At 56.3% G+C, this 56174-nt stretch overlaps 1 protein-coding gene and 2 long non-coding RNA genes across 6 annotated transcripts; 2 read left to right on the forward strand and 1 right to left on the reverse strand.

The window, feature by feature from the left end:
* Nucleotides 1–688: 688 nt before the first annotated feature.
* Nucleotides 689–55590, reverse strand: TEAD4 (TEA domain transcription factor 4). 4 transcript variants are annotated; one of them, XM_072954229.1, is made up of 13 exons: nt 55503–55590; nt 54886–54999; nt 33617–33871; nt 23007–23071; nt 22573–22635; nt 19020–19148; nt 17934–17977; nt 17533–17588; nt 15239–15378; nt 14116–14289; nt 2263–2403; nt 1380–1532; nt 689–949 (listed from the first exon to the last, which is right to left on the reverse strand). In XM_072954229.1, exons 3-13 carry the CDS (start codon nt 33621–33623, stop codon nt 836–838), a joined length of 1086 nt encoding a protein of 361 aa, XP_072810330.1. In that variant the 5' UTR covers nt 33624–33871; nt 54886–54999; nt 55503–55590; the 3' UTR covers nt 689–835. The 4 variants fall into 4 exon arrangements, with proteins under 4 accessions (XP_072810330.1, XP_072810331.1, XP_072810332.1 ...); XM_072954230.1 differs by lacking the exon at nt 55503–55590 and adding an exon at nt 44022–44117 and having other exon boundaries at nt 54886–55201; XM_072954231.1 differs by lacking the exons at nt 33617–33871; nt 54886–54999; nt 55503–55590 and adding an exon at nt 26299–26336.
* On the forward strand, nt 26678–33190 carry LOC140691229 (uncharacterized). The gene is made up of 4 exons (XR_012066795.1): nt 26678–26786; nt 26896–27031; nt 32332–32691; nt 33036–33190. It is a non-coding gene; the product is annotated as an uncharacterized lncRNA (long non-coding RNA).
* Nucleotides 33207–34777, forward strand: LOC140691230 (uncharacterized). Its single transcript, XR_012066796.1, has 2 exons — nt 33207–33816; nt 34360–34777. It is a non-coding gene; the product is annotated as an uncharacterized lncRNA (long non-coding RNA).
* Nucleotides 55591–56174: the final 584 nt, after the last annotated feature.

Below are 56174 nucleotides of genomic sequence, written 5' to 3' on the forward strand. Positions count from 1 at the left end.
CCGTTCAGACTCGCAGGACATCCCAGGAATATGGTCTCAGAGACCCTGTCCACCACAGACCTCTGACCAGCGTTCTCGACCTTCACCACCAAAGAGGACGCCGTGTGACCCCGCCCAACACCTGAACTCACAAGCTGGCTGCAGCACCGCACCCCAGCCCTCGCCGTCTGGGGCCCCTCTGACTGCGGCCCACCCCCCAGGCAGCCAGCGTGGCCGCAGAGTCCACGTCCACCGGAGACGGAGGAAAACTACCAAACGAGGGAATTCCTGCCCCCTTCCAACCTCCCAAGAACTCAGTCACCTCCACTCCTGAAACCCTCCCCGGCTGGGCTGGGCCTCCCAGTCTGTTGTCCTGGGGCAGCAGCAGGGGTGGCCCCCCAGGTAGGGAGGCAGACGCATCACACACAGGTGTCCGCGGTGCCCACCCAGGACGCACGGGCCAAGAACTCACCACACCGATCAATCGGCTCCCAGTGTGGGGGTAGTGGAGGGTGGGGCTCCGCGCAGCGCAGGGTCCCGCCCACCTCGTGCTTCAGCATCTGGTGCCCTTTCTGGCCGAGTCCACGGGGGCCTTGGCTTCAGAACCCAGACGGGCCCCCTGCGGCTGTTTTCAGACCGCTTCCCAGACAGCCCCCCTTTCCCTCAATCCCTCCCGAGGCTCACACAGCCAGATCGGGCCCTCTGAAAATACACAGATCTTGGGTTTATTTGGGGTAGGCACTGCAGATTCAGACAGTCCGTTCCTGGGTGGAAGAGTCATGACCTCAACGCTCTTGGCACTTCGGGGCGGGGGGCCGCCCGTGCAGGTCCCCTCCCCACTCCCTGCTCCCCGGCCTTATTCCTTCACCAGGCGGTAGATGTGGTGCTGAGCCCCGTGCTCACTGGCCGACACCTCAAAGACGTATGCCACGCACAGCAGGGTCTCTTGTGTGTCCCTGTTGGTGACCACCTGCGGGTGCAAAAGGAGGAGGGGTCAGGGCCTCAGAAGAGGGCATGCATTTGCTCTGTCCACCGCCCCACTCCCACCACTCACATACACCTCTGCACACACACAACTGCACGCACATACGCCTCTGCACGCACACACCCCCACGCACACACCTGCACGCACATACACCTCTGCACACATACACCTGCACACACATACACCTCTGCACACACACACACCCCACACGCACACACCTGCATGCACATACACCTCTGCACACTCACAACTGCACGCACATACACCTCTGCATGCACACACCCCACACGCACACACCTGCACGCACATACACCTCTGCACACACACACCTGCATGCACATACACCTCTGCACACACACAACTGCACGCACATACGCCTCTGCACGCACACACACACCCCCATGCACGCACACACCTGCAGGATGGTGAAGTTCTCGAGCACGCTGTTCATCATGTACTTCTCAGGAAGGTGCTTCAGCTTGTGGATGAAGTTGATCATGTACTCACAGAGCGGGGACCGGTGGATGCGGTATGAGTAGTGGCCATTCTCATAGCGAGCGTACTCGGTCTGCAGGACCCAGGGGACAGCGGGGCTTAGGAAATCCTTGACCACCTCCAGCCCAGGCCTGGAGGAAGCTCCACGACCCGTGTACTCTTCAGTGCGGTAGAAGGAAAGGCAGAAGCCGGGGGCCCTTGAGAACAGAGCGCCCGTCCCTGAGTGGCCGGCAGAAGCCAGGTATCAGAGGAATCGGAGGAAGGAGCTTCAAGATGTGGAGGTGGAGTGACAGGCGAGACGGGACAGTGATGACAGTCCCAGCTGCACACGGGGGATCTTGCGGCCACAGAATTGCCATGTATGTGTATCTACACATCTGTGCACACGCGTGCACACAAGTGAGTTCGTGTGAATGGATGAAATCTAAGTTGGGTTGGTGGGCTGCCTCGGTGTCAACTTCTAGGCTGCTAATATTACACTTTAAGTGTGCAAGACACTGCCATTAGGGGAACCAGGGAAGGCATTACAATTGCATGTGGATCCACTGTGATCTCAAAGTAAAAATTTAATTCCCTGGCATGTTTGGAAGGCTCTCCAGTGATCCAGGGAGCAGCAGGGTGAGGACGACGGGGAGGTGGCTGCCTGGCCTCTGCTTGGGCACGAGGTAGGTTATCAATAAAGAGAGACAATGAGGGTAAGGCATCATTAATTCTGACAAACTTGGGGAAAGAGGAGAGGAGGGGTGAGGCCCAGCCTGCAAGTGTGCGGGGTCTGGCTGAGCAGCGGTCGGCGCGGCCCCTACCTCCACCTTCTCCACCACCTGCTTGCCGAAGGAGCAGACCTTGGTGGAGCAGGTGATGATCATGTTCTCAGGACTCTCGTACTGGCTGGAGACGCCGTAGAAGGAGCTGCCCTCGTCCTCGATGTTGGTGTTGAGGTCTGCCTGGAGGGAGACACAGGGAGGCAGGAAGGGATGGTAATTCAGAGGGGCCCTGTTGGGGGCGGCGTCTGGGGCCACAGCCTGGCTTCCAAGGCCAGGACGCAACCAGGTGGGCTGAGGAGGGACGGGGATGGAGAATCTCGGGAAGCTTCCACGGCGGCCCCACGCAGGCCTGCTGCAAAGTCGGGATGTGTGGCCCGAACAGCGGCCGGGGCACACCGGGGCCTGTGTCAGCCCCAGCCCTGCTGCACGCAGGTGCCAGCAACCCTGCAAGCACGGCCCCAGATCGGTCTTTAGGATGCCAAGACCCACCAGTGCCCTTTCAGAAACGGCTCTGGGGGCTGGCTCCCCGCCATCTCCACGGGACCGTGAGTCAGGCCACCTTGACCTTCTGTGTCCCTGTTCCGCCTCCAGACTAGTCTCCCCAACACCAGCCTCCTTGTGTTTAACTTGTCCTCCGACTGCTCTGAGAGTTCCTGGTAAAACGTGAGTCTGGTTAACACCCTCCCACTGAGCCCACGAGGGCACCCACTCCCCACCTGGGCCTGGGTGGCCGGGTCCTCTGATCAGTGTCTCACCCCCCGCCTTCTTGAAGGAGGGCCCAGGGCGGCCCCTGCTGCATGTTGTGGTGCCCTGATCCCTCCCCCCAACCTCCTTGGGAAAGGTGGGTAAGACAAGGTGTCACACCCATTCCCTGCGAGGCGGACAAGGCAGGATGGAGGCCTCAGTTTGACCCCCGAGGCTCTCTGACCGTAGGCCTTCCCCAGGGCCACTCAGTGGATAAGTCTCCAGCTGGGTCTTCAGGCTCCAACTCCACGCTTCTCCCACCCAGCCACCCAGCCACCCAGCTGGGCGCAGAGGGGAGGGAAGGATGGAGACGCGGTGGTGAGGGGTGCAGTTGGGGCCTTGGCGACACTGAGACAGGAATTGTTTTTCTGAAGCCCTAAACTACGGAGGGTCCCCATCCCCAGGACCCCATGTCCAATCACCCCATTTGAGTCCTGGGTGCTCGCAGAGCCAGTTCAGACTCAGAAGAAATGCACAGACAGGTTACAAACAGCTTGTTCTCAAGGCAAAGCCTCTCCTCCCACACACGCAACTCGTCCAAAATCACTGCCCCGCGGGGCCCAGGGTGCATTCCCGCAGAGGAGGGGCGCTCCAGACCTTGATAAAGATTCTGACACCAAGGACACTTCTGCACAAAGCTAAGGGGAGCCCCAGAAGCCCAGGAAGGTGCCAGCACGACCCAGAGCTGGGCCCCGGGCTGCCCCGTCACCGGCCATTAGGGGGTGTCAGAGACATTATTTTTCTCTCCTTTGGGGAAGGTTTTCCGGGTACAAGACCGGCCGGCGGGCGTCAGACGTCCCAGGCACAGCAGGGACACCGCAGCCACACACAGCATTGAGAAGGCCCTGTACCGACTCCTGTGGACTGACGACGGCACAAGGTTGAGTGGAAAAAAGGAAAAACAGGCTACAAAACAGGGTGAGCACGTGCCCCTTTCGTGATGAAGGCAAAGACATAGGTTTCAGTGTGTTCGGCGCCGGCTTCCATGCAGGACAAAAAAATGACGGCCACATCCACGGCAGGGGGAGGCTCTGAAACAAACCACGGCCCCCAGTCCGTGGTGGGGGTGGAGCAGGGGGAGGGCACCCGGGAGTCCCGCAGAGGCGGACCAGGCCTTTGGCGGAGTCAAAGCTGACGGACGTCGTGGGCCCGAGGCCGCGGGGCTGGGGCCAGCACCCTGCTGTCTGTCTCCCAGCTTCTCCACCAAGTCGCACGCTCCTCCTAGGAGATCGGGGGTCAAACTTCCTCAAAAAAGGGCCTGGGGGACAGTTCATGTGCCGGAGCAATGCTGTAGCTTGAAGAGCGGGGCCGAAACATGGACCCTGCCTGGAAACGAGCCGGCAGGAAGCCCCGCTCCGGGAAGGGCAGGCCCCCGGACGTGGGGCTGACGCCAGCCAAGGGGCGAGGCCAGGACATACAGTGACGCCTCCCAGACTTCAGCCACCGCTGGCCTCCCCCGGTGAATGCTGTTCACACACCACCCACCACGAGCCCCGCTGCGGCCCTAATGGTCTCTTTCAAGCCAGCTCATGCTTATTCTAAGCGATTATGTCCGTGAAATCGGGGGTTCTACCTTTCCTCATAGACATGAAAATCATCCCCTAACTGGTAAAGAAGAAATACTGAGTGCTCAGACCGTGGGCCCCTCCCAGGCTCTCCCCAGCACACAGGGTGCCAGCTGCCCAGCGCCCCGTCCTGGCAGGGTCATCCTGGCAGGGTCGGGTCAGAGAGCCCTGGCCTTCCAGGTGGTAAGCGCCCTGGAGGCAGGAACCCAGCTCTCCCAGGGCCCGGGCTGGGCCGGGTGCGCCAATACCCCCCACCTCTCGGTGGTTCCGAGTGAGGAGGGGTCCCAAGATCACAAGGAGGGGCTCCACCTCCGCAGCCCCATGAGCCCTCCCAGCCCAGCCCCGCCCCATGTCAAGTACCCTCCGGTCTCCTGCCATCGCCTCCCCCTTGCCTGGCCCTTCCAAGCACTCAATCACTCCCTTATCCTGCCCTGGCCCAGCTTGGCCAGGGCAGGGGGCCCAACGAGACTGGGACCTTGTCCCTGCTCCCAGGGAACGTGTGACTTGTGGGAAAGCAAGTAGGATAGGTGAGCTGGCGGTTGAGAGAGGGGAGGAGATGGGGGCAGAGATAAACGTCCCACGAGCGACGGGCCCGAGTCTGCCCAGCACCTGCCCGCTGGCCCCACTGCTTGGACCCAGGGGACCCCCAGCCAGAGACAGCAGCCCAGCCCGGGGTGCCCCGGGGCCTCAGTGCCATCCTGCTAGTGAAGACCCCGCCCTTTCCCGCAGCTCTAGGGCCACACTTCCTGCCACCTTGTACCCCCACCCCAAGCACCTCCCCAACCAGCTTCGCTTCTCTGCCTTCTCAGCCCGAGAGCAAAGCTGCCCCCCATGTCACCCTGAGAGATGCCCCACCCTCCCCACCCTCCGAGTGCCCCTTGCGCCCCTCCCTCCACCCTATTCATAGCTGCGGTGCAGTGGGCAGCTCGCAAGCTGTGCCCGGAACAGGTGCGGAGGGTCGGGTGACTGACAGATGAGCAGGGACAGCTGGGCGCGGGGCGGGGGAGTGGGGCTCAGATTCATTGTCATGTGCTGGTATGTGCCTAGGGGGGAAAATCAGGGCCTGGCCTGGGAGGACAGCCTGGGAGGACAGCCTGGGAGGATGGTCTAAGGCACTGCCTCCCTGCACGGCCCTGCGCGGTTCTGCCCGGCACTTTCAATCCGCAGACCAGACTTAATGAATGGCCATCGGTGTCTAAGGATCCCGTCGCCCCACTCCAAGGACAGGTGGCCTCTGCTGGTGCCCCATGTCCTGCGGGAGGAGGGGGGCTTCAGCCTCTTGGCCCCTGCATTTCACATTGCAGCCCAGCCTCACCACCCAACCCCCTCCGCACCGATGCCACTTCCAGCTGGAACTGATCCGTGCCTACGACTTCCCACTGCGGTCCCACCAATAAGAGCAGCAACTCGCGGGAGGAGGTGGGCCGGGGGGCCGCGCAGGGGCCATCGCGGTCCTCCTCTCACTCCAAGTGGGCTCCGATCGACTGCCCCCGGCCTGCACACCCAGGGCCCGGGGGCCGGACGAGACAGCGGCCGGGCAGGAAACGGGAGGCGTTGGAGCCTGTCCTCACCTGTGCAGCCCCCCTTCCTAACCGTGTGGCCAGGCTCACACGGGCTGGGGGCCAGGGAGGGCATGGCCAGGCCAGGACACAGGAGAGAGTTCAGGATGGCTGCGGAGCCGCCTGTGAGGACCGCATGGTCGACCAGAAGTCTCACGGTTGACAAGCAGGGGACAGTCGTCCCCCACATCACAGATCTGACCTTCCCCCTACTCAGGAGGAGAGAGACCAGATGACGGCCAAGGTGCCCTGGCCACCGACATGCCCCCATCTCCAATTTTACCTGCCCTCACTATGCCCAAGCCTCCAGCCTTCAGAGAGGCCCAGCCATGGGGGCTCAGGCGAGGACCAGGGACAAGCGAATGCATGGCCCCCTTCCCTGCGCACTGAGCCCACACACCAGAGACACAGCCCCTTGCAGCCTGATTTTTCAGATGGGGAAACAGGGCCCAAAAAATACAAGACTCCCTCAGGACACAGCTCTCCTGTGAGCAGCAGAGCCTGGACGCCCCAGCTGGGCCCTGTGCCACCTGCCTTGTTCCCATCCCTTGGACGTGGGGAGGGCTCGCAGGTGGCCCACCCCACTCCCTACGTGATGGTTACTGCTGCAGGGTGCTGAGACCTGCTCTGAGTCTCCCACTGGGAACGTGACCTCCCGTTGGGTCCACACAGCACGGGCCGAGTGCACAGCACTTCCCGGCACCTCTGTCCCCTGCCTTCTCTTCTGCCACCACCACCACCTCCAGCCTCCCCAGAGTCAGAAGGAAGGGGAGGACCAGGGCCGGGAGCCAGACTGGAGGAGGGCTTGCGGGCTCCTCCCCCCTCCAGCCGGGGCACCTCTGCCCGTTTCTGCAAGGGATGCTTGGGCTCTGGAAAACCCAAGAACCCCCAGTGCCTGGCTCGACTCCAAAGGCACAGCTAAGTCTGCTGTCCCCGTGCCGCCGCTGGCCGCTGTTTCTCAGAGGCTGGGGGGGCGTTATTTTCAGGAAATTGGGAGCCTTCTCCACCAAGTGCTGGGGCGGGGGATGGGAACACCAGGGCCCTGCAGGGGGCACCAGGCCCTTGGCAAGACAGCACAGTTGAGTGTGATGGTTCCAGGCACAGTGAGTGCCCGATGGCCTGCATCTGAATCCTGGTTCTGCCGCTATGAACTGGGCAGCCTGAGCATGTCACTTCCCAGAATGAGGCTGTCAGCTGGACCCCCATGCTAAGATAAGTGAGGTGATGAACAGCGCCTGGTGTGGCCTTCCTCCATGTGTACATCACAGGAAGGACTGCAGGAGAGAGGCTTACCCGGGCTGGGTGTCTCAGAGCCAGGCCCCAGCTTACTCCATGCCTCAAGTTTCCCCATCTGTGAAATGGGAGCCTAGGCTGGTTCTTGCCAGGATAGTGGCCAGAAGAATACAGAATATTCTCACCAACAGAAAAAAGGCAGGAGCAACCAGAAAGGGCCCCTGATATGCCATCTGTCCCCACCGGGCAGTGTCATCAGTGCCTTCTGCCAACCAGGCCTCCTTGGTGAGGGCTCACCCTAAATCGAACCCTTGGGGCAACAAAGCCAAGTGCCTTCTTCCAAGTCAAAGCTGAGTGTGGACAGGCCTAGGGGGCGGGGAAGGAGCAGGGGAGAGAGGGCGGAGGCTCCCTGAAGGAAAGGCCAGCGGCCTCCCTGGACGCACAGCAGGAAATGGGAGTCACCCCTGCCGGCCAGACAGTAACAGCGCGAGCTGGCCGCCCACAGCAAAGCCTCCTGGTGACCACTGCCACGTTCAGGGCGGGAAGGGAGCGGAGGCAGAGGACAAAGGGAAGTGGGATGGTCTAAGCCCTTCCTGGAAACAGGGAGCCCGGCGTCCTGCCCCACACGCCACTCTATAAAGCCAGCCTCTCCTGGACGGTGGGGTATAATCAGCGGTAGAGTGCGTGCCCAGCATGCACGAGGTCCTGGGTTCCATCCTCGGTGCCTCCATCACAATAAATAAAATAAAATAGCCAGCATCTCTGGCTGAGGCCCTAAAGAGGCTGGAATCTCTCACTTGGTCTCCTACTTGCTCCTGATGTATCCAGCCAAGCACAGCTCTGGCCATGTCATGCCCTGCTGACAAACCTTCAGTGACTCCTCATTACCTAACAGAAGAGAAATGGGTAGGAAAGGCGCCCCCATCACCCCCTGCGGTACCCCCAGCAGACATTACCAGTCAATCCAGGAGCGGTTCCCTCAAGATCCTTCTCAACCCAGCTGCAGACAACGACCACCAATGCATTAGAGGCGACAGTCCTGGACCTCTGGGTAAAGTGGGAGGCTGACCACATGACTGCCTGTCCCTCCCTCCAGAGAGCTGAGTTGCATGAGAGCAGAAAGCTGTTTTAACGTGATCTACCACACAGACGAAGGAAACAGGGACGAGACCAAGCTGACAAAAGAGCTCAACAAGTTCAAGAGGACTGACGGCCGATCTGAGCCAGAACGGCTTCTGCAGAGAAAGGAAGCAACAGGAATTACAGCCTCAAAGTGCCTTCCGGGTGAGGGGTCAGCGGACGTCCTTGGGGCGAGAGAGGCCAGGACGGGGGCGCCAGGGAGCCACCGGATGTGACACGGGGAACAGGCTGGAAGGCTGGACACTGGGCGGTCAGGCCTCCAGGCCTCCAGGCCTCCCTCTCCATCCATCAGTCTCCTCTGGAGAAACTGAACCAACTCAGGAAAGAGAGAAGTCCAGTAAATATGCTGACGCTGACTGCTTTCCTCAACAAAACAGCTGGCTCACCAACCCCGATCAACTAAGTGAAGCCCACCAGGCAACAAGTCCTGCCTCGGACACAGAGCCCCCAGTCTCTGAAATGAGGACAAACAGCCTGAACAACAGAAGAACGGATCCACGGGACTTCATCACAGTGAAAACTCTGTGCTTCAAAGGACACCCTCAAGAATGTGAAGACTCACAGACATGGAAAACAAACTGTGGTTACCAAAGGGGAAAGGGCGGTGGGGTAAATGACGAGTTTGGGGTCAACAGATACACACGACTGTGTATAAAGCAGATAAACAACAAGGACCTGCTGTACAGCACAGGGAGCTACATTCAATACCTTGTTAATAAAACATAATGGAAAAGAATACATATTTATATACATGGAACTGAATCACTTTGCTGTACACCTGAAACACTGTAAATCAATTACACTTCAATAAAAAAGCAAAAATTAAAAAAAATTAAGATACACACACACATACACACAAGAACGTGAAAAGACAGAATGGGGACCATAGCTGCAAGTCATATACCAGATAAGGGACTTCTCTCTACAATATATGAAGAACTCCTACCTCAATAATAAAAAGACAAATGATCCAACTTGAAAATGAGCAAAGAAGATGTACAAATGGCCATTAAGCACAAGGAAATCAAAACCACAATGAATAGCACTTTGTACCCACGGGGGTGGCTATAGTCACAGAAAACATCAACTGTTGGCGAGGATGTGGGGAAACTGGGACCCGTGTACACTGCTGGTGGGAATGCAAAATGGTGCAGCCACTTTGAAAGAGCGTCTGGCAGTTCTGCAAAAAGGTAGCAGTATTATCTGCAATAGCCCAAACATGGAAGCAATCCAAATGACCGTCACTGATGGATGAATGGATAAACAAAATGTTGTCTATCCCTATAATGGAATATTACTCAGTAATAAAAAGGACTGAAGTCTTGATACATGTTACAGTATGGCTGAACCTTGAAAACAGTACATTACATCAAAGAAGCCCATCACAGAAGACCACATATTGTATGATTCCATTTATGTGAAATGTCCAGAAAAGGCAAAGCTATAAAGATAGAAAGCAGATTAGTGATTGCCTAAGGCTGGGGGGCAGGGGTGACAGTTAAAGGGTGTGGGGTTTATTTTGGGGGTGATGAAAATGTTCTAGAGTTAACTGGCTGCACATCTCTGTGAATACACTAAAAACACTGAATTAGGTAGGTTATATGGTAAATGAATTACATGGAAATAAGACTGTTAAAAAAAAAAAAGTAAGGACCAAAAAACATGGCCGAGAATTACAGACATTTGAGAAAATCTTCCAACTTGAAAGACAGAGACCAAAACAGAAAAACAACAAAAAAAAGAAGATTAAAAGGAAACAAAGACAAGAAAGAAAAATACCATGATGTCACTTACATGTGTAATCTAAAAAAAAAGATGAATTTATTTACAAACCAGAAACAAACTCACAGTGTGGGTATCAAACTTACGGTTACAGGGTAGGAGGAAAGGGGTGGGAAGGGATAAAATGGGAATCCGAGATCTGCAGACACTAACTAAGATATATGAAATAGATAAGCAACAAGTTCATACTGTACAGCACAGGGAACTATATTCAATATCTGGCAGCAACTTCCGGTGAAAAAGAATATGGAAATGAATACATGTATATCCATGTATGACCGAAGCACTGTGCTGTGCGCCAGAAATTGACACAGCACTGTGAACCGACTGGACGTCAGTGAAATGTACATACACAGAAAAAGAGGAAGCAAAGACAGACGCTCTCTCTTGCCTTCTGAGACGGCCCACGCTCTGACTATGCAGTGTGTGTCTGCTTGTTCTTTAAACACCCGACCCCACACCTCTTGGCCTTTCTCTTGCCTTCTTTCTAAATAAATCTCCTTCGAAGGGAAAAAAATAAAAGGAGGCAAGGAAGCAGGAGAAAACTTAAAAAAATAATCCCCACTTCACATCCCCAGAAAGACGAGAGAAAAACTAGCCGTGGAGCAAGATCAGGGTGCAAGCCAAGAACAAGAAGGCGCTCCTAAAAATTAAAACTTTCATGGTCACAATTAAATTTCCTATAGAAGGCAGGGCAGAGAATGCCAAGGAGTGAACATTCCATTCATCTATATCACCACTAGCTACACGGCGCACCAAGACTTTACGAACCACTAAGGAAAAACTGCCATCCATTAAACTGTGCCACATCCGTGACTGAAAGTCCTTCATCTTCTGTAGAAACAGAACCCTGATTTTATTCAGAATAGCAATTTACTCAACTAAAAGACTACATTTCCCTGCGTCCTTTGCAGCTACCTGCAACCAGACAACTAGTTAAGAGCTGTGTGGGATTTCTGGGAAGTCTCCTTGAAGGCAGCTAAGTTCGCATCCCCTTCCTGATGCCTGGAAAATGGATATGAAGGCTGGAACCCCAGCAGCCATGACCTTGAGGGCAGAAGCCACGCACTGAAGATGGAGCTGCTGGGCCAGCCCTGGACAGTTCACCTCCAGACTTATTGTACAGAAAAGGAAGACAGGGTATTTATTTACGCCAATGTTACTTGGGGTTTTATGCAATATTTACTCAGGCTCATTCTTGTTTGTTTTCTGAGGGGGAGGTAATTAGGTTTCTTTACTGATTTCTGCCTGGAGGAGGTACTGGGGATTGAACCTGGGACCTCTTGAGTGCTGAGCATGCACTCTACCACTTGAGCTATACCCTTCCCCCCAGATTCATTCTTAACTAGAAGGCAACGTTAAGAAAATCTCCAAGAAAATGAATTGGAAAATAAAAAGAAGTGGTAAAAAATCAGAGAGGGTAAGTCTGGGACATCCAACATCAGACTGACAGGGGTTCCTGGAAAAGAACACAAAGGAAACAGAGGAAAAGAAATAATATAAGTAAATTTACCAAACTGAGAGACTCTCATCTCATGATTAAAAATAACTACCAAGTGCCTGGCTCAAAAATAGGAAGACAAACAGCACAGATCCCAAAGCGCATCAACGTGAAATTTAAGACTATAAGGAAGAGAGAGGGAATGCGAAGCTCCCGGAGGTGCGTAACCAAGACCAGAGCATGAGGTTTTGCCAGACAAGGCACTGGAGGAACAGAGGAATGATTCCTGAAGACCCCTTCCAGGGAAAATCATTTATGATCTAGATTCTGTACCCAAACTGTTCAATCACATCCTGAAAATAAATGACATTGCAAACAGACAAAGATTCAGAACATTTACGTACCATCCACATCTTCTCAGGAAAGTACTACAGGGTGTGTTCCAACAAAATGAGGGGGGGGACACCAAATATGAGATCCAGAAAACTGTGGATTCAATATAGGGGAGCAGTGAAAGGAGGTCTCAGGACAACAGTCGAGCAGGCCTGGAGGATAACCAGCTCAAACTGGAGCCGAACAGAGGCATCCTGGGGGAGGGAGGGAGACGGGATAAATTATCTGACGGGTTTGAGCATGTGGGGAAAAACAATTCAAAAAAATTTACATAGTGGTGATGATGGGACAGTTTGTAAAATTTTCATAGCCGGTTTATTTAGAAATGAGCCATTTAGTTTTAGGGGGGAAAAAAGTAGTGCAAGAAATAAGCCGTAATCATTAAACACTTTTTGGCTCTCTGGTGGTCAGTCCACGTGGTCAAAAAACGTACACCCTTTCTTGCTTTGACTGAATTACATAACGTATTGGATAAATTGGGATGATGAGGGGAGAAGTGATGTAACAGCCAACATTTTTCGACCGTAAATACGCAATGTCATGGTCGTGATATCAAAGTCAGGCTGTAAGCATGCTACTTGGAACTGAGGCGATAAAGTCCAGAATAAACAGTGACACTTCCTGGGATCGAGACTGGGGTTGGGAGGAGAGGGACGAGACTCTAACACTTTTCATCATAAGCCTCTTAGTATTAGTAACTCTAAACAAGCATTGATTTAAAATAAGATAAAGTAGAAGAGACTGTCACCTACTTTTCACCCCAGCACAGATTAAAATCCAGACCTTTGTAGGATCAGGACCTTCCAGAATCTGACTCGCCTCTCACCACTCTTCCCTCTCACACACGTTTACCCACGACCAGCCCCTCCGGAGGCGCCTCCTTAAGCCCCCCGTAGGCTGTGACAGCCCTTCCCAGTTTCGCCTAGTAGACTGTGCACATCCCCAAAGGCGCGGGGACAACCTCCACCTGCTCGCGGAGCAAGCTGTCCTGCAGGGTGCGAGCGCTGAACCTCTTCCAGAGGCCAGCCCTGGGTCTCCGCCCCAGCCTCCTCTGCAGACAGCCAGCCCCACGGGCTTGCTTGTGGATGAGAGCCAGACTGAGCGCCCAGCCAGGGCCTGGAGGCCACCTGGAATCCCAGGTGAACTTTGGAGTGAACATGCCTCCTTCCAGGGTAAGCACAGCTCTCAGATTATCCAAGTGGTCTGGGACCAAACAAAGGGCGAGCCTCTCTGAGCTGCCTCCTGGGTGCGGCCAGTGCGGTGACCACACAGGGAGAGGAATGTGGGTGGGGCCACCCAGGCCCAGCTTCAGGGCTCTGGAACCACCCAGAAGGCTCCAGTCCCCGTCCCCACCCCTCACCCGCCAGAAGGGGTTCCCGCACTTCCTCCCGCTGGTGTACCCTGCACTTGTCTCTTCCCTGCATCCCTTCTGTGGGCTCCAGGCGGGCAGGGAAGGTACGCCCCTGGAACAGGTACTAAGCCTCCTGGTCTCAAGGAGGTTTCGAAAGGAGGGGGCTCTACCCACACACCCCCTGCAGGGGTGAGGCGGGGAGGGCGGCGGAGGCCATGCTGTTTGAGAAGTGGGGTGTTTTCCTGGGGCTGACCTAACCTAACCCGACAGCCTACTTCTCCAAGCTCTGTGCAGCCCTCGCGGTGGCTGCCCTGGAAGCCCTTGGTCCAGCCCCCAGTCTCCCTCAAGCGCAGTCTGTGCAGGGCCCCATGGGGCCTGAGCAGTTCCAGGCTGAGCCCAACTCTGGCTGGAAGCCTTGGCATTCAAAGCCTCGGGTGACTGGGGGGGCTACCCCCCACCCTCCGGGGTCTCCTGCAGGTCCTCTCTCCGGACCACAGCCCCCTGGAGGCTGCTCCTCTGGCCGGCTGGGCGTGGCTGTGATCGCCCCCATCAGGAGAGATCTGACCTCAGCCACCCGATGGCCACTCCGTGCTTGTCCTGCCCGCCCCACGCCCACTCCTCCTCTTTTCTCCCTGCGGCCAACAACGCGCTGGGCAGAAAGGACGAGGCCACCCGAGAGCTCACCCAGAATTTGACAAGGAAGAAGGCGTTGGAGGGGCCCCGCTCAAAGAGCTCCTTGAGGCCGCCCTTCTTCTCCGGGAACTTGTCGTAGATCTGGCGGATGTCCACGGCTTCGAGGTAGGGGTCGCTGTAGCTGGGGCTCGACTGGCCGATGTGCACGAACAGATGCTTGTTGTACTGTGGACGGAACAGCTGGTCTGAGCGGCCGCGGGCGCAGCAGCGCAGACAGACCAGACCAGGGCCCAGAGCCCAGCCGAGGGCACAGGGCAGGGGACGCCACTGCGGGGGTCTCAGCTCCCCCCGAGTAAAATGCAGCCAGCAGAAGGGTTGACGGTAAAGCAGAGTCAACAGGCGGAAGGCACCTGGCGTGGTAGCGGCCCCACGGGTGTTCGGGACAACGGGGTCGCCGTTTGTGTTATTCTGAGTCTGGACTCTGCCACTAAACATCCTTTGGGCCCCGTTTTCTTGTCTGTGGTGGAGGACCACTGGCCCACGGGAGGTGCTCCCCCTTGGAGGCTGGGGCTGGGGGCTCTGTGTGCCTTGCGGCACCTCACTGACCCCAGAGAAAATCCATTTCTTGGCGGCTCACACTGGGCTCTGGGGGAAGACTATGATTAACGGGTTCCTCACCTAAAACAAAAGTTTGAATGTGTCAAAGTGAAATGGTCAGTGGAGTCCTCCTGGCTCTGGCATCCTGTCCACCTGGCCAAGTGCTACTCTGACCTCTGCAGAGGTGACGCCAGTCAGCCGGGCAGCGGACACTGAAGGGGACGGGGCGGGGCAGCCTGTGGGTGGGGCTGGACTGGTGCTTCAGACAGGTGATGGGGCTGGGAGGAGGGAAGGTGTGGAGTGAGCAGGGAAGGGACAGGGCCCTACGGTCTGGGCCTGGATGGGGCAGGCACCGTGGAGGGCTCTGGGGAGGGAGCACTAAAGGAGAAAGGGAGAGAGGGAAGGAGGCTGAGGAAAGAGAGAAGCAGGAGGATGCAGGGACAGGGGGAGGATGGAAAGGAACCGAAAACTCAGCCCCAAGAGGAGCGGGGCCAAGGGGCAGGGCGAGGAGGCCTGAGCCTTGGAACAGGAGCTAGAGGCCCAGGGCGGGAGCAGCCAGATAGAAGCCAGGACCTACCGTATCGGGGTCCTGCTGCCGCTCTAGGAAAGCAGAGAACTCCAACATCCAGAGCTTGGAGCTGGCCACGCTGCGGCCCTGCCATGGGGGTGCTGGGGGCGCGGAGGGTGATGGGGCGGGTCCTGTGGGAGACTCGAACCCTGCACGTAGAAGACAGCCCATGGGAACCCGTCCACATGGCCTCCCCGCCGCACCCCCCACCAGGCCCCCAGGACCCATGCCGGCTGGGGGCCTGCTGTCTGCCCTAATGGGGCCTCCCAGTGTGGGGATGGGGGGAAGCACTGGCTAGAGGTGCAGGGCAGCCCCTGTGGGGAGCTCAGGGCCCTGCACAGAACTGCACTTGAGGGAGAGTCGGGGCTGGACCAAGGGCTCCCAGGGCAGCCACCACTAGGTTCTGGCCCTGGAGGAGCTTCTGGTCCAGCCAGGGAGATGACTGAACAGATCAGTACAGTGACACGAGCCCGTCACTGTCTCTCCTGGCCCAGAATAGACACTCGATGCAGGTTTGCGAACATGGGACGTAATGTTCGTGATGAAAATTGACAAGGCAGGCACTCAGCTCGGCGGGCGAGTGCCTAGTCCACCGTGGAGGGGTCAGGAGAGGCCTCCCCAAGGTGACACTTAAATAAGTTGTGACGCAGGAGCAGGAGGCAGCAGGTGCAGTCGGGGAACGGGCCCTCAGGCAGAGGGCACAGTAGAGGCGAAGGGATGGGGCCGTGAGGCGCTCAGTGAGCTCAGAGGCTCAGTCTGGCAGACCTGACGGGAAGGGCAGGTTTGTGCCTGAGCTCAGGAGAGTGACCGGAGTTCAAGGGGAGCAGTGGACCGGTCAGATTTGCATTTCTGAGGAATCCTATTCGGCATGGAGGAAGGACTGGGCAGGGGTGAGGCAGACTGGAAGCGAAGTCTTTGTGTGTTTTTTCCCAGAGTGGAAAAATGAAGAAGGCAGGGGAGCGAAGAGGAGGGGACGCAGGAGGGAGCAGAACCCCAGCACTGGGTGACGACGGGACGGGTCGAGAGGGCGGTGAGGAGAACCCCAGGTGACACCAGCTTTTCCAGGCTGGGAGTCTGGGGAAGGGGAGCCCCGTGCGCGAGGCAGGTAAGTCAGGATCCCGGGAGGAGACAGAAGAAACGGTCAGAAGGGTGGGTGGAGGACCATGCTGGACACACCAGCTGGTACCTGACATATGAGCTGAATCACTCATTCATTTGTTCAAGCTCAACTTCCTGAGAGACTGCTGTATGCACCCCGGACGTGCTCTAACACACGGAAGACACCCACCAGTCACAGATGCTGCCCCAGGGACACAGAGAGGGAAGATCGAGCTTAGACTGTATCCTGAAGGCACCTGGGAGCCACTGAAGGATTCTAAGCCAGAAGCAGCAAGATGAGATTGATGCCTTAACAAGGTGACGGGGCGAGTTACAGGGGGAAAGAGGAGAGATGAGACGGCAGAGGGGAGCCGGTTAAGAGGCCGCAGCAGATGGGGGAGGGTGTAGCTCAGTGGTAGAGTGTGTGCTTAGCAAGCACAAAGTCCTGGGTTCAATCCCCAGTCCCTCTGTTAAATAAATAAATTGAATTACCTCCTCCTCCAAAAAAAACTTAATTGGAAAAAAAAAAAAACAACAAAGGCCACAGCAGTAACCCAGGCAGGACACTGAGCCGCGAAGGGAGAAGACGGACAGGAGGGCGGGAGGATGTGCTCAGAGCAGGGAAAGCCAGGCCCGATGGCAGGCAGGGCCGCTCCCAAGCCGGGAAAGGGGGTCAGGGGCGAGGATGCTGTCTTGCGCTGCGTATTGGAAGGTGGAGGGCCCCTCCTGAGAACTGGGAAACGGGCAGGGAGCTGGTCACGCTCCTGAGAGGTGGTCACGTGGGCAGCAAGGGCGGAGGCTCCATCTCCTGTCCCAGGAGCGTTTCCTCTGCTAACCAGGGGCTCCAGGCGGGACAGCTGTGCTCTTCCGGGCCCCCTCTTGGAGGAGAGGGCTATGATGTCACAGAGGGAGGCCATTCCAGGAGCCAAGCTGGATGGGGCACCCATGCAGGTGGAGTGGCCAACTTAGGGCACAGGCCCTGGCCCTCGGACTGTGCCCGCCCTGCAAGCCCTGAGCCCCGCTGGGGAGGACAAGGTGCTTGGCTCTGGGAAGAGGATTGGGGTGGAGCCAGGGGGCGGGGTGCACAGTCTGAGCAGGCGCTGGGGCAGCATCTTAAAGGGCCGGAGGTGTCCAGCTGTCGGGGCCTGGGACCAGGTCAGGAGCTTCAGGGTACGGCGTGAGAGGGGGCCAGACACTGCACCCACCTGGCAGAGGCAGCGACGGCTGGACAGTGTAGGTTTGTTGAGAGAAAGGTTTCACACTGTGGGAGACGGGAGAGAGGACGTGTGAGCCTGGGAGCAGGTTGCAGGTCTCGAGATATGCCCCCTTCCCTCCCTCCCAGGCCAGCCAGAGGGCTGGTTTCTAGCTTCCTCCCGTTGGGGTCCCAAGCCTGGGCCCTGCCATATATACCCCAGATAGACTGGAGCTTCGGCAAGTCTCACCCCAGGGTGCCCGAGAGCAGGAAGCCCCATCCCCAAGTGCAGACCCATCCTACAAGGCTAGCCCCAGACTGCGGCCCATCCACCCTGCGGCCTAGGTCCGCAGCATGAGTTCACGGGCCCAAGGGCAGTCGCGGGAGCAAGGGCAGCACCACGGCCATACTCACTCGTGGGATGTCCCGGCTTGGCCCGGCAAAGCTCCTTGCCAAAACTGAGGAGGCAAAAGCGCAGAATCAGCAGGGCTCCGCGTGCGCGGCCAGTGGTGCAGGGACAGGCCAGGTGGGGGCCTCGGCGGGAGGGCGAGGCTGGAGCCTGGACCCAGGGGCGGTGGGAGAGAGTTAACGCTACTGCCTCGAACCAGGCAGAGCGGCGTCCCGAAGCGTGCTGCAAGGAACTCTAGCCTCTGAAATGCCTGTCGACAAGGGGCTCCCGGGAGAGGCCCCCAGGCCGGCCAACGCGGCACTCGTCTCCTCCCTCAGAGAGAGGTGCACAGTGACAGTGGCACACGCGGCTCCGAGTGGTCCTAGAGCCAAGAACCCTATTTAGGTCCGACTGCCCTGATCTCCCTTATGAATGGAGTCACTGCATCCTGCAGTCTTATCTGCTTGTCACCCTGCCGAACTAGCCATCTCCACACACACACTGAGAAACCAGAGGCTCGCCGAGCACAGGGCCTAAGGCTGCCCTTCCCCGCGGGCTGGGGGTGGTGCAGAGGGACGTCCCGAAGACCCCTCAGTCCTGATGGCCCAGAAAAGCTTGTGAGGACACAGCCCTGGGAAGGAGGGGCCTTTCTGGACTCTTCTGAGTGCGGAACAACCTGGCCACGACCTAGAGACCGGTTCTCGGGCCAAGAAGTTTAAAATTAGAGAAGTGTTAGTTTGTTCCTGGACATCAGCCTCCAGCCGGAAGGAGAGCAGTGCTGAGCACCTGAGGACGGAGCAGGGGCTACTCAGGACCTGCCGGTGCTGTGCCAAAGCCTGGGGCTCACCTTCCTCTTCCGTGAGCTCGGGGCCAACTCTTTAGAGCCACAGGGTCGCCGGCTAACGGGGCAGCTTCGCCCGAGTCATGGCCGAGGCCCCCAGGAAGGCAGCTCCAACACCTGCGCGGCCCCTCGGTCCTTGGTCCCTCCTTCCCCGGCTCTCCCGGCCCGAGAGGACTCGAGAAAGCGTGGCTGTGGCCAGGGCCGGCCCTCGCAGGGGGAGGAGCGAGAAGGACAAGGGGTCTGGCCGCCGGCTCCAGGCGGCCCCACTTACCCCTGAGACTGCCGGGTCGCCCGGACCCCGGGCGAGGGCCATTTTACTGTGGAAGGCCGTGGCCGAGATGATCTGGGCGGACGACAGGGTAGCCATGCTCTGCAGGGCCTTGTCCTTAGCTGCCTGATCCTGGAGAGACATCGGAGGGAGGGCCTCAGCGGTGGGCTCTAGGGCAGGCTCGGGCAGGCGGGTCCGGGCTGGCGACAGGGACCGGGCTCCAGTCCCGGCAGTGCCGGTAGCCTGTCCTGGGACTCTGGGTAAGTGGTCACCACCCTCATCTGTCAGAAGGGCCTATTCTTGTCCTGCCCATTGCATTAGAGTTGAAAGAGATTTTGGAGACCATCTGCCAGACCACGGCTTTCATTTCTCCAACCGTGGGAACACCTGTGAACAGGGACCACCCAGGCCTTGCTCTCCTGCACCCCACTGGCTCATGGGAGATGATGCATACATATCTGCTCAGCAGGGCTCGTCCTCGGTCACATGGACTGCGACAAGGGATGGTCTCCTGTGGCCCCCACCTCAGTCCTGCCCTGTGGGTCTCTGTACCTTGACCCCCCACGGCCCTTGAACTTTCACGTCAGAATGTAAATACCGAGTGTCTGTCCTCTGTGGTCCAAAGGCCCCCCAAAACGGGTTCATCCTGCACAGACTCTTAACAAATCAGCACCATGACCCTGGTTGTAACATTAATGGTAACAGTGCTTTCTTGTCTGAGCCAGTGGGTCCCCTCCGGAGCTCCCCCATCCCGGTGGTCTTCAGCACCAACCATACACATTCTCTACTTCCAAAAACCTAGCAGGAGTTGTATCTTTGTCCAAAATAAGGCCACACATACAGACTGGACAGAAGTATTATTCGGGGTGAGGAGAATTATTGGGGCTAAAAGGTTGGATTATGTCAACTGGGGAGCTCTGATGAGAAATTCTGTATCTTTATGACGAGTTTTTTTAATGGGAACAGTAAGTGGGCCCTTTATTTAGTAATCAAGCTGGGGGGACCCGAATCTGTCCTGAGTGGTAAGCAAGCTGATTGCTGAGGGAGGTCCCTGCAGCTCACAGCTGGGTTTGCACATGACTTCACTCGCCAGGTGGGTGGGCATCACCATGGAGGGAGGCCCTGTCGGTGCAGGGGGTGCACCTAGCGTCCTGCGCGGTGCGGCTGTGGGGCCAGGCCCTTCCACTCGGCCTCTCAGGGACGCTCATGCTCAGGTGGCACGAGACAGCCCTGGCAGGTAAAGACCGCTGTCTTCTCACTGTGGTTCTGAACATCACAGCACTCCTGTGAGGCTGGCAGGATTATAGGATCCCCATTTTAAGATGAAGAAACTGGGGCTCTGAGAATTTAGGGGATAGGGTGCTGAGAGTGGCCACATGACGGTGGGCTCTGTGAGGTCTGGGGGACCCGGTAGACCAAGGAGGGGACATGCCAGGATCTGATGGCACCCACTGTCAAGACTGAGTGCCCGGGAGGCCACTGAGTGCTAGGGTGTCCTCAACCCACTGTCCTTCTGTAGCCAAACTTGGGCCTTGCTCTGGGGTCATCTCTGATAACCAAAGCCTCAGGCTGCCTCTTCCCAAGGAGGGAGGAGCCACACACGCCCAGACCCCTCCCTCTAAGACACAAAAGGAGTGGCAGGCTGTGCCCTAGGAAACCCGTAGACCTCTGCAAGCAACAGCGCTGTGAGGCTGGAGAGCCCCAACCCTCAGTGCCAGTGACCTGCATCCCTTCCCGGTGGCCGGTGTAAAGGAATGGCCAGGGTCAGCGGGCGGCACAGGGATCAGGTGGTGGGGAGAGAATGGCACAGTGACCAGGCCACTGGATTCTGAGGCTGGAGGGAACCTTAGATACAACCTTACTGACCCCAGTCATTTTACAGAGGGGAAGCTGCACAGAGCTTGAGCGGGTGGGTGAGCCGGCCAAGCGCCCGTGGCCTGGGGCAGGGCGGGGCCAGACCAAGCCTGTGACCCGGGGATTTCCACCTGACCTTGCTGTCCACCGGGAGCTTAAGTGCTTTGGACCCCAGAACCCTTTGAGACTGTGACAAAATCCTGAGATCAATCTTCTCAAAAATCTGAAAACCTGCGTATTATTTAAGGGGTTCACAGCTCCCCTTGAAGCCAGTCCAGTTGTCCACTGAAGGCTGTTCCTGGCCCCAAGTCAGAGCCTGCAGCCAAGGACAGGTACAGCTCCTGGAAGCACACATGGGCCATACAGCCAGGCCCCGCAGGAACTAAAAGCTCCCCTCGACGGCTCCAAACAGAACACCAGACAATGTGCTCTCCGTCTGGTCCCCTGTTGGGTCAGTCACAGGCTGACCAGAGAGAGAATGAGGAGCAAGTGGCCCCCAGGGCCGTGGTGTCTGGATACACGTGCCAGCCCGAGAGGGAGGGACCACAGCTGCGGCCCAGCCGGCTGTCCCAGGAACGAAGGAGTGAGCGAGGGCTGGGCCGCAGCTGTGGGGGGCGGGGGCCGCTGGGCTGATGCAGGGGAATGGAGCCGAGGGGGCAGTGGGGAGGACCCCACACACGCACGCAGAGCCTCCAGTGTCAAGGTCGTGGACTACAGGGCCAGACGGGGCCTCTGAGGTCCTCCAGTCCAGGGGCTTTTAAACTGCGTCCCGGGGCGCTTTCGGTTTTGAGAGTCATGGGGCCTGAGAGGCGACTAGGAGGAGGGATCCCTAACCGGCTTCTCGCGACCTAGCTTTGGCCAGAGGAGCTCCTCTGGTAACGTATCCGGCTGACGTTTAATTCAGGAGAAAAATGAAAGGGGGTTTCCCCTGCTTTAAGAGATGATGGTGGATTTACTGGTCTAGTCAAAGCCTCAAATGCTACCTCCTCCTTCCAAGCTCTGCTGTGAACACCTCTGTGATGGAAAGTGCACCCCCTTCCAGTGTTCACCTGAGGGCCCCGCCCCAGGGGCCAGGAAGTCTGAGTCCCGTGGGGACGGGACTCCTGCCAGCGGCTGGCCCCCCAGGCTGGCCCCCCACGTAGCAGTCACCTGCGGGCAGACAGGCCTGCAAGATGGGGCTGATCCAGGGAGGGGGAGGAGCCACCAGACCCAGAGAGGAGAGGGTGTAAGGAATTCCTGCAGCCCTCCCCCAGCATTGAACCCCACCCTACAACAGTGCCTCCCACTGCCGGCCCCCCAGGGGCTCTGGTCAGTGGCACTACCGGACCACTGGTTCTCAAGGAATGGGGCCTGAATGGCAATCTGGCTTCTCTGAGCCATGCGATTTGGGGTATGCGCTGTCTCTCTGAGCTGCGGAGGGCGGGGAACACAGCAGGAGCCTGGCATGTGCCTCCCAGGATGCTGTGAGCCTGGCCGTGCACACACACACACACCTCCCAGTCAATGCCCTTCCTGCGCAGACAGAAGAGAGGTTACAAGCTGAACCCCACTTTCCTCAGCACCAGCAAGCAAGCTGGCTCCACACGCAAGCAGCCACTCCCTAACCCAAGAGATTTTTCCTACTGGGAAAAGAGCCCCAGCTCCGGGAAGGCTGGGCCACTGCAGCCCTAGGCCCTCCCCGCCCTCCTGCCGTGGGCCTTACCTTTAGCTTGGCCTGGATCTCCCGGGCTTTTCGCCGAGCCAGCACCTGGATGTGACTGGACACCTGTGGCAGGAAGAGGCTCCTGTTCCTACCTCCCCGACAGTCGGCTCCCGTGTGGCCTCCTCAGCCCTCAGCCCTCCACAGCCCCCAGCCACATCATGACTGAATGAATGAACGGAAGGGTCGGTCGCTGATGGCCCTTGGTCCCGCCTCACCCAGCTAAATAGAAGCGCAGTCCTTCTGCTGGCCTGGAGAAGGATGGGGAGGGGTCTTCTCCCAGGTGATGGCAGCAGGGACCCCAAGGAAAGGGACCACCTGTGGCACACTCGGCAGAGCAGCCCTCCCGAGCTGGCCCCCAGAGCCCATGCCCAGTCCTGCGGGGCCGGCCCACCCTGGGCGCCGGCTACTGCTGGGGAACCTGCCCCAGGGCCCACCTGCTTCCTGGTGCGGGTCTTCCCGGTCCGGAGCTTGATGTAGCGGGCGATCAGCTCATTCCGACCTGCAGGGACACCAACAGCCTCTCAGTGGGAAGACAAGGACCAAGGAGGCGAACAGGAGGGCCTGAGGGGCCCCTGCCCTCACCCTCTGCCCACCTGGGTGGTGCCTGCAGTGAGGATTCTGCAGGTCCCCTCCTGCCCCGCTGAGATCCCAGAGGCCTCCCAGCAGCAAGAGGAAGCCGAGGCCTCGCTGAGGGACAGTAACCTGAGAGCAAGGGGACAGGGCCATGGGCCTCCTGCGGGCGGGCAGCTGGACGCACACTCGGGAAGCCCCTCGGAGCCCCCCATCTCTCCCATGCAGCCTCTGTCCCACCCTTACAGCCCGACAGCCGCCTCTGCTTCCGCCTCCTCCTGAGGCCTCTGCTCGTGGGGGAGGCTGCTGGGGAAAGCTGGCCTTGGGCCTCCCACCATCCCTACCACCTCCGTCAATGAGCAGGACCTTACAGGATGTCTTGTCCTGTCTGTGGGCAGAGGGGGCAGGGGGACATAAGTGCTGAGACACAGAGTGTCTCCAGAGAGGAACCCGGGGCCCCTCACCCAGACGCAGGAGACCCGGCCGACCCCGCTCCAGCTCCAGCTCAATAGGTCCTTCGAGCGCTTGCTGTGGGCCCAGCCTCCTAGAGTTTGCTGCTGTGAGGTCCTGCAGAACCACAGAGCCACCAGCTCCTCTCTTATTGTGAATGACACCAGGACAAGAAGTTCCTGCTTTCCAAGAGCTCACCACCCAGTCGAGGAGAGGCAGCTACCCACATGATGGCCCCATGCACACGTCAGATGGGAACCACGCTGCGTGCTCAGAGGATGGGGGCCAGCTCAGGCTGGGCAGTCGGGTGAGCCTTGAGCTCCTCCGACCACTGCTAGGATTACACCACAAAGAAGGGCACTGGTGGGGAGACGGGGGGTGAGAGGGTTTCAGCAGGAATTGTCACCTCCTTTCCCCACCTCTGGCGCCCGAGGACACAGCTGCCAGCCTGCGCTGTCTCGATGGGCCCTGCTGAGCCCAGAGGGCTGCGGCGCACAGTGAGGAAGCTGCTGCTGATGCAGGGGGCAGGCAGGACAAGACAGGTGGGCATCCACCACCTGAGAGAGCACAGCCAAAGCCAAGTGGGCCCCCAGTTGACCTTTCCCCACTGCCAAGGCTGAATCCAGAGGCCACCCTCAGGAGGTCTCGTCTGCCAGAAAGACTTGCTGGCCTGAGAGCAGGGCGCTGGCCTGTCTGTGTCGGGAAAGGACAGGGTGGGGGGGACACCGGACCCTGGGGACAACACCTGTGGGCTGGTCTGCCTCTAAGCCCGCCATTCAGCACGATGTCTGCTCTCAAAACATTCCAGGGAAAGGTAGTCCACAGGCTCCGTTGGCAGTCCGGTGAATGTGCCAGTCCCACCCTATGTCTATCCAGAGGCACTCACACTGCAGCCACGAAAGGCTGTTTTCACTGGCAGAGGGTCTGAGCATCACCAGCAGGGACTGGGAATGGCCAGGGGACTGGGGGTTGGGGAGCCAGGCTCTAGCCCAGCAGAGTTCTGGGAGCTTGGCCAGCCCCTTCCCCCTGACCTCACTCAGCTTTCTCTTCTTCAGTCTGGGCCCTGATAGCCATTTCTCACTCAAATGTGTTCAAACTGGACTGACTTCAGAAACAGACCTGAACTTTGGCTCAATGACAGCTCTCTGTGGCTCAGTTTCTTTTTCTGTAAAACAAAGGTGTCCTGAGCCCACGGGAGTCATCTAGTCCCCACGGTCCAGGGGCGGACCCCACAGGATCTATCCACCCATCCCAGCTCAGCCCCTCTCCAACCTCACGCCACCCACCCTCGGTCTCTGGGCTGTTCCTGGACGTGCAAGGCCCGTCCCACCTCGGCCTTTGTGCAACCTGTTCTCTGCTCCAGAGGCCCCCAGGCCCACTCCCTCCCCTTCACACCCCAATGGCATCTTTGCTCAGCTGCCATTATGGGGGGGCGTCTTCCCAAAACACCCCACTGAGAGCTGAGGTCACTCTCCACCCACCCTGCCTGCCCACGGCCCTCACGTCCTCCAGCGCCTTCTCCCACACCCAGTGGTTCACTTACGAAGCACCGTCTACCCCCGACTCCTGTAAGGACAGCTCCGCTCCAATACATATAGTTTATAGTATGTCGATTATATTTCAATAAAACTACAAAAATTTTAATTACAAATAAAAATTTCAGGCACCTGGAAGCAGGTGATTCTCCCTAACATCACAGGGAACCCATCTCCCCGCAGGGCAGGCAGACGGAGAAACTGAGGTCAGAAAATCTGTCCCGCTGGGCCACCAGCAGACTGAGGACGAACGCCCGGCTTCGAGTCCTGGCTCAGCCACGGGCCAGCGGCACAGTGCCCAGCAGAGACGATGCTCGGCCAATGGGGGCTGCACTCCCAGGACGGGCGGGCCTCCTGGACACGGTGGCACGTCCTCTGCAGTGAGCGTCAGACAGCCGCTGGGAGGCCCTGCCCGCCGCTGGCTGAGTGCCTCACTCACACACCAGAGACGACCCCCAGGCCACGGAGACGGAGCCCCCACCCAGCCCCACAACCATGTCCCCGCCTGCTACAGGGTTCAGGCTCTGTCCCCAGACGAGCCGTCCTGGCCCAGGGCACGGGGCCCACAGGAGCCAGACCCAAGGGTCCCAGGCTGACGCGTCTGTCATACTCTTCGAGTCATGCCTCTCCCGTCCCCTCCAGCGGAGACATGGCCTCCTCTCCCGTACTGGCTCATCTCAGACCACTGATGCCGACCAGGCCCGCTGTGCTGGTCAGAGGCAGTGCCGGCAGTGGAGGACCCCCGCGTGGGAGTGGAGCACTGGGTTTCTCCGGGGCTTGGCGCCAAGGCGAGCAGACAGCTTCCTTCCTGCCTCCTGACTTCCTGCAGGGGCCAGCCTGGCCATCCTACTGCCTGCGGACGGACTCTCACCCGGGCCTGACACAGGCACAGGGAACCAGCGGCCGCGGCTTCCTCCACTCTTGTGATCACAGTAACACTAATGAACGTCTGTGGGGCCCTGACAGGTTCCTGGACAGACACAGAGCAAGTACAGCTTGATTTGCATTCACACTTTCTTGTTTTTAAAATTTCATTTAGTGTTCATTAATTTAATTGTGTGAATATTCGCAGTGATTCTTTTTTAACGGAGAGACTGGGGATTGAACCCAGGACCTCACGCAGGCTAAGCACGTGCTCGACACTGAGCTGCACCCTCCCCGCCGCACTCACGCTCTCAGTCCTCACGCAGCTCACGCAGCTGGTACCATCACCTTCATCCTATCGGCAGGGAAATCAGGGTACAGAGAGGTTCAGACACTTGCTCAGGGCCACAGGCCAGCAAGTGGCCGACATTCAGATCCAGGCAGACTGGTTCCGGAGCCCGCCTCTTAGACACCGCAGGGTCACTTCTCTGAGTCAACATGGCATCGAGGGCCATCTCTCTCAGAAGCAGCGGAGGGACCCGGTGCCCCCAGAGGTCCCGTCTAGCCTAAGCGAGAAGAAACTGAGGCCCAGAGAGGGGAAGTGACTTACTCAAAGTCACACGCTTTCCCGGGGTCATGGGAACATCCGTTTCTAAGGCCACACCCAGGGCTTCACAATGGTTGCTTTTCCCCATGGATGCCTGCCCTGGCTGGGCTGGGGGTCTCCTCTGCCAGAGACCATTCTGCTCTGCCCCTCTGGACCAGTCCCCCCGATTCCCGGGGTCTCTGCATGGAGTAAGTCCTCGGCGATGTCTCACTGGCCTCTCCCCTGACCCTGGCCCAGGTCCGGGAGGAAGAGCCAACTGTGTGGACTTGCCCACCTGTCTTCACTCTCTCCTGACAGCGGTACCCAGGGCCCTGGAGGACAGAGACAGCAGGAGGCCCACAGAGCCTGGGGGAGAAGCAGAGACGCAGGGAGTGCAGCCCCGGCGAAGGCAGCAAGTGAAGCACCAGCAGGAAGAGACCAGGAGGAAACCCGGGTGAGTCAGTGGGGAGGCACGACGCCTGCACCCGGTCCCAGCTCGGCCACTCGCTGCCTCGCCGCAGGCCTCCGCCCCTCCGGTGGCTGAGATCACGGGCTGGGGAAGCAGGGGCCAGTGGGGCAGCTGGGCACTGCAGCGCGGCAGGTGGCCTTGGCGTGGGCGGGGCTGGAGAGGACACCCCAGACTGCGGTCCATCTGTCAGAGGACATGTGTCCAACAGCACCCAGCTCGCAGCCACGGCCCCACCCCACCGTGGGCAAGGACGGCCCATGGCACCAAGGACTGAAGGTGGGACACTCCACACCGAGTGACCCCCACTTTGCACGAACCCCACACCCAGATCACGCATGTCCTGCCAGCCACCCCGGGCTGTCCCCCAGTCACACAGGAGCAGGACAATTGTTGTCCTACCTGCAAAATCCTCTGGGACAGGCCTTCTGTGTCTCATTTCCTCCCTGTACCAGCCTCCCCCGGGCTGTAAACATGTTAAATGTTTCTGCCACTTACTAAGAGTCAGCGAAGACAGTTGTTACATCTACTAGAGTTGATAAGGTTCTGTAAGAACTAAGGCTGTTCATTTTTCAAAGTTGAAAAGGGCGTGAGCTTCCCCACCAAGTGACAGATCTGCCCAGGTAGGATCTTTGCTGTGGGAGAGAGCCCTGTGCAGGAGCGCAGCTCACCCTGCAGGCTGGGGCCCCGCCCTGATGCCCACGGCCTGGCCTGGGGGCCTCTCTGGCCGGGATCAGCTGGGACTATAAACACCTGCAGCTGGAGGAGGAGGCTATTTGTGGAGAAGAAATTTTCAGGCCTGACATCCAAGCTGTTACCACCATTGTCCCTGGAGGGCTCTGAGGCTTCAAGGCCACGGCTTCCAGGGCCCCGCCCAGGTGGGCGTGCCCCCTCGTGCCTCCAAGCCTGGTGCACAGGGTCTGTGCCTTCCTGGGCTCAATTCATTTGAGCTTCTTGAGGGCAGGGAAGATGTCCCCTCCAGCTCTGCAGCATGCACCCCACCCCGACTCTTCCCTGGGCGCCTCTCATCCCAGCAGCTGCGCTGAAGATAGTGTCTTCTTCCAACAAGTACTAAAAAACTACTGGACATCACTAACCTTCGGGAAATGCAAACCCAACCATGAGATACCACCTCACACCCACTAGAATGGTTACTGAAAAGAAAAAAGGAAAGTAGCTAATGTTGGAGAGGATGTGAAGAAACTGAAACACTTGTATGTTGCTGGCAGAATGTAAAACGGTGCAGCCACCTGTGGGAGATAGCCTGGCAGTTCTTTAAAAAGTTAAAAGAGTCATATGATCCAACAATTCCACTTGCACTGACGGCAGGGACGGGCACTTGCACACGTGTTCTAGCAGCATTGTTCACAACAACCAAAAGGTGGAAACGCCCACATGTACATCATAGATAAATGGATCCACAAAACATGGTCTACGTATACAGTGGAATGTTATCCAGCTATAAAAAGGAAGGAAGTCCTGACACCGCTACAACACGGATGAACCTTGAAGACACTGCTAAGAGAAATAATCCAGACACAGAAAGGCGTGTGTTGTAAGATTCCACTGCTGTGATACGTACCTAGAACAGGCAAATTCATAAAGACAGGCAGCAGACTAGAGGTCCCCAGGGCCTGGAGGGGTGGGGGGACGGGAGTTATGTTTAATGGGTACAGAGTTTCTGCCGGGAAGAGTGAGAAAGTTCTGGAGACGGAAGGAGGTGATGGCAGCCCAGCCGTGTGAATGGACTTACTGCCACTGACCTGGTCACAGTGGGAAATTTTATGTTGTGCATATTTCCCCACAGTAAAGTAACTAATAAGTAAGTAAAACAAAAAACTCCCCAAAGGTAAGAGTCGTGTTATTATCCTCATTTTTCACGGGGAAACTGAAGCTGAGAAGAGGTGATCCACCAGCCAAGGTCACACTGGCCACTGGACAGACAGCAGGTTGGACGGAGGCTCACACCATCAGGCCTCCGGAAGCAGGAAGCCAGGTTCCAGGCCACAAGAGGGAGAAGCAGAGCCCAAAAGCAGAGGACCCAAGGGTCGTAGCGGGGAAGCGGGGCAGGAGGAGCCAGGATGCGGCTCCCTGACCTGCCCCATCATCCCAGTGATCGGAGGCCCGACCTGGGTGCAGCCTCCACTCTGCCTCTCGTCAGCTGACTCGCCTCCAACGGTCCCTCATCCCTGCACTCTGCCCAGATCCCCAAGGCAACCCCCAATCCCCCAGGCAAAGCCCCGCCTCTGCGCCAAGCCTCACTCTCCTTGCAGCCCCGCCAAAGCCAGCTCAAGTTCCACCTCTCCAGAAAGCCTCCAAGATGACCCAGCCCTCGGCTGCCTGGCCAGAGACGACCTAAGTGCCATCTGTGACTTTCCAAAGATGTTCCTCCCACCTCTCCCTCAACCACGAGGCCGGAGAGAACAGAGACAAGGCCCCCAGCCGGGCCTGGGTCAGAACGGCAGGTGCTTGATGGGAACTGACGGACAGCTAACAGGCCACGAGGCCCCAGGAGATGAGGTGGCAAGGACAGGAGAGGCACAGAGACTTGGGAGACCCAAGAGCAACTCCAGGAGGGCAAGGGGCCCGGCAGGCGGGCAGAGGGGAAGGAAGGAAGGCCCAGAGCAAGCCAGAGCTGTCCTGGCCACCTGCACCCGGAGGGAGAGCGGGCCAGCCAGGGCCAGCCGGGAGAAGCTGTCCCACGTTCACCTCCCATCACCTGCCCACGGGGCCAGAGCAAGGCTGGACAAGAAGGTCAGAGCAACCAGCGCGGCAGTGCCAGGGAGAGGGTCACACCGTGACGGGGTGAAACCGGAGGCTGCCATGGGCCGGAGAGGGCTGGCATCCCTGGTCCACGAGCGTGGGAGGCTCGGCGCCAGTCTGTCCTGCACCCATGTGGCATCTGCATGTCTGCCTGGCCCTGGTCGGGGCACCCTGCTTGGGGTGTGCGGGGGCAGGCTGGGGGCCGGCCTGACCCTGTCCTCAGTGTCTCCAGGTCTCACATCCTCCTTGGACAGTCTGCTCTTCTTCCTGCCTGAGGCCGGCTGCCCCGTCGGGTGGGCCCACCTGGAAATCAGCTGAGGTCTTCGGATGTGGGGCGTGCGGGAGTAAGGACCAGGGCTCTGAGGGCTGAGGATGGTCTGGGGCTCCGAGGACGGCCTGAACGGGTCCTCAAGGGAGAAGGAGGAGATGGTGGGGGTGGGGGAGCAGCCTGCGGGAGATGAGGTCTGAGTCAGCTTGGTGGCTGGTCCCGTCCTGTGTCTGCCCCCTCAGCCCATCCCACACATGGGGCTGAGCTCAGAGCTATATATACCCCCCAGCTGGGCCACTCCACTCTGCCTGGAGCCCCTGTCACCTCCCTGCGAGGCCCTGCCTTGGCTCAGCCCCCGGGCCTGTAAGACAAGATGGGGACAGGGGTGGGCCTGCATCTGGGCCCCAGAAGGATGTGTACCATGGGGGACAGGTGCCGAGGGGGCTGGGCCAGTCACCAGACTCCGCAGAACAGCCTCCATCCTCCTGCCCAGAGCCTGACCCACCTGAGCCGGGGCCAAGCGGGAGGCAGGGCTGGCTTTGCGGAGGGCCACTCAGGGTGACAGGTGACGGCGCACACTGAGCCCCGCTCTCCCACCTGAGTGGCTCTGGGAGAAGCTCTCGATGTCTCTGAGCTTCTCTTTGCAACTGCAGAGGCTGTAGCCTCCCTCCCCTCCCACGGAGAGACGGGAGCCCATTGCCAAGAGGCTCGCAGCCTCGGGCCCTCTCCTCTCTTCCTCCTCTGCTGTGGTCTCCCAACCCCGGGCCCTCCTCGTCCCTCAGAACAGGGGAAGGAGAGCCACAGAGGACACCGTCAAGGCCAGGACAGTTTGCCAAACACCATTTCATCCCACTTCCCCCACCATGGCTCCTCTCCTGCCGCACGGAATTCCAACCCGGGGCCTGGAGGTGCTGGAAGTCACAGCCTTGCCTTTTCCAAACCCTGGTCCAGTCGCAAGCATCAGGTAACCAAGGATAAAGCCTCTTAACTCTGATACCTTTCTGTGTGAATATGGATAGAAATATTCACACCCTTAACGACTAAAAAAACTGAAGCATCCACCCAAATAAATGTCCATCAGCTGGGTGAACAGATAAACCCCGTGGGGTATCCATCCACACAACGGAATGTGATTCAGTCCTAAAGAGGAAGGAAGGTCTGACACCTGCTACGACGTGCAGGAACCGTGAGGACGTGATGCTCAGGAAAACAAGCCAGTCGCAAAAGGACACGTACCGTGCGGCTGCACTTCTGTGAGGTCCCTGGAGGAGTCATAGCCGTAGAGGCGGAAAGTGGTTGGTGGGGACCAGGGGCTGGGGGAGGGGCAGGTGGGAGTTAGTGTTCAATGGGGACAGAGTTTCCGTTTGGGAGGATGAGAAAGTTCTAGAGACGGATGGTGGTGATGGTTGAACAACAATGTGACTGCACTTAAGGCCACTGGATTGTATACTTGAAAGTGGTTAAAGCGGTATATTTTATGTTCTGAATTTTTTGCCACCACGTACAAAGGAACAGCTCTGAATCCACAGTCTGGCCCATGGTGGCCCTCCATGTTCTGTCCCTTCTGGACCTGGGATCCCCTTACCTCCCTCCCTATGCCGACGCCTCTCGCACACCTGTGTTTGCCAGACCATTTGTCCCTTTTAAGCAGGAAGATGAACCCTGAGAGGTGTCTGGGCACCAATCACGGCCCCACCCAGGGACCCTGGCAGCTCTCCAGCCACACCCCCGCACCTCCTCACCCTCACGCGCCCCCTTGTGACCTGCACCCACCCCGCCTCCCAAGCAGTGGGAAGCGCCCAGGACCCGGAGCTCCTCCCTCCCCAGCTCCACGGGGATAATCCCAGCCCAGCACCGGCAGGTACACGGCAGCTGTCTCCTCCATGAGGCTTCCACGGGGACCCAAAGTCAGAAGCAACCATTAGAGCCGGAAGTGGTTAGAGGGCGGCACGGGGGCCGACCCGGGGTGTGGAGGCTGCAGAAGTGGGGTCCCAGCAGAGTCACGGTGGCGGGGCTGGCAAGTCACCTGGCGACTGAGAGCAGACCTGGGGTCTGGCTCAAAAGGACTTTGCTTCTCCAACAAGAGAAAGGACCCTCTGGCCTTGTAGGGACGGGGTGGCTAAAGGACGAAGTAGGCGCTCCACCCTGGGCCGGTGACAAAGCAGATCTGAGTTTAGTCAGTTGAGCTGAGCTGCACAGTGTCCCCCAACATTCACGTCCACCCGGACCCTCAGAATGTGACCTTGTTTGGAAACAGGCCACATTCACAGACATCATGAGTTAAGATGAGGTCGTGCTGGATGGAGGTGGGCCCAAAATCCCAGTGACTGGCTCCCTATGAGGGAAGAGGGCCCAGAGACACGCAGAGAGGACGGCCATGTGACAACAGGGGCAGAGCCGGGAGGCACGCAGCCACAAGCTAAGGACACCGAGGGCTGCCAGCTGCCACCAGAAGCTGGGAGGCACAGAACACATCCTCCTCAGAGTCCCTGAGACAAGCCAGCCCTACAGACCCCTCAGGTTCAGGCTTCTACCTCGGGACCCGCGAGATGGTACATTTTCCCGGCATCGAGGCGCACCCTGGACGTGCAGTGATTTCTCACAGCAGTCCGAGGAGGTGAGTACCGTCGGCCCCCATGGGCCCTCACATGGTGGCCTCCAAACGGCTGACAAAGTATCTGTGCCAGGGGAGGGGAGGCCGGGGAGGGGGGCGCCGGTGGGGTGCACCTGTGAGGGGGGGTCTGAACGGAAGTCCCGCGGGGTGGGAACCTGGCCTGGGGCCATCTCTTGGGAGCAGGGCGAGACCCTCTGTTGTCAGCGGTTCCTGACAGTCACGGAGATGCCCCCCGGCTCCTGCCCAAGATGGCTGTTTCAAGCTGGGGGTCCTGGGGAACTTTGCAGTGGCAATGAAAGACGCCCGGGCCTTCCATCGGCTGCTCAGGGTTTGTGTTTCTTCCTCAGATGCTCTCTTCCGTCCAAAAGTCAACACAGCCCCAGGCAAACCACCTGGTCCTCTCACGGGACCGCTAGACACGCTGTCTCTGTCTGTCGCGCATCGCTGGCCTTCCCTGATCGCTCTCGGCTGGAGGGGACGCTGCCGTCTGCCTTGTGTGCAGGTGCATGTGTGCCACCCCCACCACACTGGGGTAGGGACTAGACCTGCTCTTCCCTGGCACTCAGAAGACTTACGAGTTCGGGAGTGAGGGAACAAGCCAGGACCACCTTCCTATCTGCCCTTCACACCAAGAGGAAGCTGGGAGAAGACCAGGCATTTGCCTGGGAGACGGCTGGTGGGATTTTCCCAGTCTGCCCTGGGGGGATGTTCTGTTTTTCCAGGTCTTGCACTACCACCTTCTCACCACCCTCCCCGCCCACCCATCCCCTGGGAGCCCAGGAAAGAGTTCAGGAGTGTCCACCTGGGAGAAGCCCCAAGAGGCCACCCCTCCATCACCTGGAGGGGACTGCGCGGCTATGCAGGGGCTGTTTCCAGGGCTGCACCATGAGATGGGGGGCCTGCTGCCCAGGCCCAGCAGACTCCTTACCGTACATCTTGCCCTCGTCCGACAGGATGATCTTGCGCCGACCGCAGGGCGGGTAGATGGCCAGGGCCTCCTGGAAGCTCTGCTCGATGTCAGGGCTCCACACGCCCTCCGCGTCATTGTCGATGGGCTTGTCCAGAGCCTGGCTGCCCCCAGAGACGTTGCTCCCCTCGGGGGAGTTGGGAGAGCTCCACTCGTTGGAGGTAATGGTGCCGGCCTTGCCCTCCAAGGCTCCGCTTGGAGGAGCGCCCGTTGGACCTGTTTGGGCAGAAACCATTGGTGGACACTGGTGGACGGGGGACCCCGGGAGTGCCACCCCAAGGACCAGGTGCCCAGAGGGAAAGGCCAGCGATCCCAGGGGACAGAGTGAGGTGGAAGGTCTAGGGGGTCGAGGGCAGGTCATCTCCCCCACCCCCGTAGCCCTCAACTTCCCACCCTGTCAAAGGAGCTCAGTGACCAAGAACTCTCTGACCACGACCCTAAGAACCCAGATGGGCTGAGAAGTCGGAGACAAGGACCAAGTGCAGGGATGGTCCACATTAAGCCAAAGAGGGGCCAAAGGATGCAGCATACTGTGCGCTGTTGCTGGAGCATAAAGTGGTGCAACCACTAGGGAAACAGTATGGAGGTCCCTCAGAAAATCAAAACTAGAACGACCCTGTGACCCAGCAGTTCTCCTTTGGGTGCACACCCGAAAGAACTGAAAGCAGGGTCTCAAAGAGACACTTGTGCACCCACGTTCACAGCAGCACGATCCACAACGGCCAGGAGCGGGGAGCAGCCCAAGCCTCCATGGACGGACAGTGGATAAACCAAACGTGGTGCCACATGCAGTGGGGTATGAGCTCGAAAAAGGAAGACAATTCTGACCCACGCCACAGCACGGATGAACCTGAGGACATTATCCTAAGTGACATAAGCCAGTCACAGAAGACAAATGCTGTGTGACTCCACGTATATGACGTACTAAGAGTCGCTGACGTCACAGAGACAGAACGTGGAATGGCGGTTACCAGGGGCTGGGGAGGAGCAGGCGCGAGGCGCTGTTTAATGGGTATGGAGCTTGGCTTCTGCAAGACGGAAAGGTTCCGGAGATCTGCTGAACAACAGTGTGAATATACTTCTTACACTACTGAGCTGTACACTCAAAAATGGCTAAGATGATAGATGGTGTGTGCTTTTTACCACAATCAAAAATTTAAATTAAAAGAAGCATGCAAAAACAAAACGCAGGCCACCAATTCTCCTAGTCCATCCCAGCTCGGGCTCTTTTTAGAGGAAGAGTCTAGCCCTGGCAGATTCTCACGTGTCGGGGCTACAGCAGGGCTGACCTCCTGGTACCTCCAGGTGACAATACAGCCCTGCCGTAGCCACCAGCATGTGACAAACCCAGCGACCTCTTGGCGCCAACTGTCCAAGCTGTGAATTTCTGGACACGATTCTCAGGGGTTTGGGAAGGAGGACATCCCAGTCATTTTAAGGCAGTTTTTGAGTTACGAGCACCAGATGGGAACCATTTATCTCCCAAGGCCCTCCCCAAGACCCCGGCAGCCCCGCTTTCCCGGCAACCGAGCACATCTGCAAGGGAGGACCTCTCCCCATCACACACGTCACCCCTTTTCTTCTCCCCCATTGGCCAGGAGGAACAGTGTGGTCCAGCAGCCCAAACCCAGGGCTAGGAGTCTAAATACCCACTTCCATCCAGGGCCCTTAGAGATAAGACCTTCCCAGAGCGCTCCTCACCCTCTCCCTCTTCCCCAGGCCTGTGAGAGGCACACCATTGCTCACAGACGGGTGGGTATGAGAGTGAGTGTGGTCAAGTTCACAGTGGAGGAGAAGATGTCGAGTGGGGGCCAGCACATCCTGGGAGGGTGTGGAGGTTCTAAGGAGCTGGGCCTGGGTGCTGGCACAGACGTGAGGGTGGAAGGAGGGTAGAACCACTGAAATTCCTCAAGGGAATTTGAATTCCCTTGAGGAAACCAATCCCCTCAGCTTGCTGATGAGGGCACAGACCAGAAAGGCCTAGGGACACACCTGAGGTCACGCAGCAGATCAGGACTACACCTGGGTGTCCGCCCTACAGGGTCCCGCGTCTTCTAGCAAAACAAGTGTGACTTCCTTTCTGTGGCTCTTAAAATAAATTTCCCTCGAAGTGTGTCTGAGGGGGTCACCTGATCTGGAAGAAACTAGCTTATTCTCCACCAGAAATTCTGGTCTTCATCCTACTGTGAACGTCAGAACATTTTTCTGTACCGTCCGAAACAAACTTCTGTCAAGAGTTTCTAACTTTAATTCCTGGCAATATGGTAGAAAAGAAGATTTTTAAAACTCTCATTCTATAAAAGAAATTTAGAAACAATAAAATTAAACATAAGAAATACACTTTTAAATGTATAGCTGAAAAAAAAAATGCATAGTAAAGTAAAAAAGCAAAGAGGCCCCCGAACGAGAGAGTTCTAAGCTGTAGCAATTACCCAGCGCGCTGTCACGACAGCTCCAGGACGGAGGGGGCGACGCCGGTCTTAGTAACGAGGCTTCTGGGTTTTAGCGGCCACCCACATGAGACCTTACACCTGAGAGACACCGGGGGTCGGAACTGAGGACAATATCTCAGTCCTCAGAGAAAAGGCAGACTATTGACAAAGTATGACAAGGAAGATTTGGCCCACACCCTAGGTACAAAAAAGAATTGTCTTTCCTAAGAATCTGTAGCCAAGGGCCTGCCCTTAAGTGGATTTGAGATTTGAGTTTTCTATTACTCAGGAGCCCAGGCTGAAAATCTCTGAAAAGACAGCCTTAACGCAGACTGCAGAGATCAAAATCCTCACTAAAGGATCTCAAAACCCAAAATGACAACATTTAAGTGAAAATAATCCACCATGATCAAGATTTAATGGGATTGGATCCCCAAGAACTATGATAATTGAACAATCTGGTAAAAACTATTACATAATTGTATTTAAAATGATTATTGACTTAAACAAGGAATTGGAAAGATGAGAATTAGACACTACCAAAAAATACAAAGCAGACTGGAAGAAGAACCAAATGAAATATTTAGAAATAAACATTTTAGTCACTGAAGTTAAAAACTCAATGTGGTAGCTCACAGTGAAAAAAAAAATGTGGCAATGAATATACGTATGTTCAGGTGTAACTGAAAAACTGTGCTCTACACTGGAATTTGACACAACATTGTAAGATGGCTATAACTCAATAAAAAAAAGTTAAAAAAAAAACCCAATGGTTGAGAATAACAGCAATTAGACACAGCTAGAGAAAGAATTAATAACCTGGAAGATTATCTCAGGATATTACTCATTAACGCTTTAAAAAGAATGCAAATAAAGAGCAAGAGCACAATAAGGCAGTTCAACACACCTTCAACTAACATTTGAGAAAGAGAGAACATAGAAAATGAAGCAGAACAACAATTTAAAAAATAATGGCAGGGAATTTCCCAGGATTAAGGAAACACATGAACCCTCTGATTCAGGAACCATACCGAATCCTAACCAAGATAATTCACATAAAATAAACCCATATTATAGAGACACTGAAGAATACCAAAGACAGAAACTCCACCTTAAAGCGCAGGTTGCCAACAAGGGAAAGACTATCGCACTTACTGTGTACATTGACAATGAACTTCTCAACGAGCAGATCCAAGACAACACCTCCAAATTACGGAGAGAAGAGCAACTGTCAGCCTTGAATTAGACACCCAACCTAAGTATCATTCAAGGATGACCATTAAACACCTGAAACTAACATTGTAAATTGACTACACTTCAGTAAAAGGTAAGAATAAAAAATAAATAAATGAAAACAATTTTTAATTAAAAATTTTTAATGAGATTCCATAGAGAAAAAAAGAATGAACATTAAGTAAAATCACTTTCAGATAAAGATGGAGAGAATCCTGTAGTAACAGACCTTCACTGTGGGGGAAAAAAAATAGTAAAGGAGGTATCTGAAAAAAAAAAGGGACCTGGTATGAAAAGGTACTACATACATGGAAGAGTAATGAAGCAAGGTGACTTGCTTGTTATTTGTAAAAATAACAGTGAATCAGGGGCGAGGGGTGTAGCTAAGTTGGTAAAGCATGTGCTGAGCATGCACAAGGTACTTGGTTCAATTCCCAGTACCTCCATTTGATAAAGAAAAAAAAAAGAGTGAGTCTAAATACTAACTACATAAAAATAACAACAAAGACAACTAAGTTTGGCCGTGCAACACATACATACACACACATACGCCCTGAAAAATCTGAACCGTAAGTTCAGAAGATGCATTTGATACAATTCAAGACCCATACACAATAAAAACCTTTAGCAAACTCCTGGAAACAAAAGGAACTTCCTTCACCTGACAAAAGGTTTTTTCCAAAAACTTACTGGGATGTTATGATTTATAATAAGAAGTATATATTTGGTCTTTGTCCCGTTTCTGGCATAGAGCTCCCAAAACCCTTAATAGCCATAAAGGTATCATTTTATATGGGAATGAGGTGCGCCTGAGGATGGGGGCTGGCGGCCAGGAGAACCAACCAAGTGATCAGAGGGAGGAACTTTCAGCCCCACCCACCCAAACTCCGGGGAGGGGAGAGGGGCGGGAGGTTGAGTTAATCACCAGTGAGCCACGATTTAATCAATCATGCCCTCATAATGAAGCCTCCATTACAACAGGAAAGGAGAAGGTTCTGAGAGCTTCTGAGCTGATGAACACGTGAAGATTTGGGGAGAAGCTCTGTGCATCTCTTCCATCTGGCTGTTTCTGAGTTACACCCTTCTACAGTAAACCAGTAATCCAATAAATACAACGTTTCTCTGAGTCCTGTGAACCATTCCAGCAAATTAACTGAACCCAAGGAGGGGTCACTGGGATCTCCGATCTGTGGCCGGTGATAACCTGAGCTTGCAGAGGGTGGGGCAGGTCTCGTGGGACTGAGCCCTCAACCTGTGGGGTCTCATGCTGTCTCCCAGGAGGTAATGTTAGAACTCAGTTGAACTGTAGGATACCCAGCTAGCGTTGAACACTTGCTGGTTGGTAAGGGGTTAAAAACTGGTGGAACTGGTGGCCAGAACTTTTAATGATTAAACACTAAAAGCATTGCATTTAAAGCCAGGAATAAGCTAAAGAATGCTCACTCTTAACACTTCCACTCACGCTGCAATGGAAGTCCTGGCCAACACGGTAGAACAACAATAAGAAAAGAGATCCGAAGGTTAGAAAGGACGTCAAACTGTCACTATTCCGAGGAATTACGAGAGAAGACCAGAAAGATTCCATAAACAAATCATCAGGAAAACTTCTAAGAGAGCCCAGCAAATCAACGTTATCAATCAATTCCGTTCTTCTCTGCCAGCAATAAGATATTAGACAATCTAATTTTTAAAAATCCCCCGTTTAGAGACCAAAGCCATAATTCATCCAGTAGTGATAAGTCTAACAAAGAATGAGATCTTTACAGAGAAGATGGTCATTGTTTTGAAAGACACGCCATACCTAAATACATGGACAGGAAAACAGTATCAAAAGGAGGTTGAATCTCTCCAGGTAAGTCATAAATTCAGCAGAACTCAGAATAAAAATCCCACAAGGTTTTCCACAAAACCTAATAAGCTGATTCTCAACACACGTGGAAGCCCGAGGTGGTGCCCAAGTTGTCTGACTGCCTGCCTTTCTCCTGGGGCTCTGCCTTCGATCAGACCCTTGCCATGCATGACCCCTCCTTTCTAAACCCTGAACACACACCTCTTGGGGGACCCCCATCCATAGCTGACATCTCACTGTATGTCTCACTGAGTCCCAAACCTGAACATCCTTCCTGAGTTCGGGCTCCCTAGCAACCACCCACCGGCCCTCAGACGTCTCCAAAGCTCTTCCAACTCAACAACCTTCAGCTTGTGTCTGAATCCTGCTCCTCCTGTCTCTCAGGAAGGGACACCACCATCTACCCAAAGGCCAGAAGCCCGGCAGTGCATTTGGACTTTTCCCTCTTATCTCCCAGAAACGAAGAATGACCACATCCTGCACTCACCTGGAAGACTGGGCCAACCCCATCCGGACTCCATAATCTTCCCACTGCAGCCAGCGTTTCTATAGCCCGAACCTGCCCACATGCTCCCTCCACTTAAAACATTTCAATGGCTTTCCCATGTTCTTAGATAAAAGGACACACTTCCTGATGGGATTTTATAGGACCCTTCACCCGCTGATTCCGGCTCTCTGGCCACACCTTCCATCCATCTGCACCATCCTCTGTTCTCCCTCTTCCTTGCACCCAGCCTAACACCCAAACGCCATCCCAACACGCCACGCTTTTCCTCCGTGCCAGGAAGAGCTGCCTGTGACGTTCCTCCTCAGCCCCCGCCAAATTCCACCCATCCTTAAGGTCCAGCCAAAATCTTTTATTTTTCATTTTAATTTTTGTTATTGAAGTATAGTTGATGTACAATGTTGTGTTGGTTTCAGGTGTATAGTATAGTGATTCAGTTATACAAATATATATTATTTTTCCATGTTCTTTTTTATTATAGGTTATTACCAGCTATTGAACATAGTTCCCTGTGCTATACAGTAGGTCCTGTTGTTTATCTGTTTTATATATAGTCATATGTATCTGCTAATCCAAAACTCCTAATTTATCCCTCCTTCCTACCCAGTTCCCCTTTGGTAACCAGAAGTTTGTTTTCTATGTCTGTGAGTGTATTTCTGACTTGTAAATAAGTTCATTTGTACCATTTTCTTTTCTAGATTCCACAAATAAGTGATATCATATGATATTTGTCTTTGTCTTACTTTACTTAATATGATAATCTCTAGGTCCATCCATGTTGCTGCAAATGGCATTATTTCATTCTTTTTTATGGCTGAGTAGTATTCCATTATAATATATACACCACATCTTCTTTATCCAGTCATCTGTTGATGGACATTTAGGTTGTTTCCATGTCTCCACTATTGTAAGCAGTGCTGTTATGAACACTGGGGAGCATGTCTCTTTTTGACTTAGAGTTTTTTTTTCTGGATATATGCCCAGGAGTGGGATTGCTGGATCATACGGTAACTCTTTTTAGTTTTTTAAGGACTCTCCATACTACTCTCCATAGTGGCTGCACCAATTTACATTCTCACCAACAGTATAGGAGGGTTCTTTCTTCTTCACACCTTCTGCAGCATTTATCATTTGTAGACTTTTTAATGATGGCCCTTCTGACTGATGTGAGGCGATGCCTCATTGTACTTTTGATTTGCATTTCTCTAATAATTAGTGATGTTGAGCATCTTTTCATGTGCCTGTTGGCCATCTGGATGTCTTCTTTGGAGAAATGTCTATTTAGGTCTTCTGCTCATTTTTTGGTTGGATTGTTTGTTTTTTTGATATGGAGCTCTATGAGCTGTTTGTATATTTTGGAAATTAATCCAGTGTCAGTTGTATCATTTGTAAATATTTTCTCCCCTTCTTCAGGTAGTCTTTTCATTTTATTTATGGTCCCTTTTGCTGTGCACGAGCTTTTAAGTTTAATTAGGTCCCATTTGCTCATTTTTTGCTTTTATTTCCATTACTCTAGGAGACAGATTGAAAAATATGTTGCTGTAATTTATGTCAAAGAGTGTTCTGCCTATGTTTTCCTCTGGGAGTTTCAGAGTATCCAGGCTTACATTTGGGTCTTTAACCCACTTCGAGTTTATTTTTGTAAACGGTGTTAGAGAATGCTCTCATTTCATTCTTTCACATGGAGCCGTCCAGTTTTCCCAGCACCGCTTACTGAAGAGACCTAACAGTAATTAATATTAGTTAATAATATTAATACCGAAGGCCTCCTGTGTCCTGGCTGTCCTAGGTTTTCTTCTGGGATCTGACACCAAAAACAGAAGGTGTCCTGGAGGCCAGAAAGTCAGACGAGAAGGAGGGCGGCCCAACTTCCCTGACGCCCTGTGGGTCCCCCCCGGGGGAGCCAGGGGCCGTGGTCCCTGGGCCCTTCCTGCAGCAGAGATGGGCTGGACCGGCGGGCAGGAAGAGCGCCTCGGGCCCCGGTGCTGCCCCGCAGGGAGGTTCGCTGAGGACCTGCCCCCACCGTTCCCGAGCTGGGTCCGTCCCAGGGAGAGCAGGGCAGCGGGTCACACGAGGTTCTGGGCCACGGATTTGTTACCAAACTGGAGCTGCTCCCGGCCCACAGCTCTGGCTGCCTGGCCTCTCCCAGCCTCACAGCCCACGGCCCGGGCCTGGCAGCTGCTTCCTTCACCAGGCAAAGCCCCCACACAGCCTCTGCCCGCAGCTGGTTAGGAGGGAAGGGAGGGTCCCCGTGCTCCTCCCCCTCCTCCAGTGACCCTCTGGGGCCAGCCAGGATGAGAGCTGGAGGGGGACAGATGGCATCGTTAAGCCCAGGCCAGGTGACACGAGCAAAGGAACAAAAATAATCCCTGACTTGGCTCCCAGGGCCTGGCCCGGAGGCTTCCTGCCCTGCCCCCACCCCTCCACCCAAAAGGCCACCAGGTGGCCCACCCAAGGCAAACTCCAGGCCCAAACAGCCCTCAGCACCAACCTAGGGACCACAGACATCAGTGAGTCAGGACTTCTGAGAAGAATTGGGAACTTACCGGCTGTTACCAAGATCTTTTCGTGAGCTTGTCAAGAACACTTTCAGGACAGGAAGGGAACCATGCTCCCCAGGTTATAAAGGGAGAAACCAAGGCTCAAGGAGGGTCAAAAACTTGCCCTGAGTGCAAATACTAACTACTATACACAAAATAGATAAACAGATTTCTTCTGTAGAGCACAAGGAACTATATTCAATATCTTGTAATAACTTACAATGGAAAAAATATGAAAACAAATACATGTATGTATATGCATGACTGGGACATGATGCTGGACACCAGAAACTGACACATTGTAACTGACTGTACTTCAATTTTAAAAAAAAGAGAACCTGCCCTGAGAAAGTGGCGACACCAGACCTCAGACCCTGCAGTCCAGTTTCCTGCCCATCCACAGTGCTCTCAAAGACCACCCCCTCAGTAGCCCTCCATGGCCATCAGTGGGCTCTAAGCTGCCTGACTCCCTCAGCAGCTAGAGCCCCCAACATGCCACTCAAACCGCGACAACACCTGGTCCTGTAAAAGTGAGCACACCTGTGCTCACCTGGTCCCTCCCAATGGCTGTGAGCTGCGTGAGAACGTGACTGCCTCTCATACATCCTTGTCCCCCACCTCTCCCAGCTCCGTGCTGGGGCTCTGGGCAGCACACAGCATCCTTAAGGAGTTGATTCTTCCACAGATCCCCTTTCCCTGGTTAAGGACAACTCACTTCCTTTTAGCACAGTATCTCTAACTCGCTGGGGGTCAACACAGGTTGTACCCTCCTCCCCACACTCCCTCCCCCAAACTGGAAGCGGTGGAGACCGACACTCAGAGAGTTTGTAAGACTTGCCTGATGCCATCCAGAAAGTGAGGGAGAGACAGTCGGGAGAGGGCCCGAGTCTCCCTCCCAATTACAAGGATAGAAATGATTCTCTCTGTGGCCCTGAGAGCTTTGGGATCCAGGCTACAGGTTCCAGCCACACGGGACCCTCAGGATCTGTGAGCTCTGACGTTCCACCCACAGACGCCGCACCTCACCACCTTCAGGGCCCACCTCTCCTTCATCTCAATGACTCCTGTAGCTGAGAACTGGGGAAGAAAAGGAACCTTGGGGTTTCCTTCCAGGAACCCATCCCAATCTTCCAGACGCATGAGTCTCAAATATAAAGATGTAGGAGACGGGGCGGGGTGGGGTGACTAAAGCAACCTGGGGGGGAGCGGGTCCCCTTCTGCCTCAAGCTCTCCTTCAGGCTGCTGGGCGTGTCTGCAATGCCTGGTTATCAAGGCCAGCAGAGTCACGTCTCTGAACCCCAAGGGAACATGGTTGTCACAGAACATCTCACTGGATGGAGTGTGGGTCTTTCCCATCCAATAGACCTCAAAGTGAGACAAAAATGGCTCTCTTCTCATCACCTGGCCATTCCCACCAGGCTGGGCTCTGGAGACTGGACCCAACTGTACAAGGGCCACAAGGTGCCACACACATTGACGCAGGAGCACAAGGCAGAGGCCTCTGTGCAAACTGCCTGACCCTTCTAGGGGAGCGAGGGGTCATCTCTGGGCCTTCACTGCCCTGACCTCGTTCCTTAAATAAGAACAGGAGAGAGGGCAGGTAGGGTGCATGCTTAGCAGGCACAAGGTCCTGGCTTCAGTCCCCAGCCCCTCCATTTAAAATAAATAAACAAAGCTAATTGCCACCACCCCCCAAAAAATTGTTTTTAAATAAGAAAATAAGAACAGAGGGGGAAATCAGGAAGAGGGAACCCCAGCCTCCCCCCAGACTCGCCCGCCCCTCTCTCCAGCCCCCTGGTCTCCTCACCATCTCTGAGTTTACACACGTTTTCCAGCCGGGGGGTGGGGGGTGCGGTCTCTGTACTCATTTAATTCCTGACACCAGTCCGTCCACAGACGTCTCCTGAGGGCGGAGGAAACAGGGCAGGTGGGTGAGAGGGCACAAGTGCCGGCCTTAAGGTCTGAGGTCTGATGTGCAACACAGTGACTACAGTTGCTGACATCGGACTGTACACCTGGAATCTGCTGAGAGAGGAGGACTCACACGTTCACATGCACACGTGCAAAGATAAATCTGTGAGGTGGCAGACATGCCAATAACCAGATGGAGGAAATCCGTTCCCAGTGTGCATGACATCAGATCACCAGGTGTGCACTTTAAACGTCTCCCACTTTTGTATCATTCATGCCGCAATAAAGCTGAGTTTTCATTTTTTAAAAGCCGTCTGTTGAGTACCTGGTCTCCGCCTAAACTCTGAAGAAATGGTGTCAGGCCTTTAGCGGCTGAGACTTTAGTTGGGAGCGGAGGCTGTCACGTGCTCTGAGGTGTGAGTGGCTTGGGGGCAGCGGGGACAAGCCACAGCCTGACACAAAGCTCCCCCGCCCCCCACCGGGCACGGCCCTGCCCTGAGGGCTCCCTGGCCCGGTCCACGAAGGCACGGCCTGGACATGTGCTGGCACTCGGCCCTGTCAGTGGTCTTCTATCCGCCACTCTTTTTTAGATGGTGGTTTGGTTGACTTACAAATTGGGTTAGTTTCTGGTGCACAGCAGAGCGATTCAGTTACACACACACACGTATATTCCTCTTTACACTCTCTTCCGCTATAGGTTGTCACGAGATGTTGAATACAGTCCCCTGTGCTCCTCAGTGAGACCTTGTTGCTTGCCTATTTTATATATGGTAATGCGTGTGTGTGTGTTAAACCCAGACTCCCGACCTCCCCCTCCCCCCTCCTCCCCTTCGGTGGCTATGAGTTTGTTTCCTTTGTTTGTGAGTCTGTTTCTGTTTCATGAATAAGTTCATTAGTGTAACTTTTTAAGACTCCACATAAAAGTGGTGTCACAAGATATTCGTGTTTCTCTGTCTGACTTCACTTAGGGTGATCGCCTCTAGGTCCAACCGTGTTGCTGCAAACGGCATTACTTCATTCTTTCCAAGGCTGAGCGGTACTCCATTGTGTGTATGTCTTCTACACCCAGTCATCATCTGTCGACAGACACTCAGGTCACTTCCAGATCGTGGCTACTGTGAACAGTGCACATCAGCCCCTCTTAAGTGGACGTCACTCTTACCAAGCAGAGCAGGGATGTCCAAGGACCGGGGTGAATGAACATCCCCAAGGTCCCGAGGAGCCTGGCTGCTCAGCGTCACTCAGTAGGCCAGGGAGGGACGAGGAGGACGGGACTTAGGGCGGAGCAGGGGTGCCACCTCCCCTACAGCCTGCGGCCCTGGGCCCTGAGCAGAGACCCTGCAGGACAGAGGCACCGGACACTGCTGACCAGAGAGAGGACCACGTCAACACGAAGGCTGGGAGGTGCCAGTTTGAATGTGCACCCTGTGCCTGACACCGGGCTGAGCACTTGACTAAGCCCTGCTCCTCCCAACACCCCCCGACCCAGGAAGCAAGGACACCCCATTCCGTCCTCGGGTCACGTGCTGTGCGCCAGGGCTCCGCGTGTGAGGCTCGGCCCCTTCCCCACGTCGTCCAGCACAACAGCTCCGCCCTATTTGCCAGCAGCTCCCTGGGGACAGGAGATGGGGGGGGTCTGATTCTGCAGCCAGGAGAGCAGCACGTGAGCCCCACCTTCAGCTCTGCCCACACCCCTGGCCTTACTCATCTCTGGGAAAGGCCTGCCCCAGGAAGAATGAAGACACCAGCGTCTGGGGAGCACCACGGCCCCCGGGATGCAGGAGGGGGACAGGCTGGACTGAATCTGGACAAGAAGCAGGAGGCGGCACTCACCCCACCCTTGGTCATTTTTGTGGAATTGTTCTGTCTCAGAGCCACCTGCCTGGACAGGGATAGAAGTTCCAAGGGCCCACAGCCCTCGACCCAAGGCTGAGGTCACATCACAGAGGACCCACCCTGACCCAGAAACTCACCCACTGATTCTCTCTTGCGCCAGCCACCCACCCACCCAGCGCTTACTCCTGCAGGCCCGCGCCGGCCCCACCTCCCATTCCGGAATGAAGGGTCATCCAGTTTGGAAACAAGGCCACGTGAGAGGTGGAAACCCCAGTTGGGCAGGAGCATTTGTTGCTCTGGAAACAACAAAACAATCATGAGGGAAAACAGGCAAAAGACTGGACAGACATCTCACCAAGGAAGCTGCGTGAAGGGCAAACCAGCACGCAAAGATCTGCTCAGTGTCTCAGCCGCCGAGGAAATGCAAGCTCAGCCTGCGCCCGGGCCGGAGCGGCCCAGCAGAGCCAGAGCCCTGGCGGCACCAGGCGTGCCTGGTGACCGGGCGGCCGCGCTGCCGGGAGGGAGGGAGGGAGGGAGGGATGCAAAACTGTGCACCCTGGAGAGCAGTTCGGCAGTTTGGTTAAAACATTAAACACACGCGCTGTGCGAACCCGCGGTCCCACTCCTAGGTGTTCACGCCAGAGAAACGAAGGCCTGTGCTCACGCAGAAACCTGCACAGCAGTGTTAACAAAACCATCAAAGGCTGGAAACCGCCCAAAAGTCCTTCACCCAGCGAAGGGACGGGCGTGCTGCGGGACAAGGGCGAGCAGGGTCGTTACCGCTCAGCAGCGAAAAAGAACAAAGCACTGAGCCAGACGGCAGCACCTGGCGGGCGGGCCTGCCGATGAAGGCGCAGACCCCAGGGCTACCCGCTGGCGCTCCACCCAACGTTCTTGAAAAGGCAGGACCGCGGGAGTGAGGACAGATCTGGGGAGTCAGGGGTGGGCGTGGGGGGCAGGGACTGTCCGGGGGGTGGACTGCTGTGTCCTGATTGCGGTGGTGAACACCTGACTGCGCGTCAGTCAAAGCCCACAGCACCTTACACCACAAGGAGTAAACTTCGCTGCATGTAAGTTAAAAAACCAGTTTTTTAAAAAGTCCTCTTTATTCGGCTCAGAGGGCCCAGCTCAAACCCACCTGTTCACAAAGCCCAGTTACCGCCCTTCCTCTCGTCATTTCACAACCACAGCCCTGAGATCACTCTGTCTTCTTACAGATATTTCTCCTGCCCTTTTCTTCCTCCCTCTCTTCCTCTCCAACCTTCTCTTACACACACACACACGCACATGCACACAAGGACGCACACGCACGCACACGCACACCCACACACGCAGCTGCCAAAAACCTACCCATCCTTCAAAGCGAGCGCAAGTGCCTCCTCCTCCTGGAAGCCTCCCTGACTGCTCCCAGCCCATCAGGACAAATCCTCTTTACCAGGCACCCCCTCAGCACTTGCTTGCATCTCCAGTTTGCCCTTCAGGCACCTCGCAGACTCTTAGTGTTTGCTACTCAGTCTGTCCCCCTCACTGGGTCGCAAGCAGGTCCTGGCTTGCACATTCCCCCCACTGCACCTGGTACGGTGCCAGGCCGACAGTGGGTGCTCCGTGACCACTGTGGGCTGGCTGAGGGCAGGCGCAAGCGGAGGGGGCTGATGCCAAGAGAGGAGAGCTGGCGCTGCTGGGGCTGGCGGAGCTCCGAGGAGGGTATCGGAAGTCACTGATACGGCTTTACTTCTTCTCTCGAATAAGCAGCCCGACTGCTGCTGAAGCCTCCATGTGCTGGACGTGACCCCGCCTCCCATTCCAACACTAGGTCACGGGATGCACGATGCAGCATCTCCAAGGATGCTCTTTTCCTCTACGCCACGCAGCACAGCTCCAAGCTGCGAGCAGACAGACGCTCAGGGCACACCTGCTGAGGGACTGGAACCTGTCCTGTCGTCGGGGTGCCGTCATTGCTCTCCCAGGAGGCGGCCCTCTTTGCAGAACAGCACATCAACCCATTGGATCTGAAGTCCATTTCAGTCTGTACAACTCGGGGTACAGGCACAGCCCTCCAGTGACACCCCAGGGCCCCTCTACAGTTGGCTTTCATCACCAGCCTCTCCCTCTTACAAACTCTAGCTTGCCAGGGGTTAAGGACCAATTATAGGTCACGTATTTGATAAACACTTTCACAGTGTCTAATATTTGCCAGGCAAAAAACCGAAGTACTTTACAAATACTACCTCATTTAATCTTTACATCCACCATATGAGGCTGGCTCTGTTATTATTCCTGTCCCCACCTGCAGAGGGGAAAATAAGACGTACTGCAGTTTGGAAACTTGCCCAGGGCCACGTAGCTGATAAGCAGCAGGCTGACTGTGAAGCCACACTGTCCGAACTCTGGCCGCGGCCACATGGCTGCTGGGGACTTGCAAAGTGGCTGGTGCAACTGACAGGTTCTGCTGGGTGACAGACGCAGGCTGGATTTCCAGCCCTTTGTATGAGAAGCAACATAAACCACCTCATTAATGCCGCTTTACTATTGGTTGCATGTTAAGCAATACTACTTTAGACACAACAGTTTAATAAAATATATTATTAAAATTCCTTGGACCAGTTTCTTCTCACTTCTTAAATGTGGCTCCAGGTAACGTACATACACACTTCCATCAGACAGCACGCCTCTGCAGCCTGTGCTCAAAGCTACTGCTCCGCACCAGGGTCATCGTCCCCGCCCCAGCCTCAGGGTGCAGCCTGACCCTGGCATCTGTTTACTCAGCTCGCAGTGGGGTGCTGGGGGTGCCAGGCAACATCACCCACATCTCCCCATGCTGCCTCCTCTAACCGCTGGGACACAGCCCCCTGCCTCGGCATCACTCAGCCTCACTCCCGGCAATGAAGCAGCTTTGGTTCACCTCCCTCCACCTGGACGGATTCTCCAGAATGTCAAAGCTGGGAAAACAGCTCTCTCCTCCCCCAGTGCGATGCCCACCTGCTGAGTGTGGAGAAGCTGAGGCCAGGACCGCAGGGAGGAGGCAGAGGCCCCAGAGGTCATCTGATCCAACCTCCCATCCAGCACAGAGACCTCCTGCAAAGCTTCCCTGACAAGTTCCGCATAGAAACTCCATGTGGTTCCATGTAGTCCTACCTCCTGAAATGGACTTCAGATCCGGAGGGCTAATCTGCTGTTGCTGCAAAGAGGGCCGCCTCCTGGAGAGGATGACCACACACACCTCCACCTCTGCTACCGACACTCACCACCCAGAACCCACTAGGTCTGGGTTGTCCACCCTTCAAACCCAGAGGAGGCTGCCAGGGTGGCCAGAGCACACAGGGGACTCAGGCCTTCCTGATGCAGCCCCCACACCACCCGCCCACACCAGGGAGAGCCAGGCAGACCCGGGTGCAAACTCCAACCCTGCGTTAATGTCTGTGTAACTGTTTCCTCCTCCGCGAAGTAGAGGTTAAAAAAAAAAGGCACACGAATAAACCCTGTCTCCGGGCTGCTGTGAAGATTCAACGAGACGTTGGGAGAAATGTTTAGAATGACACCTGGCAATTAGTAGACACTTAATAAATGCTCATTTCCCCTTCCCTGACTTCATCAACTAAAAACCCCAAGTTTTCTTTTCCACAAGAATTGACAGTAAGTCCCTATTCTGTATAATTGATGTTCTGAACTTAACTGCAGGATTTTCCATTTAAATTTTTTGGATTTCATCCTGAGACATGAAAACATGTTTAATACTGCTAGATGTCAAGTCACTGCTAATGGCTAAAAACAGAAAACGATTTTTTTTTAATCCAGTAGAGCACAGTTAAATAGGGTATATTCACATAATGCAATACTCTTCGGATCCTTAAAATGACAGTTCACAGTAACTTTTATCTAGTATTGAGCAGCTAAGAAACCAGAATAGAGTATAACTGCAATTATGTTTAAAATAGAGAGGTTTGCAGGAACACAAACTTGGAGGGACACACATCAAAATAGTGACTGCACTCATCCCGGAGCCGTGGCACTCCGTTACACGCTATCTTCGCCTTTAGGTATTTCTTTATATTCCCGGTTTTCTCTAATGAGCATGGGTTAATTTTAACAAGAAAAAGATTTTTGTTTCATGTTCCTGCCTACTCTCAGCACTCTGGTCAGTGGAGATGATTCTGAATCCTGGTTCTGTCCCCCAGTACGTCTGTTATCCTCAACACCCACAGAACGGACAGCGCTCAGTGACTTGTCACCCAAGACCTCGCCGCAGGATGACGCGAGCTCGGTCCCAGTACTCAGGGCGGTCTTTCAACCAGCTACGGTCCGCCTGCCTGTCCCGCTGTTATCAGCTGGAACGCATGGGATTTTCTTGAACCCGAGGAAACCCTTCACCCAAATGAGGTTACTTTCCCACGACTTGGTGGAGTGAATCCATGTGGGCCACTAGTTACCTCAACCTCATTTCTGAAGTCCCCGCAGATTGTTGGATCAAACACCTGACCTGGGATCAGCAAGGGATCCGTGAGAAACTCGCCAGCGTGCCGATTCCGGGACCCCTGTCTTGTCCCCTTGAAGAGATGCGCCAGGTCAGGATGTTACTCTGCCATGCTCATGCCCTCCCACTTGTGGGGGCTCCTCCCGGACCCTCGAGTGGTTCTGGGGTCACCCCGGAAGCTTCTCTCAAGTCCCCAAAACCTGATCAGTGAGAATCTCGCCACCTGAACTCGGTGTGGCCTGACTCGCTTCTTCCCAAGGCGGTCCCAGCCCTCTGACAGGTCTGCCCTCCTCACAAAGATGCAGGCAGGATCAGAGTGCTCGCACCTTCCGGGACGTTCCACCACCTGCTTCAAGCAGGAATCTCCCCCTGCCTGTCCTGGCTGTCCTCCTGCTCCGACTGCAGCTTAAAAAAAAAAATCCCTTTTTGTTGTCCGTCCAGCTGACCCAGGCCTGTTCCTTCCCCACCCAGAGCTCTGCCCACCACACGGTCAACTATGACTCAAGGCTCAATGCCAAGATGGAGATCAGCCAGGAAGAAACAAAACTGGCCTTTTATCCCAGCCAGGACGATTCGCGCCGACAACTCAGGGCCTTGAAGGGAAGGGAGGACGTGGTTCTGGCGGGGCTGAGATGGCGTGAGCCAGGCTGGCAGATACCGAGACAGCTCTGCTGCTAAGACACAAAGCAGAAGGTTCGGAAGAAGGATGAACTTCAGCAGCTCCGGTTTTTCTGGGTCAAGAGCCCCCTTCAAGGGGGCGCCGCCCAGTGTGTCACCAGCCCCACCCCAGTGCCCTCTGCCCACCCCCAACACCCTGCTTTCCCTTCAGGCCGGATATGCAACCCCATCCCCCACGAGGGTCACCCAGCCTCAGCGCAGCTCCCATTTCCTGCCCCTGGTGACTCCTCTGAAGTCTATTGTTCCCGTGAAGTTTGGGTCAAAGGAAGCCCGCGTCCCCACCCATGGGGGCCCGCCCACCGTCAGCACCACAGGGAGCGGGGCCCTCCTCTTGCCGGTCCAGGAGCTGGCCTGGATTAAAGGCAGAAGGATGTGGGCACAGACCTTAGGGACTGGAGTTCTAGTGGAAATGTGCCCAAAGGGCCAGTCCCGAGAGCTGAAGGCTCGAGGACCACATCACACAGGAGGTGGTCACAGTGTTTCTGAGTATCTAAACGAAAACCCAAAAGCACGGGAAGAAGAGGACAAGGCGAAGCTGGAATCAGAGCCCAGGCGCTGTGTGCCCAGCGACACGGCCCTGCCCCCACCGCCACCTGGGCCCCTGCGCTGGTTAAACCCCGGGGCAGGGGGGGCTGGGGAGCAGCTGTTCAGCTCCAATTTCAGAGCCTTAAAGGGAGCTGTCGCCCCAACCCCTGCCAGCAAAGGGTCATGGGGGGCAAAGGAAGACAGGCAACCCAGGACCAACCTCGGCTGCAGGAAGGCACGGGGCAGAGCCGGCCCGTGTCCCCAGCTTCCACTGGGAGGGAGAATGGAGCCTCAGACAGGGACTACTCCATGGCAGTCACCAGGGCAAGACCAGGATGGGAGCCCCAGGAGGTCATGACAGCACATCCCAGGAGATCTAGAGAGACAGGGACACCCTTCTCCACTGGACCAGGTAGCCTGCAAGCCCATGAGAAGAAAGGAGGGTGCATTTTAAGGACCTCTTGAAGGCCCCACCCCTTCCAGAGGTGGCATTCTCAGATTCCAAAGTCCTGCGCTTTCTGCTGGACAGAGGGGAGCATCTCTAACCCCCAGCAACCTTATCTGAGCCGCGAGATGGGAGACATCGCCCAGGTCAGACTATTCCAGCCTCCACACCTGTGGACACAGGTAGCCAAGGTCTGAGCACCGGGACCCACAGAGCAGGAAACAGAGCAGGACATCCGATGCAAATGCGGAAAGGGGACCCCAGTCCCAGCTCTGCCACTCACCAGTCATCCGATCTTAAGCAAGATACTGTTCCACCATGGGCCTCAGTTTCCCCATCTTTAAAATAGGGAGTTAGATGCTGACATTAGAGTTCGTTAATGTTCAGCAAGTTCACCCTGGGGTCAAGGCAAAACCGGAGTTAGACCATAGGAGGTGGAGACCCTCTGCTCTCCAGTGACAAAGCCAGGCCCCTACCTCCACCTGGGCCACTAGCTTCCCTGGCTCCCAAGTCCAAGGCAGGGAACCGGTAGGGCCCAGGGTACAGTAAATGCTTGATCCATTTTGCTAAATAAACATGAATGAATTGGGCAGAGTCTATCAAGGGGTGTTCCGAGACATTCCCAGGAAGAGACGTTCGGTGCTGAAAGAGGCTCGGAAACCTTGTCTGTCCTGCCCCTGGGAGGCGCTCTGCACACGCTGGATTTTCACCACAGCCTTTCTGGATGGATATTAGTTCACCCCCCTCCCCATATAACTTATCAGGAAACTGAGCCTGAAGCCCTAAAGGTAGTGAGTAACTGCCAGGATTTAGACCCAGGGACGTCTGACCCCAAACCTGCACCTTTCTACTCCAGCCATGCAGCCTTTAGGCCAGACGCCCTGCAGCCCCACCCACACACCTGGTCTAAGCAGGTAAGAGGGTGAGGGGGGTCCCAGCAGAACACCTGCCTCCTCGGGGAGCACGGAGGAGCAGCAGCAAGTCCCGCCCCTGGAGAGCGTCTAGCCCCTTTCATCCACGGAGCCCTAAACACCACGCGCACAGCTCCCTGCAGGAAGGAAGACAGAGCTCAATTCCCGGTCTGCTTTTGTGTCCCCACCACCACTCACATGCTGTCACTTCTGCCAACCTCCTCGACATTGTGGCTCTTGCTCGACTCGGTTCCCTCCCCTAAAATATTTCGATGGTCAAACCTCCAATGGCGAGAAAACAGCAAAGCAGAAAGGGGAAACTGAGACGCGCAGAAGGGTCTTCCCACAGTCAGCCAGACAATCAGAGGCAGCCTTTCCTCCCAGGTGGCACTAAAGCATCCTTGCAACGAGCAGGAAAGCCCCTCGTGGTCCAGCAAGTCATTAAGAATGAGGACTCTCCCATTTGACTGCCTGGGTGGCTCCAAGGAGATCTGGACCAGTGGGAAGTATGGGCCAGGTGGCTATACACTGATTCCTCCTTGTCCTCGGGGCCCACTTTAAAAGCACTGTCTAGACAAATACTGTATGATATCACTTATCTGTGGAGTCTAAAAAATTGAACAAACTTGTGAAGATTCAAGAAAAGTAGACTCTCAGATATAGAGAACAAATCCGTGGTTACCAGTTGGGGGTGTATTATAGGGGTGGGGGAATAGTAGGCACAAGCTGTTGAGTGTGAGACAGGCCCAGGGATGCACTGCACAACACAGGGAACAGAGCCAATATTTTGTTCCAGTTGTAAGTGGAAAGTAACCTTTAAAATTGTATAAAAAACTTAAAATGTTAAAAAATAAAATCACTATCTGCAGAAGTCTCAAGACTCAACATGGTCTCCTCTTCCAGGTGGGTCCAACCCCACAGACATCCCCAGTTCTGCCAACAACCCATCCCACCACAGAAAGGCAAGGATCTCAACTTTCTTTTGCCTTCTACCCACTTGTTCCCTAAACTCTTCCAGGGAGGAACAAAACCCATCTCCCTCAGAAAGACAGCTGCCTGGAAGAGACAGGTGTGGACAGCTTCCCTCCAGCTCTGCCCGGTCCAGGGCGAGTGGAGCCGGAGGCCACAGGCTCCCACAGCCACAGCCTAACCACTCCTGCGCCCACACCACCAGTGACACCGTCTTGCCCACAGAGGCAGGGAGAAAGGCCGGTCCCGCCTGGAAGGCACATCTTCATGGGGGAAGACACGCTCAGAGCCGTGGCATCTCACAAGTACTCAGAGACGCTCAGCTTTCAAACAGCACTTTTCTCAAGTGGAAATACACTCCAGTTCAACACAAACAAATACGCCTACTGGGAGCCAGGTGAGTCACGCGCGAGCAGGTGTCACCCACGCTTACACCCAGCGCTAAGGAGGCAGGACAGTGCACTCATCACAGCCCCGCTGGGCCTGCCGGGAGGGAACCCCCTTGACACAAGTGCTCCGAGGCGCGAGTCCTGGGTTCACCTGCTGGGGACATCCTGGCTTTGGGGTTTGGGAGTCCCGCTCCCTGGACCCACTAGTCCCCAGCATGGAACACACCAGGCTTCTCGAGACCTTCTACAGACGTCCCCTCCACTCTCGAGAAGCCTCAGCACTTAGAACCGCGGATACACCCACCTCCGGGCTCCCTCTTCCAAGCCAGAGAAGCGCCCCGCAGGAGAGGCGCGGGTGCTGGGTCACTTCTACCGCCGGCGTTCTCGGTCCGACCTCTGGTCCTTTCAGCTCCGCGTCCCGCTTCCCCGCCAGGCCCTCCAGTCCCACCCCGGCCCCGCGGTCCGCACGCCTCCACGTGCCCGGCTGTCTTCCCAATCCGGTCCCGGGAGACAGTGCCTCCCGCCCGCCGCCTTACCGGTCCCAGGGTGCGGGAGGTGGGCGAATGCGCTACGCCAGTCCCGCGGAGTCCGCCCCGGCGCCACTCTTCCAGCGCGGCTCTGCCTGAGGCACCGGGAGGCCGACGATGGCGCTGCAGGGACGACAGGGGGTCAGCGAGCGGAGACCCGGGCTCCGGCCCCGGGGCCGACCAGCCGGGCGGGGAGGGAGGCGGGTCGCGGGACGGAGCCGACCTCGCGCCGGCCCGAACCCAGCTCGCCGCGCCCGCTGCGCGGTCCTCGTGCGCTGTGCCCGGCGCGCGGTCCTCGGTGCGCGGCGCCCGGTGTCCGGTGCGCGGTGCGCGGAGCGGGGCGGAGCGGGGCGCGCGGAGGGAGGAGTTTTCCCAGAAGGGGACTGACGGGAAAGCACTGGCGATCCCTATTCCTGGAGGGGTGAGTCAACCGGAGAGGAAGGGAGCTGAGGGGAACGGAGCGCGCGCCGGCGGGCAGCAGGGAGGGAAACGGCGAGAGCGGCCGGGGAGCGCCGCGAGGGGACCGCCGGGGGGGGGGGGGGGCGTGCCCTGGGCGCAGGTCCGAGGCGAGAAGGGGAGAGGCGCAAAGCAAAGAGCGCCCGGGGCGCGGCCGCGGGGCCCCTCACCTGGGGGACGCGGCCGCGCGGCGGGAGCCGGAGCTGCGGGCTCTCCCCGCCCCCTGCCTGGGGTTTGAAAGGAGGAAGCCTGGAATGTGCGGAATGAGGGATGGTATGAGATGCGCGCGGCCGAGGGCGGGAGCTGGAGGGAGTGGCGGCCCGGCCCCGGCCCCGGCCCCTCGGGGAGGAGACTGGGACGCCAGGAGGGGCTGCTGGCGCGGGGCGGGCGGGGCCGACGGCGCGGGCAGCGTGGACCTCTGGACCCCGGCGTCCAGATCCGGCTGCCGCCCCGCACACGTGCTTCCCCTTTGATCTCGGCCCCGAACTCTCTTCCTCCTCCCCGGGCCCGCGTTCCTTCCCCTGCTGGCAAGTCTCCGGCTGTCTCCCGAGGCCGGAACCCTTCCCCCTGACCCGGCGGGCCGGGCTCTGGCCTCGCGCCCTGCCACGCGCGCGCCTCTCCCTCCGCGCCAGCCCCGAGAGGCCGGAGAAGGGCGGGCGTCCCCAGCGCAGGAAGCTGCTCCCTTCCCGGCGGCCCCCACCGAGGACCGGGCTCCCGGGAACCAGGAAGCAGGAGCTCCCGGTCGGCTCGCGGACCCGCAGCCCGTGCGCCCACGTGCGCCCTCCCCGCACGGCCCTTGCCGCGGTTCCCGACCCCCGCGCGGACCCGCGGAGCTGTCACTG

The sequence above is a fragment of the Vicugna pacos genome, chromosome 34 (genome assembly GCF_048564905.1).
Source record: "Vicugna pacos chromosome 34, VicPac4, whole genome shotgun sequence".
Lineage (NCBI taxonomy): Eukaryota > Metazoa > Chordata > Mammalia > Artiodactyla > Camelidae > Vicugna > Vicugna pacos.

Excerpts from the sequence above, each read along its gene's own strand:
- TEAD4 (XM_072954230.1), bottom strand. The coding sequence starts at position 44,082 with ATGAGTACAGAGACCGCACCCCCCACCCCCCGGCTGGAAAACGTGTGT. Across the intron at positions 17,589-17,933 it reads CAAGCCGGGACATCCCACGA|TGTGAAACCTTTCTCTCAAC; the intron begins GTGAGTATGGCC and ends CGTCTCCCACAG. Across the intron at positions 2,404-14,115 it reads TCTTCCTTGTCAAATTCTGG|GCAGACCTCAACACCAACAT; the intron begins GTGAGCTCTCGG and ends GTCTCCCTCCAG.